A 56084-nucleotide genomic window follows, 5' to 3' on the forward strand; every position below is an offset into this window, starting at 1 on the left:
GAGAGACCCCAGAAAGTCAGGTAGGAAGCAGTTTTTCTCTTCTGACTGAGTCTTCACCCTCTTGGCCCCTCATCAGGTGTTCCAGAGACGTCAGGATGGCTCTGTGAATTTCTATCAATCCTGGGCAACCTACAAGGCTGGCTTTGGGAGCCAGGAGTCTGAATTCTGGCTTGGAAATGAGAACCTCTACCAGCTTACCCGTGAAGGTAACTGCTGAGGCTGGTGGGCGGAGGGTATAAGGAAGCACCCTAGTCCTGCTTCCTTCTGTGCCTGGGTCCACCCAAGAGTCGTTTCTCTGTGGCCTGCTTCTCCTTTCTCAGATCTCAATTTAAAAAGTACTTTTTGAACTCTCCTATGTACAGGGCACCGGGCTGGGTCCTGGGGAACCAAAGGTAAATAAGATGCAGTTTTTGCTTTCAAAAGTTTCCTTGGAGTCCAGTGGGGGTGAGGGAAGGAGAGGGGATGAGAGGCAGCTCTGATGCCAGGGCAGATGAGATAAGAGGGAAGGAAGGGTCATAGTACCCTAAATGTAGATCTAGTAAGGACCTTAGCAGAGCTGTAACTAGCACAGGGTGAACAGGGCTTTGTCTCCAGACCCTGACGTGGGGAGGGGGCATCAGCGTACCTGGTATTCCTGTGCTGGCCCAAGTTATGCCACCATGTGGCATAACTATCCCTGGGCCATTCTCCCTCTCTCCACCCAACCCACCAACATTCCCACCACCCTGGTACCTCTCTTCTGGGTATTCTTCCCTGCTTCCAACCTCTAGTGGAGGTAAGAATTAGCTTAAACCTATCCTTTGGTAGGTCTCTCTTCTATTCATTATTGCTGATGCCTTCCTAGAACCAATTATTCTTGTTCTAGATTAAAAACAACAACAACGACAACAACAACTCCCATTTGATTTGACTCTTGGCCCAGGTCTCTCATTTTGCAGATGAGGAAAATGAGTCACAGTGACTTGCCCAGACTCACAGATAAGTGGCAAATAGCTAGTTCTTTCTGTTATACAATGCTACCAGGCAAATGCTGTGGGGAATATGAGGGGAGGATGTAAGGAGAACGTTGCTACTACATCTAGGGTGGGAGCAAGAGAGACCTAACTAGAGAAGCTACCTATGAGCTGGGACAGACCTTATCAGAGGCAGAAATCACAGGATTCAAGACTGAGAGCTGGAGGTACCTCAAAGGCCATTTAGTCCAACCTCCTTATTTTACAGATCAGAAAATCAAGGCCCATTGAGAGGGGAGTGACTTGCCCAGGGTGTCTCAGGTAGTAACTAGTAGAGCCAGGGGCAGCTAGGTGGTGCCATAGTGCATAGAGCACCAGACTTGGAGTCGGGAAGACTTATCTTGCTAAGTTAAATCTAGCCTCAGATACTTACTGGATGAATGATCCTGGGCAAGTCACTTGACCCTGTTTGCTTCAGTTTCCTCATCTGTAAAATGAGCTGGAGAAGAAAATGGCGAATCATTCCAATATCTTTGTCAACAAAACTCCAAATGGGGTCACAAGGAACCTGGCAGGACCGAAATGCCTGAATAATAAAAGGTAGAATGAGAATTTGAACCCAAGGCCTCTGACTCCAGCCCATGTTTCATTATTTCTCATTAATGGCAAAGGGAACTCATTTCAGACACTTGGGCACAGAGACAGCAGAAAGCAGGACAAAGAAGCATTCAGGACTCCTAGGTATCTCCAATGGAGAACTCCAAGGATCTAAGCTTGGACCTGGACTGGTCCAAACTTTTATGAGTGTCTTGGCTAGGAGAGCTAAGATGGTAAATCTCTGAGCTCCCTAAATAGAGGGTGACACAGTGCCTCAGTCCAAGATGGCATGGAAGGACAGCAAGAAGGCCCCAAATTGTTGAGGTAGGAGAGGAGAAGGAAGTCATGTGCTGGGGTAGAAAAAGCAGACCAACATGGTACAAAGCAGGCCGCAGTGGGAGGGAGGAAGCCCAAAGGTCCAGCCAACTGGGCCAAGAGAGGGTAGAACCCAACCAAGCAGGAGCCAGCCAGGCTCTCCCCTCAGAGTGCTCATTCTAGGTCACAAGAGGAAGAGGGGTTCGACTGGTTCTGTTTGTCTGGACTCAGAAGTTTCTGAGGCACGTCTCTAGCCTCAGTGTCAGGGGAGATCTTGCTAATAATGAGAGTTGACCTTGAGTAGAATGAGTTGTCCTTGGAAGTAGTAAGTTTCCTTCCACCTCTTGGGACCGGGCAGGGATGGGGGTCCTTTAAAAGGAGGTTCGATGGCCATTTGTTGGGAATGTTGTGGTGGGTAAGGTACAGGTGGGCCTAGATGCCCCCTGAAATCCCTTCCAAACAAGATTTTGTGATTCTCTGAGGTTCTGTGTGGAGGACGAGGCCACTTGGATTTTGGCCTGAAGGGGAAGAGGGTGAAAAGCCTTGGGTCAGGAATTTATAGTCTACTTGGGAGGGGTCACTGATGGGCTTTTTAAAAACCCGTACCTTTTTCTGAATCAATACTAAATATCAGTTCCAAGGTAGAAGAGTGCTGAGGGCCAGGTAATGAGGGTTAAGTGTCTATAGGCCATATTTGAACCAGGACCTCCCATCTCTAGTCCTGGCTCTCTTATCCCCTGAGCCACCCAGCTGTCCTACTTCAGGAAGTGACTGGGCAGCAGATTGAAAGATGGTTGATGGAGAGAAGAGGATTTGGGGTAGGGTGATAGTCCAGAGAGAGGGGATTACTATGGTACTAGCAGCCTTGCTATGGCAGGAATGGGCTGGGAAAAGGGTGACCACCTATTTCCCCAAGAGCCCTGACCAGCCCAGAGAGAGGAGGGACTAAACCAAAGGCACTAGTATCCAAGGGCTTGCCCTTCCATCCTCTTCAGTTGTGTCCATACCCACCGCTCTCACATAACCCCAATACGTTTTGCTGGGGATGAAAGAATTCCTCCTTATATCTCTGTCTTCTCCCTACCCTGAAGGCCCCAAAGAACTTCGAGTGGAGCTAGAAGACTTCAATGGTACCCAAACCTTCGCCCACTACCAGGGCTTCAGGATCCTGAGCGAGGCTGACAAATATCAACTGGTTCTTGATAAGTTCCTGGAGGGTAATGCCGGTAGGTTGGCAGTGGGAGCAGGAACTGGGGCCTCTGGAAGGAGGAACCATGAAAGACTATTGAGAGAAATGAAAGTCACTGGGAAAGAGACTAAAAAAGACGGAAGTGGGCACCGTGGAAGAGGTGTCCCCTTCCTGAGAGCCTTGGGGCCGGACCCTTCCAAAGTCACCCTTGGCAGAATCCTTTCATTCAGTTTTTCTTTTATTTAGAATATTTTCCTATGGCTACCCCACCCCCCTTTTCCAACTCCCTCCCAGAACTGACAAACAATTCCACTGGGCTATACGTGTATCATTGTTCAAAACCTACTTCCATGTTGTTCATATTTGCAATAGAATGATCTCATTCAGTTATGATGGATAGGAACAGAGCTAGGGAGGCAAAGAGCTAAGAAGACTTGGAAAGGAATAACAGGAGAGATTAAACTCATGGATAATTTCTAAAATCCCTTATAATATAGATTCTGGTTTCTGGAGCTGGAACAGACCTTTGATGGCAGGCATTACGATCTATTGGGAAAAACTATGATGTGGAATCAGAAGACCTCAGTTTGAGTCCTGACTTTGGTACCTATTGTGTCATTTAATCTCAGTGGGCCTCAATTTTCTCATCTATAAAATGGAATTAGATTAAATAACATATGAGATCTCTCTACAGTTTCCAAAGCCTAAAAATCATATACTCCAAATTCACTTTTTTTTTCCATATGCAGAAAATGAGACCCAGATTGAGGAAATAACTGATTTGAGATCACCTAGCAAGTTAGTGGCAGAACCAAGATTAGAACCTAGGTCTTCAAAAAACAACTGCCTGATCACACGGGTCGATGGGGATATAACTGGGGATGTAGACTCTAAATGATCACCCTAGTGCAAATATCAATAATATGGAAATAGGTCTTGATCAATGACATGTCAAACCCAGTGGAATTGCTCATTGGCTACAGGGGGGTGGGAGGAGGGGAGGGAAAGAACATGAATCTTGTAACCATGGAAAAATATTCTTAATTAATCAATTAAATAAAATTTAAATAAGAACCCAGGTCTTCATACCCCCAGCCCATTATACCCCATCGCTTCCCTTTATAAAGTTGTATTTCACTGGAAGGTGGATGACTTAGGAACAGAGAATGAACGGGAAATAATGGAGATAGACTGACAGTGGGCCCTCTTTCTTGTTTGTTCCTTCCAGGAGATTCCCTGACTCTTCATGGTGGAAGGGCCTTCTCCACCTATGATGCCGATAATGACACCTCAACTGGGAACTGTGCAATCATTGTAAAAGGGGCCTGGTGGTATGTGGCCTGCTATAGATCCAACCTCAATGGGCTCTATGCAAGCACTGAGGCAAAGGCATATAAGTATGGTATTGACTGGGCCACTGGGCGGGGAGTGGGCCATCCCTATCGGCGAACCTTAATGATGCTCCGATAGGCATGAGCAACTCCTGAAGGATCCTAGGTGACCTTCGGCAAGTCATTTCTCCTCTTCAGGTCTTATTTTTAGAATCTGATCTCTAAAGTCCCTCTAACTCTGACACTTCATATTTTTAAGTCCCTTCTCATATTGTTTTGTATTCCTAGAGTGCTAACATCTCTAATATTTTATGTCCTAATAGTCTCAGCTCATGGTGAAGTCAGGAAGCATTCATTAATCACTTACTATGTGCCAAGAACTGGGGATACATACAAGGAAAAAAACCTGGCACCTCTTGGGGCTTATTTTCTAATGAAAGAAGTCAATATATAAGAGAAAAATAGAAAAGCAAGACAGAAGTAGTGGGTTCGGAAAAAGGTTCCCACCCTCAGGCAGGATGATGAAGACCAGAGAATGAATCCTTCCTCAAAATGGCAGTTCTGAGAAGGATTCAGCAGTGGGAGAAGGGAGTCACACTTCTTTAATATTTTATGTTCTTGGAGCAGTTAGGTGACTCAAGGGATAGAGAACCAGGTTTCAAATCTGGCCTCAGATATTTCCTAGTGTAAGGTTTAAAATAAGGGTTTTGACAAAATAAGAGAGCAGCTTTTAATAATTTAAGTTTTCATGAGAATATAGTAGAGTTGTAAATTAATATTATCCCTTTAAGCCAGAGAAAAGAAAACTCCTAGCACTTTTAACAATTAGCAATTTTGTTTAATTAAAATAGATATAGTAAAAGAATATAGTAAAATGAATAAAGGAGAGAAATATATGAAAGAGGTAGAGAAAGAAAAATGTCCTAATGTCTATACTAATTACCCTATAATTATATATAACTGCCTATAACTAACACTAATAACAACCACCCCAAAAAGTTCCAACCCAATCCAGCCCAATCAAAACCAACCCAATCAGTGTTTAATCCAACCCCAAGGTCTGTCAACGAAGACCAGTCACCTTCCAAAAAGTTCAAGGAAGGGAAAAAATCCTAACAGCCCAAACCAAAAGCCAAAAACCCAAAAGGCAAAAAGCCCTCTAAGGCTAAAGCCAAAAGTGCTCTCAGTAAACTCAGGCCCGCCTTTATATTCCAGCAACTAACCCCCAACCACCAACTAATCACCAACCTACATCACTAGCAATCAACTCCCAACAGCCAATTTCCCACAGCTCCTAGCCCTGACTATCAGTAACTGACAGCCCTAATTGTCAGCAACCGACAGGTCAACCAACTCACTGACTGGGCCCCTTTTATAACCTTCTCCTACCTCCTTTTCTGTCTCTATAGTTTCTCCTTCCTGTTTCTATGGTTTCTACTTCCTGTCACTGTGGGTTGGTTAATCCCTACACATCTCTATGGTAAAAGGATCTCTAGGTTCCCTGTTAAATTAGAGAAAGGGATTAAGAATTCCATTTTGACAATAGCTGTGTGACCCTGGGAAGTCATTTAACCCCAACTGCCTAGTCTTTACCACTCTTCTGCCTTGGAACCAATACTTAGTAGCAATTCTAAAACAGAAGGTAAGGGTTTTTAAAAAACTAAAAACATATTATGTTCTAAGTTACTTACCAGTTGTATCATTCTAGGTCCCTTCTGATTCTCACATTCTCTAAGTGTTTTTCTGGTTCTAATGTTAAGTGGGTCCTAGGTTTTTTTGTGATTTCTGTTTCCTTTCAGACCTTCTATCTCCATAAGCCCAATACCAACCTCTGGCCCCCAGGCAACTGTACCAACTACCATGTCCTATGGCAAAAAATAAAATCATTGTTAAACCTTCCTGGCCTCTCTCTAAAGAATCACCCCCCTTCCTTTGGTACCAATCCCTCCTACCTAATCCCCTAAATATGTTCTAATGTAGAGGTTCTAATCTGGAGCCTGTGAACAGAGAGAGACAGATAGCCAGCCAGAGGAAGACAGAGAGAGAGAAAAAAGAGAGAAGGAGGGAAGGAGAGAGGGAGGGAGAGAGGGGGGGAAGGAGAGAGAGAGATGGATGGATGGATAGATAGATGACAGACAAAGATAATCTATAATAGACAAATAGATAAACAGATAATCTATAAAAAATAGATATAGATAATCCCTATGACAAATAGATAAATACAGATAATCTCTGGTAGATAGATAAACAACTCATAGATAATCTTTAAAATAAACAGATAGATAGACATAGCTAATATCTCCTTCATAGTCACAGGAAAAGAACCTTTGTCTCCTTCATTTATTAATCAAATTCTATTAAAAAAATAAAGGAAAGACATTCCATGAAATTCCCAAGGACAAAGAAGATGCAAAAAGCAGCAGACTAGATGATATCTCTGACCTAGCTCCCAGACAGGAATACACAACATTCTCCCTAATGCATAGGAATGAATACAGTATATGAAAAATAAATTCTCACATGCCAGTGATGTCAGACTAAAATAGAAATGCACCCTATGGGTGGCATATTGTCTTAGAAAAAACACAAATTAACATTATATTCTGTTGTGTTTTTTCAATTTTTAAAATCATTTCCCAATTACATTTTAATCTGGGTCTTTGACACTTCTGGCTTTACCATTCCATAGACCAGCACATAAGGATGGCTAATCCCAAGAGTTCGTCCCAGGCTGAAAAAAATCAACCACTTTATCCCTAATCTATCCACACTGAGTAGAGAATTCAACAAATGGTCAGTTTCTCACTGTTCTTAGAGAGATGAGATAAAAAATCCAAACAATTAGTCAATAAATATTTATGAAATGCCTACTATGTACCAGGTACCACTGGATTTGGAAAGAATAAAATCAACCCTGCTCTAAAGGAGCTCACAGTTTAATTGAGGCAAACAAACAGCTATGTGTAAACAAGATAGATTCAGAATAAACTGGAGACAATCAATAGAGGGAAGGCACTTGAATTAAGGGGAATCAGAGAAAGATTTCTTGCAGAAAGTGGAATTTTAGTAGAGGCTTGAAGGAAACCAGAGAGGGCAAGACTTGGTTGGCCTCCCTATAACCTCAAAAAGTTGCTCAGGGAACTTCCCTGATGAATCCTTTACATAAACAGGGCTGCTAGACTGTAAATTCTACAAGGACAATTCAATATAACAAACATTTATTGAGTTCCTATTACGTGCTAGGTATCTGAGACAGCAAAATAAAAAAAAAAAAGAAAAATTCCTTTCTTTCAAGGAGTTTCCATTCTATTGCTGGAAAAATATATCATTTGGAACCTATGAGAAGGAAGAAAGGGGACCAAGAGCTATTGCAATAGTCCAAGTAAGAGTTAATGAGGACCTAAACTAGAGATGCAGACATGTGAGTAGAGAGAAGGGAATGGATGTGAGAGATGTGATCCAAGATATGGTTAAAGGTTGGATATGGGAATGGATGAGAAAGAAGGAAGAATCAAGAATGCCTGTGTGGTTACAAACTGGGCTGTCTGGAAAGTTGGTGATGCCTTGGACAAAAATAGGGAAGTGGTGACATCCAGCAGGTAGACAGAGAAAGCACTGGAAATCAAGAAAGAGACTGGGGCTAGGTATATAGATAAATCTGGAAGTCACCCTGGCAGAGATGATAATTAAATGCATAAGAGGTTTATGGGGGAGAGGGGGAGAGAGAGAGAGGGAGAGAGAGTCAGAGACAAAGACAGAGAAAAGGGGAGGAGAGGAGAGGAGGGGAAATCAGTGGAGATTCCTAGAATACATGCACAGAGAACAAAGGAAGAATGATTCTGCAAAGGAAACTGAGGAATGGTCATATAGGAAAAAAAAAAGAGGGAACCCAGGAATGAAAGACAAGATGATAACTTGAGGGAGATAGCATGATAAAGTGATTTTTTTTTTAAAATGGGAAAGATCTGGACATCTTTGTAAGGAGCATGGAAGGACTTAGTGGATAAGATTGGCTAGAGAAAGGAGGGATGATTAAGAAGGGAACTAGAAAGGATGGGAGGGATTCAAAAACACAAGTAAAAGGATTGGACTTGATGAAAAGGATCATCTTCTGCTCAGACACCAGAGTGACAGAGGGGAAAATTGAACATGTGGCTATTTGAGGTGTGGAATTGAGAAAAGGGTGTTCATGGTGGCCTTAACTTTATTCAAAAAATATCACTGGAAGACAGCTAGATAGCACAGTGCATAGACCACCAGCCTGGATTCTGAAGGACCTGGATTCAAGTCTAGCCTCAGACACTTCCTGGCTCTGTGACTGGGCAAGCCACTTAAGCCTGTTTGCCTAGCCCTTGCCCTTTTGTTTTAGAGTCTTTACTCAGATAGCAAGTATCAGTTAAAAATAAAAAAATGTATAAGGGAAGGGAAAAGCAGTTACATAGTACTTGAAGATCTGCAAAGTACTTTACATGTGTCATCTCATTTAAGCCTCATAACCCTTTAAAATAGTTGCTATTATTATTATACAAACTTTGCGCCTCAGTCTTTGGACTTCAAAGCCACATGAGGATACATCAATAGATGATAATGCACAAAGACAATAGTCATTCTCGGCTTCCAAGAGACTACTACTATTATTATACCCATTTTACAGATAAGGAAACGGAAGCAACAGAGGTTAAGTGACTTACCTAGGGTCACATTACTAGTAAATGACGAAGGCATGATTCCAATTCAGGTCTTCCTGACTCCAAGGGTCATCCAGTCCACCACCTACCTGCCTCATAATCAAGATGAGAGGAGAACATGCTAGAGTAGTCATCCTCAAACCATTTGGTCTCGGGACTCCTTTATGTTCTTAAAAATTATGGAGGACCCACTCCCAAAGGGTTTTTATTTCTGTGGGTAACGTCTAGCAGTATTTACCATCTTAGAAGTTAAAATATCTTGGTATCATTGTGAAAGTAATTTTGACTTTGTAGAGCCCCCAGAAGTCTCTGGACCACACCTTGAGAACTTTTGTTATAGCTAAGGAGGCAGGAGTAAAAGGATGGCAATGGGGAGAGCTCAGTTGAGATTTGGAAAGAAATCTGTAGTGCATGACTTCACTGCTGTTCAGCAGCCCTGAAAGAAAAGAAGCTAATTGGGATGGAAATCCCGAGTTTGGCACCTGGAAAGGGCCATGTGGCAATGGCCCAAAGGGAAAGACATTTGCAAAGAGAGGAGTGTCAAAAGGAATTGGTTAACTATGGCATAAAATTTGTAGTAGAGGAAAGGCCAGAGCAGGGCTGGGAAAGCAATGAGGGTAGAGTGACTAGACTTTAGAATGAAGATAAATAATAGGTTTGAGGGGATGAGCCATAGAGAGATGGCAGAGTAGCAGGTTACGGTCAGAGAGAGAATTTCAGAGTGGTGGATTGTGAAGGTGGAATGCTTGTAGGCATTTACGGCATGGCCATCCCTGCCAAGATGGAGTGAAGGTGCCAGTCATAGAAGTGGGCTTGATGAAACTGGAGAAAATAATGAGCATTCCAGTCTCAAGCAGAAGAAGATAGGGAGCCCTTCAGACATAAGGGGAAAGTGGCCTGGGAAGCTGGTAGATAGTTAATGCCCTGTAGGACCTAAATAGGGTGACTTAGAGGATGAGTGAGCCTCCAAAGAGAAGGGGATGCTGGAGGATGAGGGACGGGGGAAGATTTGGAAACAGCCCTGAGGAGAAAAGACTGTCCAACCCTCCTGGGCAAGAGGGGAAGGGCAGAGAGTGACTTGAGAGGAGGTTAGCCAGGGAGGCAGAATCCTTGGGTTTTTGCACTACAAGGAAGAAATATAAGAAATCGGATGGGCAAGCCAGCTCATGAATAAGGGGAGGCATCGAATATAATGGGACGTATCCCCTAACTCTAGATCGTAAGACCCGAGGTGCAGCTGAGTGTTTGTTGAAGAAATAAATGTTTTCCTTCTCCTCCAGCTGACAACCTCCCCAACTGTCTGTCCTACCAGATAGCTGTTTTCTTTGGGAGGGAGAGGAAGCTAAGGAAGGGGAAACTAGCTAGCAACCACAGGCGGGGGTTAGGCTCTAAATTGGGCACAAAGACTCCTCCCTACCCTAGAGGTGGGGAGATCGGCCCTGGCCAGGGGTAGGAAATGCCCCGAAAAGCGTCTATTTTGGAAGCCTAGAAGGAGGAAGCATGAGATGGGCTTGGCCTCACCTCAACTACCAGAAAAGGGTGGAGCTGTCCTTCCCTGGTTCTCCCATTCCGAAGTCACAAGACAGGAGGGTCGGGTTTTTCCGGGATGCCTGCAACGGGGGCACACCCTAACCTAAACGAGGTGCACTCAACCCCTCCCCCCCCCAACGCGCACCCCCAACCCTCCCTCAGAATTCCGCTGTAAACGCACAGATTCTTATACATACAAGGATATATGTCTGTGCACGCAAACAAAACGTCCCTACATACACACACACACACACATTTAAATTGCTAGCTGTTATTTTCCGAAGCACTCCGTGGCAGGCTGTGTTACCTCCAGAAACAAACAAAAAACAGCCCTGGATTAGAATCAGAAGATGTGGGTCCGAATTCCGCCTCTGGCATTTGGTCTCTGCAACCTTGGGCAAATGACCTAACCAGAGTCCATAACGCTCAGAACCCCTGGAGGGAGGCGTATTAATATCTTCATTTTACGGATGAAAGACGATAATTTTTATTTACTTAATATTTAATAATTTGTGATTTGCTCACGAATCAGCATTTAGTAGGTGCTTAATAAATGCAAATTTACTCAATAGTTATCATCGTAATATTATAGCTAGCTCTTAAAGTGACCCTTAAAAGACTTGCTGAGCACTTTCCATATGTAATCTTATTGGATAATCACAACGCAATCTGACAAGTGCTTTATTATCTTTATTTGCAGATGAGGAAACTAGTTTGAGAGAGATTAAATGACTTGGCTGGGGTCTCACAACTCCGGGTCGAAGAGTATAGAGCCCTGGGCCTGGAGTCAGGGAGACAGGAGTTCAAATCAAGCCACTTCTCTTGGGCAAGTCACTTAACCTCTGTTCCCCTCAGTTTCCTCAACTATAAAATGGGTATAATTGCATCTCTCTCTCAGGGCCGTTGTGAGGATCAAATGAGATCATTGTAAAGTGCCCGGCACATAGTAAGTCCCATATACACGTAAGCTATTATTATTCTTAAGTGTCTGAGGCAGAATCCGAGTTCTGGTTTTCCGGACTTTGTCCCCGGAACTTTCTCACAGCTGACTAGTATCTTCCATGGCTGAGACTCAGAATCCTCAGGAGAGGTCAGAGAGGAAGCAGAATCCCATAGAGGGGAGGTGACTTGGCCCTGGACACAAGAGTTAGGAAATAAACAAGCTGGCGCTCCGACTCTTCTCTTCCACGGGCCCGCCCTCTACCCTCTTCTCCTCCCAGGCACGCAGGCCAGCACACGCGGGTCTCCTGCCCACGGGTGTCCCCAGGCACCCGGCCCAAACTCCGAGGGCGGGGCCAGGGCGGAGCCGCAGGGCCAGGACGGGCCGGCTCCCACGTGAGAACCCAGCAGAGCGGGGAGCGGGAGCCACAGCGCGGCCACTGGCCTGCAGGTGCGGGGGATGGCAGGCCCGGGCCAGCGGGGGCCAGAGCGCGCTGGCAGCTGCTGGCAGGACCCGCTGGCCACGGCGCCGAGCCCCCCGCGGCAGCCGGCCCCGGGCCGGGGCTGGAGCCGGAGTCGGCCGCTCAGCGTGGTCTACGTGTTAACCCGAGAGCCTGAGGCTGAGGCCGAGGGTGAGCCGTTGCCCCTGCGCTGCCTGCGCGACGCCTGCGCTCAGCTCCCCGGACCGCGCCCGACGCCGCAAGTGCGCACGCTGCCCTTTGGGACCGTGGCGCTAGGCGAGTCTGCGGCGCTGGACTCTTTCTACAATGCTGGTGAGTGAGCCCCGAGCCCGGTGTGCCGGCAAGGCACTGGGGGCGGGGTGGGGCGGGGCCTGGCCATGAGGCGGGGCCAAGAGGGCGAGATTGGGATGGGAAGAGTGTCTGCGAGCAAGGCTGAATGGAGGGATTCATGAGAAAACTTGGGAGGAACCCTATGAGGAAAGACTGGGGCGGTGCCTAAAACTGGAGGCGAGGCTAAGAGAGGCAGGATTCTAGGCATAGAAGATAAAGGGGGCGGGGATGGGTAGGGTCATGGGGGCGGGGCTAAAACGGAGGTATTGAAAACCGAAGGGAGGTCTTTGCGGACTAATATAGAGGTGTGACCTTGTCCTGGGGGCGGGGATTGGAGAAGCCCCAGAGTGGGCGGAACCTAGAAGTTTAACTGGAACGGTGATAAGAGGGGCAGAATTCAAATAAAAGTAATGAGCGGAGCCAAGGGATGCAGGGATGGAATTGATAGGGATAGAAAATGGATGGGTGGGGCCAAGTACTGGGTGGTGCTGGAGGGGCGGGGCACAAGGAAAAGCAATTAGGGGGTGTGGCCTAAAGGAGGCGCTGGGGCGGGGCTATAAAGGGCGGGGCTCAGGTAGTTGGGAACCTCTGAAGATCAGGTTAAGGATGGGGCCTAGAAGAGGGAAGTGACCTTAAAGACCCTGGCCTGATAAGAGGGGAGGGACTAAAGACGGAAAACAAGAGAGCTCATTGTTCGATGGGGCGTGGCTAGGAAAAGGATGTGGCTATAAAAACCAATTAGAGGCAGCGTTTAAGGGAGGGACATAAAGGAGGGGTGGGCCCAGGACTCGTTAAAGAGGAAATTTACTCTGGGGGTGGGGCTTTAAGACCGGGGCGGAGCCAACAGGGGGCAGGGAAAGAAATATCCAAGGGGGTGGGACCAAGAGACTGCAGTTCAAGAGTGGGGGTGTGGGATGTGTCTCAGAGAGGTGAGGCAAGAAGAGTAGGGTCCAGAGGCGGGGCTCCGCGAGAAACTTAAGGAGGGCATCTAAACCCTTCAATTGCTTCATTTGTTGGGGGTAAAATCTCTTATTCTGAGTCAGCCCCACCCCACGTTCTCTAAGTTTGGATACTGATTTGTTTATTTCCCTGAAGGCCACTCCATGAAATCATTGTTTAAAAATGGCCCTTCCCGTACTAGGGAACATGTGCACATGCACTTCAATTCCGTTAAACAAACATTTATTAAAGAGCTTCTGTGAACCCAGCAGCTCTACATAGAGAAATACAGACATATAGTATCACTCAGCAAGTCTCATTCTCAGGCAACCCTTGAGCCTGGGCTGGGACCTTTCTCATAACCCTGGAGTGCTTGCAGACTTTGCTCCTAGGATGACACCACTTCCCCCAAACCTGGATGGGGCTGGAGTTCCCCTTGGATGAAGAGTCCTGTCTGAGCCCGACAGGCCCTAAGCCTTGGGACTGGGAGGGTCAGGCTCCAACAGAATTGGGATGGGAAGTCAGAAATCCTGGCTCTCAGCCCAGAACCCTGTTCCCAGGGCCTCCTTCCCCTGATTCAGGGTTGGGCTTCCTGCTGGGAAGAAGCAGCTTCTTGCACAACCTCAGGAAGGGGTAGACAGCATTTGGAAGGGAGGGGCCCTCAAGGCCCAGGAACTAAGAGCTAGGGATGGGTTGAGGTGGAGCTAAAATTTCCCTTCTATAAAATGATTGGGTTAGACCGGATCATCTCTCTAGCTCTTCCCTGCTCTGACACTGTTCAAAGATTTGTCCTGGTTCTAATGTTCTATATTCTAAAGCCTCTCCCAGCTCTGACATCCTGTGTTCTAAGGTCTGACTCCTGTATTTTGTGTATTAATGAATCCCAACTGAAGGGAAGAGTGAATGGATCTCTTTTCCCCCTTCCCACCTCTTGGGGGAATCTAAGAATTCAAGTTTCCTCCACACAGGAAGAGCCAATGATAGGGTTTGGTGAATGGAGATGGTAGTCCAGGGCTCTACCTTTTGAGGACCAAGCCTGAGTTTGAGTTGGGGCAGGGTTGTGGTGGAGTGGAAAAATAGATATCATTTCTGTTCCAAAACTGACTTGACTCTAGCTCTTCCCACTTTCAACATGTCACCTTCAAACATCTTTAGGGAAAGAATGTGGGGGTTCTCTGAAGAATGATCCTCTCTTAGGCTTTATCCCTCTCCCTTGCCCTAGATGTGGTTGTACTGGAAGTGAGCGGCTCCCTGGGCCAGCCCTCTCTGTTCTACCACCTTGGAGTGAGGGAGAGTTTCAGCATGATGAACAATGTGCTCCTCTGTGCCCAAACAGACCTGCCTGACTTGCAGGCCCTCAGGGTAGGTGGGCCTCCTGTGGATTTCAGGTAGAATGGGTGGTTAAGATGGGTGCAGGACCTTGGAAAAGTCACTCATGCACTGAACCAATATCTTCCCATTCTGAGACCCTTGGAAACTCAGGTCACATCCACGAGCCTTTAAGTGCTTTCTCTGTGCCAGGCACTGTGCTACTTGGGAGTTTATTGGATTTCAGAATCACCTCCTGCCCCAACCCCCCATTCGCCACCTTTATGACCATAGACAAGTTATTAGTTTCTCCGAATGTCCTCATCTGTCAAATGAGAAGTTTGGCCAGTAAGCTCCTGGAAGGCTGAAATATTTTGCTTTGGCTTTGTCCCCCCAAGGCTTGGAGTCTCAGTCAGGATGTAAACTGAGGACTTCCTGACTCCAAGTTTAGTCCTCTTCTCCCTGTGCCACTTAGCTGCCTCATCTATATATAAGAATTGGAGTAGATTAGATGATTTCTGAGATCTCTTCCAGCTTTAATTTAGGAACCTATGATTGTCCTGGGCCTCAGTTTCCTTACCTTAAGGAGAAGGGGGTTGGACTAAATTATCTCTAAGGTTCCTTCCAGCGCTCAATCTCACCAGCTGTCCTTGATGAGTCTGTTCTGAGAGTAGAAGAGAGACTGGGCCAAAAAAGGGCCAGGGAGGGACCTAGGGGTGGTATTGTGCCTGAGGATGGGCAGGAGAGTAAGTCTATTAATTTAGTATCCTTATCCCTACAGGAAGATGTCTTCCAGAAAAACGCTGTGAGTAGGACCAAGCTTCTTTCCCCAGTCTAAACTCCAGCCCAGCCCAGTCCACAGACCCCTTTGACCCCCAACACTGCCAAGCATGTGCCCACATGTTATCTTCAGTCATTTTCCAGACTGTCAGCCAGGCCCTTTCCTTTGAGTTGTTCTGGCATCAGCCCTTGCTGCCCCATAACCAAGGGGACGACACAGGGGGTGCCATCTGGAGGGGAGACGTGCTCCCTCCTTTCCGTCATGCCTGCGGCTTCTTTGCAGGATTGCGTTGGAGGCTACACTTTCATCCCCTACATGGTGACAGGTCAAGGACGGGTCCTGTGTGGCGATGCAGGCGTTATGAAGGGGCTGGCGGATGGACTGTTCCAGTTGGGGGCAGGCGCTGAGGCCCTCCTCACCCCCCTGGTGGGCAGGCTTGTCCGCCTGCTAGAGGCTATTCCCACCAACTCCTGGTACTCCAGGTGGAGACGCCAGGGAGCAGTAGGAGGGAGAGGGGCGCAATGACCAGGATGGAATGGAGTATTGGGAGGGAAGGCCTGGAGAACCATGGTTGGGGGCCAGGATCAAGCCTAACTATCATCCCTCACCCAGTGGCTACTTCCGGGAGACCATGCGAAGGGACATCCGCCGGGCCCGGGAGCGCTTCTCTGGGGACCAGCTGCGTCACGAGTTGGCCCGGTTGCAGCGCCGACTGGACAGCGTGGAGCTGCTGACCCCTGACATCATCATGACCCTGTTGCTCTCCTACAGGGATGTGCAGGTGTGCATGGACAGAAGGGGGTGGAGGCCAGACCCCATTTTCTTCCATTCTTTACAGCTTCTGCCACCTACCTGAGGGATTTTAGGATGGTAGCCGACTCTAGAGAAGGAAACTGAGGCAGGGCAATGAAATGGAAAGAGCACTGAATGTGAAGTGGTACAAGCCGCTCCTCTTCACCTTGGCTTCCTCCTCTGGGAAATGAAGAGCTTGCAGGTCCTTTAGGGTCCAGCTCTTAATGGGTGCTCCTGGGAGGGCCCTAAGCTGCGTGAGGGTCCTGGGCCTGGTTTGTTGGCAGCGAGCATGCCTTAATCAGTCTCTGTGCTGGGAAGCTCCAGCCCTTGTTTCCTCAGGCCTGTCCTCTTTCACTGGCCACAAACAAGAAAGGGGAAGGGCCGGAGCTCAGAGGGAGGCCTCCCAGGCCAGCCAGCAGGAGAAGGTGGAAGTGCGAGTGCCCACTGGAAGTGATCCTCTCTCCCTTCCCAGGACTACGGGGCGATCATCTCTCTGGTGGAGACGCTGCAGGCCTTGCCCACCTGTGATATGGCTGAGCAGCACAACATCTGCTTCCACTACACCTTTGCTCTCAACCAGTGAGGCTCACAGGGCGTGGGGTGGGAGTGGGGGTGGGGAAGGCTGCCCGCCGCCCAGGTAATGGGGGAGGGGCTCGGGGGGTGAGAAGTGATCGGGACAGGCAAGGTGCACGGTAAAATAAGGAGAGCAGCGGCTGGACATCCGAGCACGTGGCCTCAAAAAAGGGAAGCGGGGGCCGGCCCGAGGGGCTGGGCTGCAGGGTCCCGGGCTCCTGCCGAGGCCTCAGCCCTCCCCTTGCCGGCTGGCTGCAGAAGGAACAGGCCCGGCGACCGCGACAAAGCCCTCTCTGTGTTGCTGCCCCTGGTGCGGCGTGGGGCCGTGGCCCCCGACCTCTACTGCATGTGTGGCCGAATCTACAAGGACCTGTTCATCAGCTCGGGCTTCACTGACACCCGTCACCGGGACCAGGCCTGCCGCTGGTGAGAGCGGCCGGCGGCCGGGCGGGAGAGGGAGCAGAGAGCCGCAGCGCGGGGTGCCGCCAGGGCTACTGGGTGAATAGCGGGGACCTCTCTAGGCAGCCTCCTCACTCCCCCCGGCCTGCCTGCCGACCCCAGGTACCGACAGGCCTTCGAGACAGAGCCCAGCCTCCACTCGGGCATCAACGCGGCCGTCCTGCTCCTAGCCGCCGGGCACCAGTTTGAGAATTCAGACGAGCTCCGCCAGATAGGTGACGCCTCCCATTCCCGGGCCGGGCCTCTTCCTGTGACGTGGGGCTGGCACCGTGCTTCCAGTGGCAGGGGGAGGGAGGGGCCGGGGAGCCCGGGAACACGCTGCCGCCCCCCAAAGCCATGGCACGGAGAGCCTCCCCCGCGCCCCATTCACCGGCATCCTCGTGTCTACCCCGTGCTCAGGGCTGAAGCTGGGATGCCTGCTGGGCCGCAAGGGCAGCGTGGAGAAGATGCAGTACTACTGGGACGTGGGCTTCTACCTGGGTGCCCAGATCCTTGCCAATGACCCTACCCAGGTGGCCCTGGCTGCTGAGCAGCTCTACCAGCTGAACGCCCCCCTGTGGTAGGTGCCCGTGACCCAGAGGGGGCTGGGAGGCCGGCCTCCCCACGCGCCTGACGTCCGGCCTCGTCCTGTGCCCGCAGGTACCTGGCCTCCGTGATGGAGACCTTCCTCCTCTACCGGCACTTCTCCCCAGCCCCGCAGCCCTCAGGGCCCACGGGCCAGCGGGCTCTCTTCTGGCTGGCCTTCCTCCTGCAGTCCTGCCAGCCCTTTGCTGCCACAGACGAATGCCCGGTATGGAGGATGCAGAACTAGGGAAAGTTGGGGCTGGTGCCCAGGCTGGTACCCTGGTACCGGATGTGCCTTTCCCTCACCCCTTCCAGGTGCTAATCCTAGAACTGAACAAGGTGCTGCAGCCAGCCAGGCTCCGGGTTCAGGAGGGGGACCCCAATGCGGCCGTGACTTTGAGCCTGCTAGAGTCTGAGACAGAGGTGGGGCTGCCCCCCCATGTTCCATGATGCCCTGGTCCCCTCCCCCCATCCCCCTGGCCTGCATCCCTGTCCTCCAGGGCCCGAGTTCCCTCCTCCCCCTCCACCCCTGGATCCCATCGCCCTAAGCCCTGGCCCCATCCCAGCCCCAGGCTCCATGTCGTGGACTTCCATCCTCACATGTGGCCCGACCAGATACCCCCTATCCCAGCCTCGTGAATCCCCGTCCTTCCCTTCCATGGCCTGGAATCCTATCCTCCTAGACCCTGTGCCCCCAAATCTCCCCACCCACGTCTCCCCAAGGCCAGTCCCCCACCCCCCCTTTCCCCCAGGCTGCCGGCTCTGGCTGGACCTTCCCCGCGGCCTCCATCCGGGGAGTCAGGTGAGACACTTGATGTCCCCCATTCCTGGCAGAGGGCTCCCAGCGGGTGGGAGGACGGGGTTGCCCTGAGGCGTTCTGGGGCCGCCAGCCCGCCTTGGCTCTCCTTCCCCAGCATCTCGAAGAGAGACGAGCGCTATTGCTTCCTGTATGTGCTCCACACGGCCCAGGACTTCCAGCTGGGCTTTCCCAGCCACCAGCACTGCCAGTGGTGAGCCTGGGACCAGACGCAAGGGGCCTCGGGGACTCCTCTGAGCATCCTGGGAGCCTGGGGATAAGGGCCAGGAGAGGAGGTGGGGCCGGGGCAGGGGAGAGGGGCTCCCTCACCTCCGCAGAGCTGTCTCAGAAGTCTTAATGCAGTTTTCAGCTACTAAACTGGCTTCTGGGACACCCTCTATAAGAGTTGGGGTTAACAAGGGCAGCATCAGGGAGGAACCAGGAGGAGGACCACGGGTGGGAGGTGACCAAGGGCCAGCGAAGGCTCCAGGTCCCACGGCAGACACAGGCCGGAGGTCCACAATAGCTGATTGGGTCCACACAGGTTCTGCAGACTGATCCAGGCCTTCGTGACACAGCCGGTGCTGCCTGGAGATGAGGGGGTGGCCACCAAGGAGGTGCTGGAGGTAAGAGGGCCCCGGGGCTGGTGGGGGTCCTGGGGGAGGAATCCCGGGGGCCGGCTGACCCTCCCTCTCCATTGCCCCAGTTTGAATACGAGTACACAGAGACGGGAGAGCGGCTGGTCCTGGGCAAAGGTACCTATGGGGTGGTGTATGCCGGTCGGGACCTCAGCACCCAGGTACGGATCGCCATCAAGGAGATCCCTGAGAGGGACAGCAGGTACAGGCACTGGGCGAACGGGGCTGGCCTAAGGCCAGGGGATCTGGCACAGGAGGGAGGCAGTGACCAACAGACCCCATTCAGGCCGAGGCCCAGGGCAGTGCCGGAAGCTGGTGCCTGGGAGTGATGGCAGGCTCTGCCCCCATCTCCAGGTTTTCCCAACCCCTACATGAGGAAATTGCCCTGCACAAACGTTTGCGCCATAAGAACATTGTCCAGTACCTGGGCTCCATCAGCCAGGCTGGTTTCCTCAAGATTTTCATGGAGGAGGTACCTGGAGGTACCTAGGCAAGGGGCACGGGCACAGGGTTTGGGGTACGGACAGGGAATTGTGGGTCCCAAGACTCGGGGGTGATGCCTGGGAGATGGGAGCCTGAGAGAGAGAATGTGGGCCCAGAATGGTAATGGGGAGGGGGAGCCGGGGCGGGACTGTGGTCTGAGGCAGCGGCATGCCTGTCCCTGCACGCAGGCAGCCTGTCTTCCTTGTTGCGGGCTGTGTGGGGACCACTTCAGGACAATGAGAGCACCATCAGCTTCTATACGCGGCAGATCCTGCAGGGGCTGAGCTATCTCCATGACAACCACATCATACACCGAGACATCAAGGTGAGGACCGCTGGGTGGGAGCACAGGCACAGGCGCACAGAGACATCCAGGGAATCAGAATGGGTGGGATGTTGAATGACTGGACCCAAAGATGAGTCATTAATAGCTGGATAGGTGACGGCCTGCAGAGGGGCTTCCAGCAGAACGCCACCTTGACCACTGACCAGAGGGAAGGCACAGACCCTCTTCTCGTCAGGTTTATAGGGGAGCAGAAAGCAAGCTCTGCAAGATCAGGGTCTCGAGCAATGAGTACAGTGCCTGGCATGCAGTGGATGCTTTAAAAAAAATGCTTTTGAATGGACACAAATTAAATGAGAAAAAAAAAGAAGAAACCCTTCCCTTCTGTCCTAGAATCAATACTGTATTGGTTCTAAAGCAGAAGATCTATAATGGCTAGGCAGTGAGGATCAAGGAACTTGCACCTATCTAGGAAGTGTCTGAGGACACATTTGAACCCAGGACCTCCTGTCTCTAGGCCTGGCTTTCAATCCACTGAGTCATCTAGCTGCCCCTTCTTTAATTCTCCCCTTATTAATATCAATTCTAAGACAAAAGAAGTGGGCAAAGGCTAGTCAGTTGGGGTTAAGTGACTAGCCCAGGACCATATAGCTAGGAAGTGTCAAAGGCCAGATTTAAACCTAGCACCCACCCATCCCCATCTTCAGACCTGGCTCCCTATTCACTGAGCCACCTAGTTGCCCTGAGACACAAATTTAATTTAAAATTGGAAGAGACAGACAGATAAGAGGCAGCAGCTAAATTGCTCTAACAGGTCTGAAGGTTAAATTGATTAGGATGTCAAGGCACATTCTTACATTGGTACAGTCTGAACTTTGGAACTGAAGAACAGGACTGGGGGACATATGGTGAAGCAGAGGCTTATGGGGAAAATGAGCTGGCAGCATTAGTGGACTGTAGGCTCAGTGGGAACCACAGTGTGACATCGCAGCCAAGACAACAAGAGACATTCAGAGCCCAGGAGGTGACTCCTTGGCTCTAGTTAGACTCGAGTCTGGAAGCCATCAATAAGATTGGGAGATAAACCAAAGCTGGGAGGGCCAGTGCAACTTGCTGACTTTTGGGGTTCTCTGAAAGGAGAGGTGCCTCAAGGTGGTAATGAGCTCCCCATAATGAGAAGTCTTCAAGCAAATGCTAAATGACCACTTCCCTAGGTTATCGTTCAGTTGGAGACTAGACTGTGGCCTTCAAAGTCTCTGCCAGCTCTACCACCACCACTAGACCACAGAATGATGGAGCTGAAGTGGACCCTAAACAGTCCTCTATTTTACAGAATAGGAAACCTGGGCTCTACTACATGCATTTCTGATTAAGTGGGGGGACAAAGGCACAGAGGGAGACAAAGGCCCATTCACTTGGGCTGTGGGGATGAGATGGGAATGGCATAAAAAACTGGGCTGGGGCAGTAGGTTTGCCCCTAGGGCAAGCATACAAGCCATTCATCTGGATAAGTGGAGAAGACCATGAGATTGGGCCATTCGGGACTCAGGCTGGGGCTTCCTGAGGATAGCCCCATTCCTCCAGGCTTCCCCCACCTCCCCCAAGGCAGGAGATCAACTCCAGGCCCTGGCACTACTGGATTCCAGCCTAACACCTGCTGGACACCCAAATTCTTTGCCAGGGGGACAATGTACTGATCAACACATACAGTGGGCTTCTCAAGATCTCTGACTTTGGCACCTCCAAGAGGCTTGCAGGCATCACTCCCTGTACGGAGACCTTCACAGGTAAGGTCAGAGGGAAGGGAAGAGAAATAAAGGCTGCCTTCTCTGGGCAATGGGGACTCTTTAGGGACCTTGGCACCTTCCTGGTCATGGGTCATCTTGCCTTGAGTGGTGACCTGTGGTACCCAATGTTTCATGTAGTAGGTGGCAGTGCCTAGTGTGAATAAGAGCCTAAGGCCATGTTGGCAAACCCCTGGCATGAGTAGCAGAGGGGCCTGCTCTGCTCTGCCTCTCCACATGCCCCTGAGGACATTTCTCTCATTACCCACCCCTCTGCCCAGCAGCCTAATGGGAGCATTCCCTTCCCACTCTGTCTGGGATAAGCATAAGGCAGCTCACATGTGGGTTGTAGTTTGGGCACTTGGTCTCTAAAAGATTCGCCATCACTGGCCTAGTGTGTATTGACTGTGTTGGTGGGGAGGGAAGGAATGCCAGTGCCTGGTCTAGGTTCCATGGTGTCCTTCAAGTCACATGGCATCTGTCCTCATAGGAACCTTACAGTACATGGCCCCTGAGATCATTGACCAAGGCCCCCGGGGCTACGGAAAGGCCGCTGATATCTGGTCTCTGGGCTGCACTGTCATTGAAATGGCCACTGGACGACCACCTTTCTATGAGCTAGGCAGCCCACAGGCTGCCATGTTCCAGGTATTTCCCACCCTTCAGCTCAGGGGCAGGGTGAGCCAGGACCTAACACCCTCGGGTGGGTGTGGGTGTTGGTGGCAGTACTCCAGTGGCCTTTCCTACTCCCCTCCCTCTGTCTCTAGGTGGGCATGTACAAGATCCACCCCCCAGTGCCCAGTGCCATGTCTGAGGAGGCCCGAGCCTTCATCCTTCGCACCTTTGAGCCTGAACCCAAGCACCGGGCCAGTGCCGCTGCCTTGCTGAATGACCCTTTCCTGCAGCCCCGGCGTAGAGCCCGAAACCCCATGTTATCCCACCCCAGCCCTCATCCTACAGGTGTGCCCTGGGCCAATGAAAGGCTGTGGGGAGGGCTTGAGGAGGGAGGAGGCCAAGTAGTGCTCAGCCTGACAGTTCCTGGTCCCCAGGTATCCCACCAATTGGTCTAGCTTCCCCAGCTGGGCAGTCACAGACGGTGCCATGTCCGGGTACCACTCCCCAGACCAACCCCATGCCCCCGAAGCGCTGCCTCAGTGAAGGAGGAGCCCCCAACAGCCAGCTTCGGTAAGGACAACAGATGGGAGGGGGGGGACAGGATGTTTCCAGGGTGGGCATCTTCAGGGCTACCTCCTCACCAAGACAAGAGACCCCAGACCAGGAACCACTCCTGTGAGGGGCATCAAGTGCCCCCTGGGGCTCAGGAGAGGTTTTGCACCTTTATTCTGGTACTAGTACCCAGGGGCTCCAGTAGCCTGGGTCCTATCCCATTCAGGACCAGCCAGAATAGTCTGGAGACCAGTATACCCATGCCATGCTCAGGGTGCCCGAGGACTCTGTCGCAGAGCAGATCTCATCACCAGAGGAGAACCCACAGCGGTCCCTGATGCGTAAGGAGAGCGAGCGGAGGGCCATGCTGGAGCGAGTCCTCAGCCAGGAGCTGTCCACCATAGTGGAGAGTCTTCAATGGGCACTGAAGCAGGTGGGCACACTAGAACCCAGAGGGGGGGAGAGAACCCATGATGGGGATCCAGAGAACCTGGGCTGGTGTGTGACCTTCGAGAGACCATTCTTCCTGGGCTTCAGTTTCTCAATATCCAGAATGACAGGGTTGAATGAGATTCTCTTAAGGTCCTTTCCAGCTCTAAGCCATCTTGTGTTGAGGGTGCCACCCTCTTACTCCACTCACTATGCCCAGCCCAACTGCCTCTCACCAACCCTTCCTCTATAGCCTTAGCTCTCTGAGACATCTGGGCCTGGACCTGCCACGTGAGGACATCTCTTAGGCATCATCCAGTGGCTCCAGGAGGGGGCCCTGATGAACTAAACCTGCTTTTCTTCCCTAACTTTGTCCCTAGGGCCCCCCTGGGCCACAGCTGAGCCGAGAGCAGATAGCCCAGCTGGTGAGAGGCCTCCAAAGCTACATTTGCTCTCCCAGCCGCCGGCAGCTGGCACAGGAGCTTCGGGCCCTGCAGGAGCAGCTCCAGGCCCAGGGACATAGCTCAGCATTACTCCAAGGACCCCTTTTCGCTTTCCAGGATGCTGTGAGTAGGGCCAGAGCCAGGATGAGGGATGGTACAAGGCTGGAAGAGCTCTCAAGCTGGACCCAAAGAGCATCTCACCCACCCCACTGCCTCTGTCCCAGATCCCTGCTGATGGAGTTTTTGCTCATTTCTCTGAGGGGATGGGAACAAAACCTAATATATCCCCTGGACACATGGAAGCAATTTCCCCCCTGGCTCCTATTTCCCAAACCTTTAGATGTACCCTGGCACCATCCTCACACCTCCTGGGGCTCAGATCCTGTACCCTTACCCACTTCTAATCATAGGCCTGGGCAGAGCAGGCCTCTGCTCCTTAATTCAGACTCCTAATGCCTTCTTTTAGGCCCCATTCCTAATCTCAGGCACCTTCTCTTGCCATCAGCTCTTATGTGAAATCACCATCCTCCCCAGGTGAAACGAGTCCTCAGAAGGCATGAAATCCGGCCCCATTGGATGTTTGCCCTGGATGGGCTGATGAGCCGGGCGGTGCGGGCAGCCCTGGCTGTGCTGGGGACAGGTTTGGCCTGAGTTGGAGTTGATGGGCCCAGGGTGGTCACTGTGGGCAGGGGGTAAAGAAGTGGATATTGAGAAAGAAGGAAGAGCTGTATCTTCTGGCCTCGAGTCAGCAAATACTGAGCTAGACTGGCACTGCCTTTCCTGGGGACCCCTGCTTATGTCAAATACCAACTGTGCCCATCTTTTGTGCTTTCAGAGCTAAAGAAGTCAGCCATGGGGATGCCTGAAGATGGGAGTGAGGAAGAACAGGAACCTGGGCAAAGGGGTGTCCCACCCAGGAGGAGTCACTCAAGGGTACCTGAACAGGATTCCCTGCCCCTTTTGGCACAGCTGAGCCTCCTAAGGGCAGAGACAGGCAGGTGAGCACCCTGATGGATATCGTCCATCCCCACTTTAATTCAATAGGTGCGATTAAAGTGATCAACACCTCGGCATCACGCCTTGTTTTTCAGGCTCCTAGGACAGTTGGCAGAGAAGGAGAGGCAATGCCAAGTATTAGCCTTCAGGGCACTACAGCATGCCGAGGAGACCTCAACTGTAACCTTAGTCCCTGGGCCTGCAGGTACCCAAGGGTACTAGGTAGGACTGGGCAGCCCAGTGTTCTGGGAAGAGCCCTGGGTTGGGAGTTGGAACATGGGTTCTAAAGTCACTGGTACCACCAATAGGTGTGCCATTTCCCTCTCTGGGGAGGTGATTGGCTAAGTAACAATAACTCAAATTTACATGATACTTTAAGGCCAGGCTGATATCTAAGATGCCTTCCAGTCCTCCCATTGTGTTTCTGAGATCAGGAACAAGGGGGAAGGAAGGGAGATTCCAAGCTCCTGGGACTTATCATGCCATTTCCCTCTCATAGAGATCCCACCAGCTTCTCCAGGGGACCCTGAGCTGGCCCAGTGGCTGCAGCAGCTGGGTGTAGACTCAGGCACTATCCAGACAGTGAGTACTGCGGGCCCTGGTGAGGGGGAGGATGAGGGTCAAGGAGAAACACTCCCCTCCACTCACCCAGAGGCTTCTTCCTCCCAAGACCCATGTCTGGAGTAGCATTGGGGGGGGGGGGGACTGAGGCAGAGGGATCACCTTGGACTCTGTCATACTCTCAGGGCTGGATCCACTCACAGGATTCTGACTCTAGACATCATCTGTCCAGCCTCCTTATTTCACAGAATCAGGCAAGCCTACAGGGGAAGTAATTAGTCCAGACTCATAGCTAGGAAGCAGCAAAGGCCAGATTCAAACCTAAGTTCTTGAACCCCAAGAACAGGGGTAGAGAAGCTGAGATGGGGAACTCTGCTCTATTCTTCTGTTGTGACTAGTGATTCTTCTTTTACTGAAAAGGAACCAAAACCCAGAAAGAGGAGTAGCCTGGCCCAAAGTTACCCAGAAAGGGGAATCGAGGACAGAGCAGGAACTCCAAGCCAGATGATTTCTTATTGTTCTGGGACTTCCTTTTCAGCCTCAGTGTCGCTAAGGCCACTAAGTGGTGTCGGGAATTGAGTGCTGGACTTGGACTCAGAAAATCCTGAATTCAAATCATCTCTCTAATATTTTCTTGGCTGTGTAACCTTGAGCCAATTTCTTAACTTCTCTGGGCCTCAGTGTCAAAATTCTTGTGAAAATCAAGTGAGATATGACATGTGAAGTGCTTTGTAGACTTTCAGATGCTATAGAAGATAGCTATTGTTTTATTTTCTCTTGGCCTCCCAGCTCTGGAGTCACGGTTTCACCTTACACATGCTGATTACCTGTGCCAGTCGAGATGACCTTGTCTATACTCGGATCAGGTATCTTCCCTGATTTACACATGCATGAATTCTACAGGGAGTCCCCTCCTCTGGTTCCAGCTCCTCTGGGTCCCCTGACACTGGTCAGCCAGGCCCCTCAGGCCAAGATGGGGAATCTGATTTGGGCTGTGCTTACTGAAACTATCCATTTCTCCAAAGAGGTGGAATGGTGTGCCGAATCTGGAGAGCCATCATGGCACAGAGGGCAGTGCCAGTGCCCTAGACTTCCACCTCTCCAAAAGACTCAGGATGTGATGGACACAAGCAAGGTCAGACTCACAGACTTCATGGCAGCCGATACCACTCATGCTTCCGTGCATCCAGAGGCCCAGGAGGCAGCACTTCTTTGTGGTGGACAGAGGCGCCCTTTCTCCACAAAGTATTGGGGAGGAGGGGAGAGCAGGGGTAGCTGAAGAGAAACAGGATTAACTGCTCTGGGAGCTGACCTGTTCCTGGGAGGGTTTGGCCAAGGGCAGTGGCCAGGCCGGAACCATTAAAGAGGACACTTTTGTATATTTGTCTCTCACTGCTGTGGAGCCCAAGAGATGATGGGGGTAAGAAAGAGAACCCTAGACCAGCCTTCCAGGTCCCCTGGGACTTCTCCCTTTGAGTCTCAGTCTCTATCTACCCATCCACCTAGTTTCCAACCTGACCGGATTTCTTTTTGATTCTATGTCCCATATTGAATCCCAGAAGTATTTACTAAGCCCTCGCTGAAGGCAAGGCTCTGGGGAGACAAAGTGAACAAGAATCCCTGTATTTAAGGGCCAAAGGCAGATGCATGCCCCAAAGCAGACAAAGATGGAGATCCACACAAGGCAGACAGAGATGCAGAGATAGACACACTGTGCTAGAAACAGGCCCAGAGAAGAGAAGAGAAGGTAGACAAGACAAAGCTGGGTGCCAGAGGCTGGGGACGGAAAAGGACAGTGGGCAAAAGATGAGGCCCAGCCCTCTCAGAAGTGACCTTTGAGTATGGAGAACCAACAGCGCTCAGGATGAGTAGCTCTTCTCCCCTCCCTCATTGCCATAGCCCAAGGGTGCCAGGAAGCAGGACCCTTTCACCATTCCAGAGTTCTTTGTGTTGGAGAGGAAGGGAGGATGTGCAGGAACCTCGGGGCCTTTTCCCCTTGGAGAGAATCAGAACCCTCCCAGATCCCTCAGGCCCCCAAGCAGACCCAGGGCCTTTTAGCCTGTGGTAGTGACTTTATTGTCCACTTCTCCTCCTGTCCCAGCACTTGGCAGGGGCTGGCCCAGCTACGTCCTGGGTGTGAGATTGGTCCTGAGGGGCAGAAGCCCATCCACCCATTCACAGGGCCGGGCCAAGAGCATCTGCCACAGGTGCTGCTCCTCAGGGGTGGAGTCCATCCATGGCACCTGAAGCCCATAGCTGCTGCCTGGTGGGCAGAAGGTATAAGCTTATGGGCAGGCACTGCCCTACAGAGGGTATTGCCCACGCTCAGGGAAATCAGTCTGCATTGTTTAAGCACCTTTGGCATGGGGGGGGGGGAGCTGGCATTGCCTCACCCCCTCTAGACCACTTTCTCCCAAACCATCCCCAGCCTTCCAGAAAGTTGGCCCACAAGCACTGCCTCCCCTCCATCCTGGGCGCCCTGATCACCCTGAGCTACCTTTCCAAGTCTTCTCTTTCCCTCACTGCATCCCTCCAGAATCCCTTGGCTTTGTGTGCCTCCCCTCCCCCCAGACCATCTAGTCTCCCCTGAGCAGATCACCCCTCTGGTCCCAAAAGGTCCTGGTGCTCCACTCACCGGTGCCCAGGCTGAGGCGAGTGCCCCCCAGCAGGCGACTGCCCAGGGTGCCGTAGTCCCACAGGGTCAGCTCAGCACAGGCCTGGTGCAGGTCAGAGGACTCGAAGCCGTCATAGACCATGGTGTGATTGAAGACTGGACTCGAGCTCCGCCGCACGACCCGCGTCCTCTGGCGGCTGGCCCGACTGTCATCGGGCAGCACCGAGCTAGGGTACAGGGTGGGAGAATGGGCACAGCTGCGGGGGGGGGGGGGGCGGGGGGGGGCGGGCGGCAGGGCAGTGATGGGGGCGGGGCTCTCACCATTGGATGTAGCAATCCAGGGGCCCAGGGCGGAAGGGGACGACGTTCTGTGCATCCTTCACCCAGAAGTGCAGCTCTCCACTGGGAGGGAGCCCCGCACCTGCAGCCCCAGGAGAAAGTCCTCTGGTTACGCTCCCACCCAGCGGGCTGCGCCCCTGCACGAGCTAGCGTGGACCCCAGCGGGGCCTGCAGCGAGGACTCACCTTCAGCGCCGGTGGGGATGAATTTGAGGGCCAAAGAGAGCTGCCCCCGGCTCGGGAGCCCGTCGGGGGAAGGCGGGGTCTGTGGAGAAGGGAGGAGTCACCAAGGGCGGCACCTGAGAAAAGGCTACTTCAGGGGGTGGGGCCGAGAGGAAGGCCTACCAGGGCCCAGACTTGAAAGGAGAGCGTCTGGAGGGCTGGAGTCGGAGAGGAAGAGAATTTGGGGTAGTGAGGCCAGAAAGGCAGGCTCTTGGCTGAGTGAGACCCAAAGGAGGATCCTTGGGGAGATGGGGTTCGAGAGGAGGCTTCTGGACAGAAGGATGCTTGGCTGAATGGGATTCGAGCCGAGACAAGTTTGGGGAAGGTGGGGCTCCACAGATTGGCACTGTTGGAATTAAGGGAGGAGAGGGACCCTTAGGAGGGGGTCAGGCCGAGAGAACTCGGGGAGGGTTGACCTCAACAGAGAGGCGCTTGGGGGATTGAGGCTCAAGAAGGGTATTCTGGGGGAGGAGGTCCGGCCTGAGAGAACTGCTAGGAGAATGGGCCTCGAAAGAGGGGCTCTGGACACTGATGTCCAGGTGGAACAGGGGATAGATTTATGAGGGGATGGCGCTTGGGGGAGGAGGAGGAGTCCAAGAGGATGGGCTCCAAGGGATTGAGCCTGAGGGGAAGAATCAGGGAGTGAGAACGGAAAGGGGGATGCGTTAGGGGTGGGGGCAGAGAAGAGGATTCATCAGGGGATGCTGTTTGGAGGAAGAAAGTTGGATCTGAGAGGAGGGGATTGGATGGCCAGGCAGAATCTGAAGAAGGTCCCGGTAGGCGGGCGTCAGGGTCCCGGGTTTCCTTACCCGGGACTGCAGGGGCAGCCAGGCGGACTCGGAAGCCCAGTCCCACGTGCTCAAGGGCACCTCTACCTCGCCCAGGAAGAGGTTGCGGCCGAGGCTCTCGTGGTGCCACACGGAGAGGTGAAGCACGCGGCCGCCTAGATCCTCCTGCTCCACGGAGTACTGGGGGCGGGAAAAGTGGAGAGTTTAAGTCAGCGCCCCGCCCCCTCACAGCTACGCCCCCTCCCTCCTTTGATCCGCCTTCAATGGAATTCTCCTTCAAGCTCCGACCCGCCCTCCTCCAAATTGCCCCACCCTCAAGCCCCGCCCTCTGCCCGCCTCGTCCCTGATTCGTCATTCAAGTTCTACCCCGGTTCAACTACTCTTAGACCCGCACCTCAACTCCTCCCAGCCCTCTAGCAAGAGCCTCTCCCGCCAACTTCAAGTCCCGCCTCCTGAGCTCAGGCCTGAAGCTTGCTCCAGCTCTTCGGCCCCGCCCTCCCGGCTGGCCCGCCTTGGCCCTGCCTCCCTAAACGGTAAACCAAATCCACGTTGGCCCCGCCCCTGGCACCTCCTCACCCGCAGAGTTTCGTTGAACACTGGGTTCAGGTTGCGTTTTTTCACTGCGGTCTTACGCTTGCTTTGCGGGGACTTGTCCGGGAGGAGGTAGCTTTTCACGTAGCTAGGGAGGAGGGTGCGAGTTAGGGTCCAGAGGAGTCCTGCAAAGGTCGGGGCTGAAGCTCCCCCAGCCTCCCCCGTCTCCCCACTCACGGGTCCGAGCGGCGTTTCCGGGCGGGGGCCAGCCCCTGGCACTGAATCACCTGCACCCGCAGCTCCCCGGGGACCGGCTGATAGAGCAGCGAAAACTGGATGGAGCCGCGCACAGGCACCGCTCCCGCCTCGCCCTCGCTGTACAGGCTCAGCTGACTGCCACTCAGCTGTGGGCACGACGGGGTGGTCAGGGGCTCCGCAAGGACACAGGCGTGGGGAGGGGGTTCAACGAGACCAGGGGCGAGGGACGGGGGTTCAGTGTGGGCACAGGTGTTGGGAGGCCCGAGAGATGGCTAGCAGGGATAGGGAGTTCAGCGAGGACATCGGCATAATTAGGGAAAGGGGCGTGGTTACCGGAACCTTCGAGGGGAGAGGCAAAGGCAGGAAAAGGGATAGGATGAGGGCACATCATGGCCTCTGGTCTAGGGGAGGGACACGGGAGTGAGGAGGAAAGGAACCCAGTGAGATCCCGGGCATAGACAGGGAAAATGGCATGGAGTCGGGACACACCATGGTTACTGGCCTACGGGAGGGACCCAGAGAGATAGCCAGCAGGGTTTAGATTGAGACAGGGATGGGAACTCATTTAGAGTACAGGTATAGGGAAAGCCCAGAGTAAAACGACCTATCAGAACCAGGCAGAGAGCAAGCCCGGGTCTGCACAGCCCCTATACTCCTCCCCAAAGATCCCACAGGACCCCCCCCAACCCTGCCCCTTACCGTGGAGGAGCTGAGGCTGGACACTGAGGAGCTATTACTCAGCATGCGGTTGAAGGGGGGAGCAAAGCCCCCCTTTGGGGAACCTAAGGGCTGCTCCTCCTCCCCATTCTCCAATCTTTGGAGCCCAAGCTCACCCTGAAGAGGAGGAAGAGAAAATGAGAGGAAGGAGAACCACCTTTGGACTAATTAGGATGCCAAAGGCCCCCTCCCATTCCCTCCCTTAGAAGCCTCCATCCTGGCCCTCTGCTGCCCAAGCCCCCTGGCCTCTTGCTTGAGGGGACTCAACTCTGGGGTCTTAGGAGCATGCACTTCCCCCCCAAAGGTCCCTGAGAGAAGCCGAGCTCAGAGGCCAGAGAAGGTGGGGAGTAAGAGAAAGAGGTGCTCCAGGCTGGGATCTCCACTCCATATCTTGGGAACAGCCTGCTGTGAAAGCTCCAGATGCAGACCTGCCTACCTGGACTAGGGGTGGGTTGGGTTCCTCCTTCCTCTTCCCTGTCCTCTTCCACCCCAGCTCAGGCTCTGGCCCCAGCTCCGGCTCCGGCTCCGGTTCCTGGACCTCTTGGGCTCTAGTCTCCTCCTCCTCCTCCTCTGATTCCTCCTTCTTTGCCTCTTTCTTCTCTTCTACCACCACCTTCTCTTTTTCCCAGCCCTCTACCCCGGAGTTGGGGTCTGTACCTGGAACTACAAGGAACAGTGCAGGCTGCAGAACAGCCTCCCACACTCATCACCTCCCCAGACCCCAAACCAGGGCAGTGACTGTCCCAGCCTGAACACCTCTAAAGCTGAGAGACCCCCCCCAAAGCCTGGTGCAAAGCCCAAGCATGGCGGGACCCCTGGCAAGTATCTGTCTTTCTTCCCACTCCCAGCCCTTAGCACATAGTATGCCCTTACTAAGTGCTTGTGGACTGACCAACTTCACAATGATTTTCCCAGGGAAATTACAGTGTATCTATGACGCTCCTCTGGGGGAGTGGGGCTGTCAGGAGAGAAATATTAGACCTGAAAGGAGCCTTAGATCATAAACCATCGAACTGGGGAGGCACCTTACAACATGGACGGTCAGAGCTGGGGAGAGACCTTAGAGGGCAGAATGGTTCTTAGAACGAAGGATGTCAGAGATGGGTGGTTTCGCAGAACATGGAATTTCAGAGCCAAAAGGAGCCTTAGAACATAGACCATCAGAGCTGGAAGGACCCTTAAGAGCACAGAACTTTAGAGGTGGAAGGACTTCAGCACAAGCAGTGTCAGGAATGGAAAGAACTTTAGCCCATGGAGGATTAGAAGCATTACACAGTAATAATAGACAGGGAGGTCTTTACATACACCTCTCTGAGTTTTACAGCCACCCTCTGGGTACTGACAAGTATCATGCCTGTTTTACAGGTAAAGAAACCAGTTCAGAGGGGTTGTGACATTCCCATACACAGGAGCCAGAATCAAGAACATCCGAGCTCAGACACAATCACAGACCTGACCTTTGTGAGTCACTAGAAACTGGAAGAGAGTGAATGATTCTGTGCCCTTAAATCCAATTCATGCACACGTCAGAATATCACTCTGTGATGTCATTGGCCCTCTTTGAGAACATACAACAAGCTGTGTGACCCGATGTGCCTCAGTTTCCTCAATTGTAAAATGGGGATAATAACCCATGCCTCCCAGGGTTGTGGTGAGAACCACGTGAGGTAATATTTGTAAAGCACCTGGCACACAGTAAACACTTAATAAGTACTTATTTCCTTCCTTCTGTGGTCATACCACTAATATTTGACAGAGGTGCCATGGCTCTTCCTAACTATAACTCCAGTGTACCATACCAGGCTGTCCCTTCCTTCCAAGCACTTCTTATTATTGTATAGTACAGCTATCTGTGTTGGTTGCAAATTCCATGAAGGTGGGTCAAAGTGATGTTTTGCATCTTTCCCCAGTAGCGTGTTTTATACTCAGTTGGACCTTAATTCATGTTAACTGTCAGAGATCTTAAGAAATAGGAAGAAAATAGGTTGTCTTGCCTGGAAGCTACCTCAGAACAACAACAAATGTTAGAGCTGGGAAAAGCCTCAATCCATCTAGTCCAGGGGTCCTTCACTTCTCAACACCAACCCCAAAAGGTCCAGAGATCTCAGGATGGCCTGTTGTTTTTTAAAATATGTCACCTGGGACAGCTAGGTGGCTCAGCAGAGAGAGGGCAATGTCTGGAATTGAAAGCCCTCAGTTCAAACCTGGCCTCAGACACTTCCTAGCTGTGTGACCCTAGGCAAGTTACACTGATTCTAAAACAGAAGGTAGGGGTTTAAAATAAATAAATCTATGTCGATAACCATTTCAATAATCTGATTAAACAATGTTTAAAGCATGGATTTCCTTTGTAAGCTGACTTATTGTATGCATTTAAAAATCTTATTATGAGAAAGAATCCAGCAATTTCACTTGACTGCCAATGGGGTCTATGGAACAAAAAAAGCCCAAGAACGGCTGCTCTTGCCCACTCTCACCCTGTCTGCTCCCCACCATCCCAAGTAAGAGAACAGGTTCTTAAGAAGTAATGAACAAGAGCTCTGGGTTGGCCAGACTCCAGCTTCAGCCTTGACTTACAATCGCCTCTAGAAGCAGCTGGTGGGGCAGTGGTTAGAGCACTGGGCTTGGAGTCAGGAAGACCAGAGTTCCAGTCCAACCTCAGACCCTAAGGCAAGCTCAACTTCTGTTTGCTTTTTTGGGAAAATGCCACCTACCTTCCAGGGTTGTTAGAAAGGTCAAATGAGATAAGGCTTGGGGGAAAATAATACTTTATTAGCACAGTGTCTGGCAACGTGGTAGGCACTTATGAAAATGCAGTCTTACCTTATCTCTTTGGCTATCAGTTTTCCCCACATTGAAAATAAAGGAGGAGGGTTTATTTTTACACAGCCTTGCATTAGCTAGTCTAAGGGCCCTCCCAGGTCTGACATTCTGTGTTCTGAGGTTTTTCCAGCTCAGACATTCCATCTGTTAAGGGTCCTCTCAGCACTGGCATTAGATAGTCTAAGGTCCCTATAAGCCATGACATTTTATGTTCTAAAGGCCCTCCCAGTTCTAATGGTCAATGAGTTTATGAAAGGTGACTTGCCCAAGGTCACACAGCATTCATGGCAGAACTAGAATTCAAATCTTGTGACTTCTAGTTCAGGTCTTTTTGCTTGAGTCAAGCTGCCTAGATTTTTTATTCAGACCTGTCTACTTCTCCAGAACCCATCTGCCCAATATTGTCTTTCTCTGTCCCTCTCCCCACACAAGGATGCTCACCTGCCTGGGCCTGGGAGCTGGGCTCTTCTTTAGTTGGAGTTGGGGCTGGAGCCTGGAAGGACAGAGAAGGGGAGGGCTGGGAGGGTGGAGGGCGAGGAAGAGAGAATGAAGAATGGGAGGTCAGAGGTGAGGTCTGGGTAGAGTCAGAGGTAGAACTCTAGAGCCCAGGGCCTGCACTTGAGGGTGGGACTGAGAACCCTTAGCTGTGGGACCAGCTTAGCGTGTTCCAGAGCTGCCTCCTCCCACTCTTGCTGAAGTACTTCCCTCTAAGGCCCAGGGCTGACCTAAAGCTTGTGGGAGGAGATGGTTGTGATGTGACTCAGGGTCTCCAGTCCCACCAAAGTCCAACCCCAGCCAAGGCAGTCCCCTTCGTCCCCAGGGCTCCTGCATGCTCCCCACTCACCTCAGCTTCCCTGACCCGCTCTGGGGTGGGCACCTCTAAGGAGAGCCTGAGACTGCAGGGAAAAGGAGATTAGGGAAAGGGCTTCTGGAGCTCTCAGCCCCATTGGCACCCCAGAGGGCACACCCTAGGAACCCTTCCCCTCTTACCTGGAGCCCACCTCCTCCTCCTCAGGTTCGCCTTCACTCCCCAGCTCTGGCTCACCTGTGCCAAAGTAAGGGCCTCAGTGTCCCCTACCCCTGGTGTTCTTGCACCCACCGGGCAGGCTAGGTACAGTGTTCCAGTCCTCCCAGCAGAGACATTCTGCCCCTTAGGTCAAGGTCAAGGAAGAGACGAGTGCAGGTTCACAGGGACAATGTGGGTGAAGACAGTGACCGGGAGGCTGACTTTACTCTGAGCCACAAGGAGGGTAGGGGATGTGTGCAAGGCAGGAGGGCTGAGGCCCACAAGCTAGGCATCCAAATGCCTACCTCCTGCCTGGCATTGTTAGTGGGATGGGAGAGAGTGGGGTAGGGCTCAGTCCCTGGAATAGCGGTGCCTCACCCCTGGACCTCTTCTTCCGGCGGATGGAGGCTCGAACAAGGTCAGAGCCCAGGCGGGCATGGCGGTGCCGCTGGGAGCGGGCATCTCTGAACCAGTCACCTGTCAGGGTCTTCAGCTGCCCAGGGTCCACCAGTGATGCTCGAAGCTTGCTGAGGAAATGGCAACACGGGCCTTGCTTGTTGCAGATTCTCTAATGGCTTGGCAACTCTCCCTAACCAGCTACATCCCAACCTCTTTAACTCTCTGTCTCTTCTCCCCTTTCCCAAGGCTCTTTCCTCTATTAAACTCAGTAACTAGATGTTCCCAGAATTACAAAATCTTAAAGCTGGAGGGGACCTCAGCAGTTATCTACAACTTATATTGAGGGGCCATCTGGCCTCCGCCTGAAGCCCTCCAATGAAGGAGAACCCATTTCCCCACAAGGCAGCACCAACACCTCTGGACAGCTCTCGCAGAAGCCTCAAACTGGCCTCTTTGCAGCTTGTACCCATTGCTCCTGCTTCTTCCTTCTAGGGCCAAATGGAAGGAGTTTAATCCTTCTTCTACATGGTGTGTGAGAAGCAGGTTGGAATCCTGGATAGACAGCTTTACTTAGAGATAGGAAGATCTCAGTTAAGTTCCACCTCTGATGCACCCTGCCTTGGAGACTTGGAAAATCACTTTTACCTCTTAGTATTCTCTAAGACTCAAAGTTGGTTGAGGGGAGGAGGGGGAAGAGAAGAACAGCTTGCCTTGGTCCTATGCCTCAGTCTCTCCCTTCACCAATTCATCCTCTACCCATCTGCCAAATTGATCTTAAAGCTCAAGACTGACCAGGTCAGCCCTTTCCCCTGCTAGTCAACAAACTTCAGTAGTTTCCTATTGTCTCAGGGACTCAATAAAATATAGCATGAAATCTTCTGTATAATAACAATAATAACAAATACAAACATGTATGTAGTGCTTATTATATGCCAGTCACTGTGCTACAGCTTTAAAATCATCTCCTTTGGTCCTCACAACAACCCTGAGTGACAGGTGCTAGTACTATCTCCATTTTAGAAGTCTTAAAAAAAAACCCTTGCCTTTTATCTTAGAATCAATACTGGGTATGAGTTCCAAGGCAGAAGAGTGGTAAAGGCTAAGTAATTGGGGTTAAGTGACTTGCCCAGGGTCACACATGTAGGAAATGTCTAAATCTAGATTTGAACCCAGGACCTCCCTTCTCTGGGCCTGACTCTCTATCCACTGAACTACCCAGTTGCTCTATTTTATGGATTTTAAAGCCTTTGCTAACCTTGTACATTTCTAGTCCTCATGCCTTATCCCTCAACATGTACTCTTTGATCCAGTGACACTGGCCACCTGACTGGTCCTGAATCTAAGACACTCCATCTCCCAATGTTTTCACTGGCTGTCCCCCATGCCTGGAACTCTCTCCCTCCACATCTGCCTCCCTGCCTTCCTTGCAGGCCTACCTAAAATCCCACTTTCTACAAGAAGGGGACTTGTTGCCCCTTAAAGTTAGTGCTTTCCCTCTGTTGAATTATTCCCCAATTTATCCTACATATATCTTGTTTTTACAAGTTGTCTCCTCCATTTAGATCAGGACCTCCCTAGTACTGCCTTTCTTTATACTTTCCAGTACCTAGCACAATGCTTGGCACACAGTAGGCTTGTTGACTGGCTTTCTGGAGTTTCCTCATGCTCAAGTTCCAAAGCAAGGAAATCTCAAATTCAGGTCCTGTCTCTTATCTACAAGACAGCTTATCACATCCCCCAAGTCATCTCTTCTCCACTTCCTTCAGCTGACACCCCTGTAGTATGATATTCAGTCCTCTGGAACCTGATCACCCTCTTCTAGGCAAGTTCTAGCTCCTTGAAGTTCTCCCTCAAACACAGCACCCAGAACTAGAGCCAATGCGCCCTATGTCATCAGACCAGGAGCAAATAAACCTTTCTGAATGCAACATAGGAGAGCCTTGGTTGTCTTCTATGCTGCAGCACTGTGCCTGTGGTCCACTAAATCGCTGGCTCTCTTTCTTTCTACAGGAACTGCTCTCTGGGTACAGCTCTCACATCCTGTGCTTGCAGAGTTGATTTGAACCTGAGCAGGACTTTGCATTTATCCATATTACGTTCCATATTCTTAGGCTGGGGCCATTGTTGGCAGCCCTCTGAGTACTTTGGTGTCCTCACTCTGCCATCCAACAAGTCACTGCTCCCTTCCAGCTTTGTGTCAACCCCAAAGGAGACAACTATTCCATTTGCAACTTTATCCGGATCACCGATAAGACTGTTGGGTGGCACTGGCCAAGGACAGAGCCCTGGGGGGCTCCACTGCAGGGTTTTCTGCACGCTGACATCAGTCCGCTAATGGGTACCGCCTGGGTTATTCACCGAATCCCAAATCTCTCCATCTTGTCCACAAGGATAATGTAACGGATGCTCTCAAGGCCTGTTCTGAACTCTAGACAGGCGATCTCTGCGACGCTTTGCTCCTGGATATTCTAAACTTGCTCTATGAAGGTCCCAGCTCTAACGTTCTGCTCTGACATTGCACGGTCTAGTTTCTTTTCTATATTCTAACTTTACTGAGCTAACAGCCGGTGCTCTGAGGCCCCTTCCAGCTCTTATGTTCTCTGAAGCGATCGTTCTGTCCCTCTGCCTCTGATTCCTGCCCTCCCTCGCCCAGCTTCCACCCTCACCTGACCCTTCCCTCCTCCAGCTGGCGCAGACGGGCATCCCTGCTCAGGACACTGGCAATAGCATCCCGCTCCTCCTCAGTAAGGAAGCTGAGATCCAGAAGCGTTTCTGCCTCCACTTCATACGCCATGGGATGGCAGGGCTGAGCGCCCCCAGCACCCCCTGTGGTAGAGGGATCCTTCGGACGTCCTCGGCACACTCAGTGACATCCGTTGGTAGCCATGTGCAGGCTGCCCGTGGGCAGCTTGTCCCTAAGGAGATGGCCAGAAGGTCAGGCCACTTGGTCTAGCAACAAGCAGTGCCCGTTTCCCTGGGAGAGGTCCCGGCAGCACCCCCTTGGGCCCGAGTCACTTGCCTCCCTGACCCCTGGGCCTGACAAGGGCCCGGGTCTGCTTCTGCTGGGGTTGGGGTGAGAAGGACAACAGGGAGGGCAGTCAGTGCAGAGGATGCCAGCAGGGGTATGGTCAGTAGAGACCCAGCAAGCCTATTCTTACATGTGCACAGACACACAGAGATTCACTCCCCCACATCCGTCCCCCACCTCTACCCTGAACCGGCCTCTGCCTTCCTGTGTGAGGCAACCTCCCCCAACTTCCTCCCACACTCACCCCCTTTGCCCCTTAGCCCCAATCCAGGTAGCGTCCCTGCTCCTGCCGCTCAGAGCTCTGCACCTGCTCCCTCTACCCCTTCCCGGGCCCCTGGCTGCAGGGATGGCCCTGGAGCCCGGCTGTGCCAGGCAGAACACCGTCCTTGACTTTGTTCCTGGAGAAACAGCATGCCGGGTCTTTCTCAGCCTCCTTGGGCATAGGATATCAAGATGGCATCCCCACCCAAGAAGGACTCGGGAGAAGGAATGTGCCCCAAGGACAAGCCTGAGGTGCCTGCTGCTTCCCCAGAGGTGATCTCCAGATCTAGAAAACCTCCCAAGGCTTCCCAGCCTTCCCTTCCTGCCCACTAAAGAGAGCAGGCAGCTCTTGTCCTGTGCCCTTACGCCCCAACACCCCTCCCAGCCTGAGTCAGCACTCACTCTAGCAGCCCCGGGCTCCCTCCCCTTGCTCTCTGATTTGGGGGGGCCTCACCCCAGCTCCTGGCCGGCCGAGAGTCCAGATCGAACTCAGACCTGCCCAAACTCCTGTTTCTTTCTCTCTAGAGCCAGCCGGGCGGCTGAGGCTGGGGTAGGGAGGGAAGGGTTTAACAAGAGGAGAGAAGCAAACGGGAGGGGATGAGAGAGAGGGATGGGCTATGGCCAGAACACCCCAAACTACAGCCAGCCAGATGCCCCAAGCCCGGGCGCTGTTTACTCCCCCTGGGTCAGACGGGCGAGCTGCAGGTGGACCTGGGGAGGGAGTGGGGGGGCCTGCCACAGAGCTGGGAGCCTCCATGCCAGCCAGCTGGGGCCGGCCCACGGCAGCGTGGGCAGTGTGTCAGCTGTCTGTTTGGTTGGTGTCTACTTTCTCCTCTTTGGGTGTTGGCTGTCCGTGTGGGTCTTCTGGGTCTCTGGGAGATGTCCCTGTACCCCTGCAGGGACCCGGGTGGGCTGTCTGTGCACTCGGGCTCTGGTGTGATGTGCAGCGGGGCTCTACTTGGACATTTTTGTCCAGCGCACCCCCTGGGTTCTGGGGCCCTGCTGTGCGTGTTGGGGGGGCCTGTGGCCCAAGCCTGCCTGATGTCCCAGCTCCCCGACTCTGGAGGCGGCTCCCATCCCCAGATCCCTCTCTACTCGAGAGAGACAAACAAGAACTAAATCCGGGGCTCCTACGTCCCCCACAGTCTCCAGGGCAGAGGTCCCGGACACACACTGCCGCAGCCCTCCCCTTGGTAGTTGGGGGGGCAGAGGAGGTGCCCCAAAGTCTGTGGAGGGCCTGGGGGAGCTGTAGAAGAGAGTGCCGCCTGTTCTCCACCCAAAGGTGAGCATGGTCTCCCTGCTGGAGGCTTCCAATGCCCCGCGGCAGGGGGGACATTACCTGTTGGGATCCGGGATGGGTAGCTCTGTGCTAAGGAGACCTCGATTCCTCCGTTGTGCTGGCCAGGGCAGGCAGGTTAGCCAGATCCGCCACAGAGAGGAGCAACTGAGGTCTAAAGCTGACTCAACCTGGGGAGGAGGAAACACCTACAGAGTCTGCTGCAAAACCGGGCCTGGAGCCTGCCCCTGCCCAGCCCGGACTCTCAGCTCCCCACAGAGACCTCCACTGTCTGGCCTAGTGGGGCACAGCGCTCTGGCCCCAGACCCAGATGCACAGATCGGCGTTCTATTCCAACTCAGACTTACTGTGGGATTTTGAGGAACTCGCTTCCTTTTTCTGGGCCTCAATGACTGCAGCTGTGAAATGGGCAGACCTGCCTCACCGGAAGGAAAGCTAGAAACTCAGTTTGGTCTTCTGATCCTTCCTGAGTGATTATTTCCTTCCCCCAGATGTGCCTCCAGAGATTGGAAGAGGAGAGGAGAGAACAGGAGCAAGGCAGCTCCCTCCACCCCACCCCACTCCACCCCAAATTCCGTCTTCCTGAAATGAATGATTTATCCAAAAAGGCAGCTGGGCAACTAGTGGCTGGAACTTCCCCAGGGAGGCTCCCCACAAGAAGTGGTGGTTTCTCCCATGGACGAAGAGGCTCCACAGGCAGAGGGGATATAGAAGAGACCGATAAGAACATGAATTTGGAGCAAAAGGATTTGGGGGGCTAATCCTAGCTCAATTACTAACTGCCTGTGTGACTGTGAGCAAGTCGTCCCATTTCTCTAGGCCTCAGTTTCCTCCTTTGAAAAAGGAAGGCGAACTGGGGTTGAGGGGACATGACTGAGGAGAGACTCTAAATGAACACCCTAATACAAATACCAGCAACATGGAAATGGGTTTGAATGAAAGACACATGTGATACCCCGTGGAATCGCCGTAGGCTATGGGGGGGGAGGAAAAGAAAATGATCTTTGTTTCCAAGGAATAATGTTTGAAAATGACCAAATAAAATAATGTTCAAATTGAAAAAAAAAGTGAAGGGGATAAAAATCAGGAAAAAAACACATTTGCAAATTATAAAAAAAAAAGGAAGGAAGGCGCCAGCGTAAAAGACGCCTAAGTTCAGCTTTAAATCAGCGATCCGGCTATGCCCACCTGTGTGCAGTCCCCGTTGTGGCCACGAGAGGCCGCCCCGAAGACGCCCGCTCTCTCTCAGGGACTAGCCTTGACTCGGCGCGGCCTCCACCTCCAGGGGCTCAGATAACCTCTTATCTCGGCGGGTACTGGGTAACCCTCACCTCACCACCTGACACGGTACGTGCCCTTCTGGAAGGCCCCACTGACGTCATTCCCTGTCGCAGGCGGGCCGATGAGGCGAATGAAAACAGTTGGGGTGGCTTTTCCCTCTCCGGAGTTCTCTAATCCTGGAAAGATCAGTCGACCCAAAGCAAAAATGTTATTATCCCTTTGCTTGGACAGACTAGAAGCTATATGGAGGTGGTCCTTGGAGTTCTTCCAGAATCGGGCTTTTCTAGGCCGGTGTACATTGTTCAGGGCATCTTTCCTCCGCTGCTATGGGACGGCACAGAGGGCCCCCCAGGTCCCTGCCAACCCTGACATTCTGTGACTGGAGGAGTCCAAGGACTCGAGTGTGAATCCCATTCAGCTCTTTCCTGCCTGGGTGGCCTTCAACAGGTTACGTTCCCCTCTCTGGACCCATTTCCTCATTTGCAAAATCAGGGGCTCGGATTGGATGGCCCCATTTATCTCTAAATGCATCCCTTCTACATCACTTACCTTTCAGAAACCTGTCCCTTCCATGGATAAACTTGGATGGACCAAGTGACCTTTATGAACCGGTCCAGCTCAAGATGTTGGGTTTTTATGCAGCCCTCCAGGCACGGCAAATATTGTAGAGGGTCCCTGTCTCTTTGTGCCCAGGTGGAGGGACCCTGGCTTCTCCTGCCCACAGCTGAATGACTCATTCCACTAAACAGATCTGGATCAATGATACATGTAAAACCCAGTGGAATTACTCTTTGGCTACAGGATGGGGGAGGGAAAGAACACGAATCATGTAACCATGGGAAATATTCTAAATTAATCAATTAAATAAATAAAACTTTAAAGAGGAAAAAAAAGACTCATTCCACTGCTCCCACCAAAGTCCTTGGATAGAGATCCAGGCCAATGGAAGGGGACCCTCTCCACTCTTTCCCTTATCCTAGCCCAGGGTAATTATCTAAGAAAATCATTTATCTTTATTTTTATCTAAATCTCTCATTATCTAAGAAAAAGCATAGAACCATGGACTGTTGCTTTTTGGAGCACTTAAAAATGTTTTTAAAAACCACTTCCTAAAAAGACAAACCCACCTCCTTCCAATGGCTTCCTCCTATCTACCCAGTCTAGTCCTTGGGCTCTCATAGATTGTGCCCCTGATTTCTCCCTGGCTTATACACTCTGTCCCTCATCTTCCCACACAGACGCCATCTCAAACATGTCTACAGCCTAGATGTTGCCTATTCCTGTTTCTCATCCACTTCTTGCCCAGCTTGTATGAGTGGACAGCAATTCCACTCCTTCCTTTTCCTGACTCACAGAACATTGGGGTTAAGAGAAGGGTCTTTGGAGGTCATCGTTTGGCCTATAATGACTTAACAGGAACTAGGATATCAACAAGTGGTCACTAAACCTCCCCTTGAAGACCTCCTGTGTCAGCTAGTGGATGGCTCTTATATTTCCTATTGAACCCTCATCTGCTTCTCCTTAACTTCTCCCTAACCCCCTAGCACAAACAGCACGAATCCAATCCTTGAAGACAGGAAGCCCATCTCTGACTGTTCATCTTCTCCAGACTAAGCAGCCCAAGTGCCTTTAATCAATCTTCTGCTGGGCTCGTCTTCAGGCCTTGCACCATGATGGTTGTTCTCCTTCAAACAAGCTGAAACGTGCTAATGTCCTTTCTCACATTGCAACCTGGGCTTCCTTGCATTCCTATGGCTCTCTCCCTAGTTAAGGTGCAGATCACCTTGCATCTGGCTTCTTTCAACAGCTACCTCACTTTCTCCCTGCCTCTAGCCTCTCCTCCAATCCCTCCTGTACACACTGGAAAGCTAATTAATCCTTTTTAAACATGTCTGGTCAGGCACTTCCTTGTCGATGGCTCCTTGTTAGCCATCCCATTTTAGGGACAAAGGGGCCCAGAGCACACATTGGCTCCACAACCACCCTAGGACATTTGGTTTCTGCTCAAACATTTCTGGTGACGGGGAGCTTACTGCTTCAAGGCAGCTCATTCTGAGGATCTTAGAACTTACTGCAGGAAATCTAAAAGGTCATATGGTCCAATCCCTCCATTTCTGCATGAGGGAACTGTAGCAGAGAAATGAAGTGATTTACTTAAGGTCACTCAAGTAAGAGGATTACATTTTCAACTGGACTGACAATTTAAATAGATTTGAGTCCTTCATCGCTAGCTCTAACCTGCTTTTCCAGGCTCTGCACCAGTCAAACCAGCTTCACCATGTCCTGGAAGCACGGCTCCTATTTTCCTGCCTCCCACATTTTGCTCTCACTGGTATCTTGAATGTCCTGTCCTTCACCCCTACTAACCCAGAACACAGTCTCCTTTCCTGTCTATGAATTCTGTGTATCCTTCAAGACCCAGCTTTCTACTCCACAACCTTCCCAGATGATCATGTCCTCCTTCTGAATGCCTAAAGGCAACAACTGCATGTAGACATTAATTTGGCTCTTAATTGCATACTTTCTCGTGGCCTGTTGGCCCAAACTAGGCTGAAAGGCCTCTAAGGGAGCAAGGAACTAGTTTCTATAGTCTTCACGGGGCCTAATTGTTTGATAGATCCTTAGTTGATTGAACTCCTTACGGGTATGTCCTGGGGTAGAATGCTATTGGTCCTGGACCAGACATAATGAAGGTGCAGAGGGGATTCTGCTTCCAACCCATTTGGGCCTCAAGGCTTCCCGACAGGAAGCTAGCTGCTGCTCAGTTCAGGCCTCTAGTCTGCCCCTCTGATTCCTAAGGTCCACTGCTGAGAGCTGATCAGACCCCATCAGGCCTTGGGTTCAGTTCAGGGTCTCCTATTTTGGGAGGATATTGACAAGCGGGTGGGCAGTGAGGGCACTGACCAGGGAAGCATGCCATGGGGAGGAAACTGATTGAAGGACATGTTTAACCTGGAGAAGACTTGGGAGGAAAGTGACAGCTATCTTTGAGGACTTGAAGGGCTGTCATACTGAAGAGTAAGGATTGGACATGTTCAGTCTGGCCTCAGTGGGAAGAACTGGGAACTAGAGGAAGGTTCCCAATAATAAGGAAGCGATGATAGGAGCTGGGCCTGTCATTTCAATGGTACAGGGCACTCTCTAACAATGCCCTTCTCTTTCTGAGTTGCCTGGACCACTGAGAGCTTAAGGGACCAGGCCACAACGTCAGGAAGTTTAAGTTGTGTCAGTAGAATCTAGGCCTTGGGTCAGAGGCCAGCTCTCAAGCCACTGCATCATCTGGCCTTTTGCCCCAGTAAGAATTGTCAGAATTGAAATGATGAGTCCCAGGAGGTAGTGAACCCCCTGCCAATGGAGGACCACTTGTTGGTGATGTTCCAGGGGAGATGTGATGCTTCCCATTCAGATTCTATTTCCTACAGAACATAAGGACCGGGGTGTTAAGGTTCTGCCCCTATCCCCAGGATTGGATTAGGTTAGGAGCTAAGTCCCTCTCTTCTCCTTTCCCAGATTGTGACATTGACACTGAAGTTAGGGCAGGAGCTACTACTACAAGTATATGGAGGGATTCTGTGCTTTCAGGAACAATTCAGGGATTCCTTCACAAATCTTAATCTTCCTGGGGATGGGCCAATCACATCCCAGGAATGAGGAGACTGCTTTGGTGGTTCAGGTTTCTGGTCCTCAGTTTAGGAGGAGGGCTCAGGCTCCTAAGGATTCTTGGAGAGAGATGGGAGCTCTGGGGTCCAGAATCAAACAAGGGAAAAGGACTGGGCACAGAATGGAGTCAAACTTCTTTATTGGCCCTGCCTGGTGAGCCCCCTTCTTTCAGGGGGCAGAGGGTTAGGGATACAGTAGGCTATATCCGCTTGCCAAGGGGTTGGAAGGGGCAGCCCAATCATATAACATGAAGAGAGAAGGGGTGACTGAGAGGCACCACAGTGAGGAAGTCTCACTAGCGCATGCCCTTCCAGGAACGGCTCACAAGGGCTGGTCAGTGTGGCACTGGACACAGTGATACATATCCTTTTGGAATTCCCACTGTGGTTCTGTCCTGCCCTCACAGGAGGGCGAAGGGGAGGAGCTACTGACCTGCAGGAGTGGGGCTTCCTGCATGGGCAGGAATTGCCAACATTTGTCTCCCTCTAAAGTAAAACAGACAGGGAAGAAGTAGGAGCAGCCTCTACCCTAGACTAAAGGGTAAGACCCTGGGCAAGGGAAGAGACTTCCACTTTTACACACTCTATCACCTCCCCCTGGCAAGGAAGGGGAACCAGAGGTTAGAGGCTCAGTGGTGGTAGGGAAGCCAGGGTACCTCATTCCCAAAGCCAGGCATTGCTGTATGGCCTTTGGTGGGGCATCTTGGCTCATACTGGGCCTCAGCTAAGCTAGGATGACTATTGAATTTTATCTGCCCTTCAGCCCCTCCCCTGAGACAGCCATCTGGGGTCTGTATAGAATAGGGGGAGTGAGGAGCCTCGAAAGCTCTCCTGTGGTTGAGGCAGAGGCAGGCAGTGCCAGGCTGCAGGGCTAGGTGGGAATGATCAGGAAGGGGAAGGAAGGATTCTGGCCTTGGAAGGAGAGCCAGCCCCCTTCCCTGGTAGCATCCTGAAAGAACCCACAAGGTGTGTAGAGGACAGCTGCTCCAGCCTGGGGAGGTGGGGAGAAGAGGCAGAGCCCTGGGCAGGAGGAGCTGGCCCCTTCCAGAGTCATCATCTCAGTCTCTTGAATGTTGGCTACTAAGAACCCTGGCTCCAAGCTCACAGGCAGGTTCCTGTACTTTGGGGGGAATGGTATCTGGAACCAAAGGAGGTATGAGTCTAGGCCCAACAGCTCCGGCTCTGGGAGAATGGGGCAGGGAGTGTACGGAGGACATCGGGCCCAGTCTCCTTCCAGCTGAGGCCTCCACACAGCAGGGGCCAGGTTAGGATGCAGCCATCACCGCATATTAAAGACGAGGGAAGTGGTAACAATGATACCCACGAGGAGGACAAAGGGCAGCCAGGTCTTCACAAATGCCCCAATGCTGTGGCAAAGATAGAGAAAGGGAAAAAGGGTGATTTCAATCAAGACAGTGTGACCCGGGGCCCAACTTTGTTTGACCTCGGGGTCCTGTCTAGCCCTTCAGACTGGTGACAAGGAAGGCTTGTTCACAGTATGGGAAGTGGGACAAATGAAACCCTCCCCAACCACCAAGCCCCAACTCACATCACCCACAACCATTCCAGACACCAGCCCAGCCACAAAGACCACCAACTGCAATGGGGTTTAGCTCCCACAGGGAGGGATCAGCATACACCCAAGATCTGCGCTGCCATGGAGTCAATCCAATAACCAGTTCCTGGTCCCCACTAGGACTCCAGTTCTGGCTCTGCTGAGGCCTTGAAACAGGAGCTTGAGAGGCACAGTAACTGTCTGTGCCTTTGGGCCTCCTGCTATTGTAACTGGAGACTCGAGGAGGATCTCCAAGAAGACACAGGCAAGCACATACCCCATCAGTAGGGTATACACAAACTTTGGGTACACTGGGAAGCTTTGCTTCCTCAGCTCAGTGGCCCGTGTCTCAGGTGCCCCGAGAATCCCCCTCAGGATGGCATTCATGGGGGAGCCCTGCACCTCTCCCTCTGGTGACGACACTAGGGGCTGCTGGTCTTGCCACAAAGGGCAGACACGGTCCCTGGGCTACCTCGGTGACCCTTAGATGCATCCCATAGGAATGTATCTGAGCTCTGCCAGCCACAGCACCTCCCAGGGCAGGCAGGAAGGCAGGCAGGGTTAAGGTAGCATAGTGGAAACAAGATCTGGTATGGAATTCCAAGAGCGGAGGGGGAACCTGGACAAGTCCCTTCCTCTCCTTGACCCTCCAAGCCCTTACTTGTTAATAACACTCACACCGGAGGCAGCGGAGAGGAAATCCCTTTCACTGGCTGTGAAGGTCTGAACAAGTGTGAGCTCTCACTGGTAGCAATGCACTTGTACAACTCAAAGCTTCCTCCATTAAGCTTCCCCCCAACCCCTGGGCACACTGGCTGCAGCGGGGTTAGAGACAACATTTGCTCAGCTCTAAAGGCCCTTCCCTGCTGCCTCTGGTGGGGCTGGATTTTAGGGGTTCTTCTAGGGCTTGGAAATCCTCAGGGGCCCAACACTCCCACACCTCCATCATGTTATTTTCCTTGATACAGCCCTGAGAAGGACACAAAGAGGAAGTGACTTTCCCACAGTCACTCAGCTAATCCTAATAATACTAATTGTTTCCCAGCAGCGACCATCACAGCAGAGCCAAAATGGAAGCCAGGTTTTCAGAGCCTTCCCACCCTCTGTCCCATAGCTGGGCAGGCTCATGCCCTGGAGGACTGGTCTCACCTGACATACTTCCCGTAGATGAGGCAGAAGAGACAGACCTTCACCATGTTCCAGTGGGAGCTGTTGTTGTAGCGCATCAGATTCAGGGCCAGGGCCACGTGGGAGTGGCAATTGTCACAGCAAAGGTTGTGCTGCAGAGGGAGGGGCAGTGGGCATTAGGTGCCAGCCCTGGGGCCGAGGAGGGTGTCCGAGCCACCGCTGCTCCGCCCCACCTACCATGTGATGCTTATATTCCTCCGACGCCTCATGAACTGCGGTGTCCCAGGCATTGGGCCGACTGGCATGCACTTTGGAGGGGTCCAGCTTCCAGTACCTGAGGGGAGAAGGGCCGGTGGGGCTCCAGCATCTCCACCTGGGGCTGCCTTCAGAGTCACCATGCGCAGCCCAGGCTTTCCCTGGGGCTTGGGTTGAGGAAAGGGCATCCCAGTCTCACCTGCCTCTCCAAGGGTCAGCACGAGTCAGAACAAGTCTGAGGCCGTGCTTCTGGCCTGGAGGAGATGCCTATGCTTTAGTGACAAGGGCTAGGTGGGGGACACATATGCCCTTAGTTGGCCTGGGACACTAATTCTCTTCCAAGCAGTCCCAGAACCTTCCCTTCCAAAACAAGGTCAGCTCTACCTGGGGGCAAGTGAGTCCCAGGGGTCCCGGCTCCACAAACCATGACTCAGTCCTAGGGCTCCCACCCTCAGGAACAGGAGCGGATTCGTCAATAACGTGCCTTGGTTTGGCTTTTCTGCTGAATCTACCACAAGGGAGATAAACTCTAAAGAAGTGAAAACCTGAACAAGAACCCCTCAAGGGCCCCGAGGTTGGTTTTGTTTCCCTCAGCCAGATCGTTCTTGCTCTGGGCCTCAGGCTCCTCCTGGGAGCTCTGAGAGTTCAGCCCCTGCTGGCCTCCTTGCCCAGGCTGCCCACTTCTAGCTGCTTCCATGTAGTTCTACCCTCTCCGGCTTGGTAAAGCCATGGGCAGAAACAGCATTGCCCCTGATGAAAGAGGGAGGTGAAGGTTTTCTCGGGGACCTGAGAAATAGCAGAGCACTCAGGGCTGCCTCTAGCAGGGCAGCAGGGGGGGATGGAGGCTGCTGTGGCTGCCACTGACTGTGCCCACTACTCTGGGAGGCAGGCACAACCTTGAGCCCCCTCTGGTGCCCACTGGGACACGGGGGTTCACTCATTCTCCAAGTTAAGTTTTTAAGAACTTACTTCACAGGCTTCCCAAAGGCCATATTGTCTTCCTGTGGGGAGAGAAGAGAAAATCCTATGTTCAAATGTCCATGTATGGCCAAGAGGGGACCGGCTGGCTCAGAGAATAAACAACAGCTCAGTGTCCTGGCCTGGGGCCACCAGGAAGACATCCCAGTCCTGGTGTTACAGGGCTTAGGTCAGGGCCTAAGTGGAAAGGGAGAGAGCACAGAGGGCAAATGGGGCTTGTATGCATTGAATGAATCATATTTCAGACCCTGCCCTAAGCTGCCTAACATCATCACCTGAATCAAGTATAAAAAAGAGAAAAAAGACAGGAGGGTGGGCCCAGGCCTGCTCAGAGTTGAGGGGAGGAGGGGAAGACTGACTGTTATCTCCTTCCTCCAAACTGAAAAGGAAAATGGGGCCCCAGACCCTGGGGGAGATGAGGAGGGGAGATAAATGTGGAGCTGGAGCTAGGACTACCTACAGGGAGGCAAGAAAGAACAGGGAGGGCAACTCATTTGTAGTCTACTGGAGAAGACCCAAGGATAGCTTTTCTGTGACCACTGGGAAAACTTCTGTTAAATGTATTTTTTTCTCCTTTATCCTTCTTTGCCTTTGTAGGCAATAAAAATTCTCCCACAATTGGGGCAGCTAGGTGGCTCAGAGGATAGAAAGCCAGACCTGAAGACAGGAGGTCCTGGGTTCAAACCTGGCCTTAGATACTTCCTAGCTATTTGACCCTGGGAAAGTCACTTAACCCTCATTACTTAGCCCATACCACTCTTCTGCTTTGGAACTGATATTTAGTATTGATTTTTAAGACAGAAAGTAAGAGTTTTTTAAAAAAATTCTTCCACAATTCAAAGGTGGAAGTTGGGGGGAGCTAGGTGGCAGACCTACAGACAGGAGGCCCTGGGTTCAAATGTGACCTCAGATACTTCCTAGCTGTGAGATCCTGGACAAGCTGGGAAGGAAGGAAAAGAAAATCGATGAGCCTGCATTTCTGGAAGTGTTTGGGCAGGGGTAGACCGGTGGGCACTTGCTGGATGATCTGTTTTTTTTAAAGAAACAGAAGTTGTATTCGATAATGGCTAAGACTCCTTCTAGATCTAAGGTTTGGCTTCTGTCACTCTGGCTCAGACACTACTTTCTAGATCTTCCGTGGACCAGATTAAAAAAAAGAATCCTGCGTGAAAATATTTTTAAGAGTGCTAAAGTGGGAAGGCAGGGAGAAGAATATCCAGTGTTCTCAAGAGAAAAAAAGGTGCCCTCGTGACCTGGCCTGGGATCATAAAGACCAGCTACAAGGGATGGTGGGGTCTCTGGCACCACAAGTACCCATAGGTACCACCACCTTATGGAAGAGCAATTTGCCAACTAATGGAATAATGGAGAGGGAAAGAACAAGTCTTTTTTTTTTTAAACCCTTATCTTCAATCTTAGAAGCCATTCTAAAACATAAGAGTAGTAAGGGCTGGGCAATGAGGGGTAAGTGACTTGCCCAGGGTCATCCAGCTAGGAAGTATATGAGGCCAGATTTGAACCCAGGACCTCCTGACTCCAGGCCTGGTGCTCTAACCATCATGCTCTCTAGCTCCCTAGGCTCTTTCAAATGATATTCCCATGGCCTTCCATTCATCACCTCCCTACTGAAGCTGAGTATTTGCTAGACCCAAGGGATAAGATCAATACAGTGTGACCAACAGCATATTGCCATTGGATCTTCCAAATAAACTAGCCCCACTGTGGTAGGAGTGCCCCCTTCTGGTAAAATGTAAGAACACTGTCATTCTCGGGAGCCTTAAGCTTAAGGATGACTCTATAGGTTCTCCCAACATCTGCCACTCCATAATCTTGCCACCTCTGCTTTTCAGAGTTAGGAAAAGTCAGACTGAAAAGTGGATCTAGGTCTGAGGACTCACCGAGACATAGTAGGGGCCTGCGAAGTCCCGAATGATGCCAGTGGAAGTGCAGATGCCCATGTGGCCAATAATGGGGAAAACCCACCTGCAAGACAAGGGTCCCATTCAAACCAACAAGCATTCATTAAGGGTCTACTAGGCAGAAGCCATGGTACCAGGACAGGGGATACAAAGACAAAGGCATAAGATCTCCCAAGAGTCTGAGTTCCATCTGGGAAGGTTGATGGTAGTGAGACAGTATATACCAGGCATTTTGAAGGGGGAGAAGATACTAACAACAGGGAATCAGGAAAAGTGTCATCTAAGCCAGGTCTAAAAGGGTGGAGGAGATTTCAGGGCAGAGTCGGGGGAGGAGTTCTTTAAAAAATCTCTTCACTTATCTCAAATTTCCAATATCACATTCAACCTCAGAAGCGTTCAGTGTATGAGAAAGAGCATTAAGTTCTATACTGGGCAATATGGATCCAGATCCTGGTCCCACTTATTAGCTTTGGGACTTCCCTTTTGGAGTCTCAGTTTTCTCATCTGTAAAATGAGGACATGTGCTTTCTAGTTCACCATATTGTTCTGAGGAAACTACAATCAAGCAATGAGCATTTATTTTATGCCTTCCCAGGCGCAGGCCTTGTGCGAAATTCCACGGTCCACATAGGCAAAAGTGAAACAGTTCCGCCTTCCCTAAAGGAATTAGAGTTTATACAACCATTCTGAAGGGCAATATGGAACCAGGCTCAAAGGGCCATAAAACTGTGCATAACTTTTGCCCCAGTAATACCACTCCCAGGTCTGAATCCCAAAAAGATCAGAGAAAAGGAAAAAGGGCCTACCTGTTCCAAAATATTTTTAGCAGCTCTTTCTGTAGTGGCAAAGAATTGGAAATTGAGGGGGTGTCCATCACTTGGGAAATGGATGAACAAACTGTGGTATATGGTTGTAATAGAAAAACTATTGTATTATAAGAAATAATGAACAGGATGGGTTCAGAACAACCTGGAAAAACTTATATGAACTGATGCAAAGTGAGGTAAACAGAACTAGGAAAACCGTGTATACAGTAATAGAAGTATTGTACAATGAACTATGTATACTGTGAAGAACTTTTTAACATGGAATTTGGGAAAAATTATATTAAATTTAAAAAAAAACTGTGAAGGACTAAACCACTATCAGCAAAGGGAGTCTCCAAGATAATCACAAGAGACTCATAAAGAAAAAGATAGCCACAGCCAAAGAAGGAACTTCTGGAGTCTGAGAGCAAATCAGAGCACGCCATCTTTCACTCTGGTTCCTTCAAGAGATTTCTACTATGTGTGAAATATATCTTTTATCATAACACAAGCAATACAGAAATATATGTTGCCTGGAAGAGGTGGTATAATCTCTGTAAGAGTATTTACTACCTTGGGAACAGGGGAGAAGTGAAGGAGAGAGAAAATCTGAATCCTAAAATGTCAGAAAACAATTGTCAAAAGTTGTTTCTAGGGGGCAGCTGGGTAGCTAAGTAGATTGAGAGTCAGGCCTAGAGATGGGAGGTCCTACATTCAAATCTGGCCTCAGACACTTCCCAGCTGTGTGACCCTGGAGAAGTTACTTAACCCCCATTGCCTAGCCCTTATTGCTCTTCTGCCTTGGAACTAATACACAATATTGATTCCAAGACGGAAGGTAAGGGTTTAAAAAAAAAGTTGTTTCTATATGTACCTGAATTTTTTAAAAAGAGAATTGGAATCCAAAAGGGGAAAACAACATGTGCACCTATAAATCTATTGAGAATACAGGTGAATTTGGGACAGAAAGTGCTGGGGGGGTGGGATCAGGAAGGGATTCTGGAGAAAGAAGCTAATTCTAGGGGTGGGCAAATCAACACAAAGGGACAGAGATTAGAAATGGAGTGGTGTGTGTGTGTGTGAGAGAGAGAGTGTCTTGTGTGTGTGACAGGACATGGACAATTGCACAGAGTGTGGTAGAAGTAGGCATGAACTGATCAGGTAGAACAGACATGTGAATAGCAAACAAAGGATTTCCTAGTTGATCCTAAAGTAACACAAGGTACCAGTGGAACTTTCTGAGCAGGTGGTGACATGGTCAGGTCTGCACTTAAGGAAAATCACTTTGATAACTATGTGGAAGATGGATTAAAGTGGAAAGAGGTTTGGGGGGTGGGGATCAAATAGGAATCTAGAGAAGAGGTGATGAGGCTGTAGTGGGGGGTGGGGTATGTGAAAGGTATTGCAGAGACAGAAAAGCCAAAATATGGTGGCCAACTGGCTGCATAGGATGAGTGAGAGTGAGGAGTCAAGGGTGACATTGAGGCAGGGAGCCCAGAATATCGAAAAGACTGTGGTGTCCTCAAGAGAAATGGGAGGAAGGTGACTGGAGCAATGACAGATAATGAGGGGTTTTGAACATGTTGGAAATATTGACTAGGCAGTTCATGATGTAGACGCAGAGCTTCTGAGAGAGTCTAGGACTAGATAGAGAGATTTGGAGGTCACTGGCAAAGAAATGGTAATTGAAGCCACGGCAGTGGATTAGTGGCTTTGCAGACTTTAAAACACTTGATCTGGGGCAGCTAGATAGCTCAGTGGATTGAGAGCCACTTCTGGAGTTGGGTTCAAATGTGACCTTAGAGACTTTCTAGCTGGAAGTCACTGCCCCCACTGCCCAGTCCTCACCACTCCTTTGCTTTGGAACCAATTCTTAGTATTGATTTTAAAACAGAAGGTAAGGTTTAAAAAAACCCAAACCTTGACCCACAAATTATTCCCCAAACTCTGTTTTCATGACACCATTTTGGCTCAAAAAAAAAGCTTAGGAGAGATAAAGGGACTAGAGTACAGCAGAGGCTCCTGGCATGGAGATAGGAAAGTGGGAGAAGGGGACAGGGATGGGAGAACCAGGACTGCAGACAGGAATAGGGGCTGGGGGGGGGGGGGTACAGCCAAGGGCCAGGAAATCATAGTGATGGGATGGGGAGAGGGTGTCTTTAGGCTCCTCGATCACAAGACTCCTGTCATCTCATCTCTCTACAACAGGTTCCACGGGTTTATTATTATTATCCCCATTTTGCAGATAAACTGAGGCTCAGGGAGGTTATGAGAACTTCCCAAGGCCACACTGCCACAGTCATAAACTGCATTAAAACCCATCTCTCTGTTCCGTTCGGTCCGTGGGCTCTTTTCGCCTCCAAAGGTGGCCTCGGGAAGAAGTAGGGACATCAGAGGAGTGAGAGCAGCCCTAAGGGTATACGGAGGTGAAGCTCTGATAGAGCGGAGTCATAGATAGGTTCGAGGCTCCTCGGAGTTCCTGGGTAGGTCAGGTGGTTGGCCGAGGCAGGGCCAGGCGGCAAGCAACTCTAGGGGTTAGACGGGGGTGGAGCCAGGCTCTAGAGACACTCGGAGGGCAGGGTAAGGACCGGAACTAGTCTTCTCAAGTGGCTGGAGGCTGGAAGTGGGCGGGGCTCTGAAGATGGCGGGGGTGGGGTCGTGAGCCCGGGGGGGGGGGGGTGTACACGGGCACGTGCTTCTCTGCGAGCTGGTGGGGGCCAGGTCCGGGCTCGAAAACAGCTTAGAAGGCAGGTGAAGCAGAGGGTTGGGGGAGTAGGGACACAGCTTTGAGGGCAAGCGGAAGGGACTAGGCCAAATTTCTGAAGGGGCTGAGGACTGGTAGGAGGCGGAGCTCTGAGGGCTGGCGGGGGGCGGAGCCAGGCTCGAGAGGAGATCTTGGGGCAGGTGGTGGGGCGGGGCTGTCGATGAGGCGCGGCCCGAGGATGGGGGGCGGAGCCGGGCAGAGGGGGGGGGTCTGGGATGGGGTGTCAGGCACTCACGTGAGCAACGGGATAGGTGTCCACACCACGCAGTGGGGGAAGCGACTCCGCTCCACATCCATCCCCACGACGCTGACGCTGCTGCTGCTGGAGCCGCCGCCGCTGTTTCCACGGAACTGCTTCCCGGCTGCTCCGTCCGCCGCCTCCACTTCCGCCATCCCCTGAGGGGGCATTGGCGGCCGCAGTAGGGAGCATCCTTCCGCTTCCGCTTCTGCCATGGCTCTCGCTACCTTCGGCCGTTCGGAGCCGTTCTGGTCTGCGTCACTTCCTGGAGATGATGTTCCCTTCTAAATCGGCCGTTCCCCTTCCCTGCCCCCTCTCCCCCAAGCAGGAACTTAGCTCATGGGGCCTCGGCCAGACCTCCTCTTTCTTCCCCCTGAGGAGCTGGCTGAGGAGCCCGCGATGGGGAACCGTCTTGGCTGCCAAAAAAGCAAAGCGTAATTACCCTCAAGTAGCCAAAACGGTTACTGGCAGTAGTGACAGTCATTCCCCAGCTCAAGAAACTACAGTGTCTCCCTGTTGGCTTTGAGATAAAATAAACCTCGTAGCCAACAAATATTTATCAAACAAATATTTGGCAAGGATTTTAGTCAAGCCTGGAATGTCCATCTCTTCATTTCTTTCCTTCTACTTAGCAACAGCTAGGTGGTCCAATAGTTAGAGCCCTGGGATGAATTAAAATCTTAACTGGAAACACTCCACCCACCTTTCAATCAAAAGAGGGTAACAGTTAGGTGGCTCAATGATTTGAGGGCCAGAGCCCAGAGTCTGGATTCAAATTTGGCTTCAGAGAAAAGCTGTGTGACCCTGGGCAAGTCACTTACCTCCCAATGCCTAGTCTTTACTTCTCTTTTGACTTGGAATGAATATTTAATATTGATTCTAAGGTGAAAATTATGGGTTTTTTTTTTTAATCAAATGATAATAACTGTGAAGTGCTGCCCTCCAAGCTTCTTTTCTCTTTTTCTTTCAAATTACCATTGATACTGATCTTGTGCAAACCTTGTCTCCTTAAAGGAAAGGGCTGTATCATTGATGTTTGTTTTTGTATTCTTGGGGCCTGGTATACTGCTCGCCAGGTTGTGGGCCCTTAAATGTTTATTGACTGACTCATTTGCTACCCTAAATGCTTTCTCTCCTTACCTTTGCCTTTTGGAACCCTTTGCTCAATCCAATAGTTATTAACTACTTATAGGCTTATACATATATACATATAGGTTATACAACAACTTATATGTTGTGTATACAGACACAACAAATCAATCCAGCCTTACTCCCAGGGAGTTTGTATTCCAATAGAGGAGACAATAAGCACATACAGAAGTATAATGAAGATGGAGACAATCACACAACCATTCTGACTGGGACTACTACAAATGTAGATTACACAAACCTCATCAATGGGTGTGAGGCCTGTTGGTTACCTCCACCTGGTTTGGCCCATCTGCAGAGATGGTTTGGCTCACAGCCTATGTGGTGACTCCTTGGAGCCACCGGAGAGAACGGTTAGAGGTGGACATCAACGATGGATGGGCAGCCCTGAAAAGGGCTTGGCAAGCTATCCTGCAGGACACTCATACATACATATACTTTATTACTATAAAGGGCAATACCACCCCCCCCCCAACTCCTCAGACCCACAGCCTAGCAGTCATTCTGGGTTCCCTTCTCACCCCTTATGTCCAAGCTGTTGCCAAGGCCTGACAGTTTCACCTTTGCACCATCTCTCAAATATATCCTCTTCTCTCCTCTGATGCTGCCACCACTCTGCTGCAAGTCCTTATCAGCTCACAGGCCTTGATTATTGCAGTAACTATTGATGAGTCTGCCTGCTGCAAGTCTCTCCCTGCTCCAGTCCATCCTCCATTCAGCCACCAAGTGATTTTTTTAAAT

At 51.3% G+C, this 56084-nt stretch overlaps 4 protein-coding genes across 10 annotated transcripts in view; 2 read left to right on the top strand and 2 right to left on the bottom strand.

Annotated features, from left to right (window-relative positions):
* The window catches only part of FCN3 (ficolin 3), a 16284-nt gene extending 10001 nt beyond the window's left edge, over window positions 1–6283 (top strand). The window contains exons 2-4 of the mRNA XM_056826175.1: window positions 51–206; window positions 2957–3091; window positions 4283–6283. Coding sequence (XP_056682153.1) covers window positions 51–206; window positions 2957–3091; window positions 4283–4524 — 533 coding nt within the window. The 3' untranslated portion in view covers window positions 4525–6283. The remainder of the gene's footprint in view (window positions 1–50; window positions 207–2956; window positions 3092–4282) is intronic.
* A 5414-nt stretch (window positions 6284–11697) lies between these two features.
* Window positions 11698–26708, top strand: MAP3K6 (mitogen-activated protein kinase kinase kinase 6). 3 transcript variants are annotated; one of them, XM_001370917.5, is made up of 29 exons: window positions 11698–12315; window positions 14495–14634; window positions 15362–15385; window positions 15644–15834; window positions 15974–16142; window positions 16626–16732; window positions 16985–17152; window positions 17288–17400; window positions 17585–17744; window positions 17825–17975; window positions 18065–18172; window positions 18502–18551; window positions 18664–18759; window positions 19090–19171; window positions 19252–19385; window positions 19538–19665; window positions 19855–19991; window positions 21631–21736; window positions 22224–22381; window positions 22501–22693; window positions 22783–22918; window positions 23174–23333; window positions 23710–23895; window positions 24307–24412; window positions 24608–24770; window positions 24864–24973; window positions 25268–25350; window positions 26119–26195; window positions 26355–26708. In XM_001370917.5, the coding sequence occupies exons 1-29, from the start codon at window positions 12003–12005 to the stop codon at window positions 26416–26418; spliced, it is 3813 nt and encodes a 1270-aa protein (XP_001370954.3). In that variant the 5' UTR covers window positions 11698–12002; the 3' UTR covers window positions 26419–26708. The 3 variants fall into 3 exon arrangements, with proteins under 3 accessions (XP_001370954.3, XP_007491451.2, XP_056651437.1); XM_007491389.3 differs by having other exon boundaries at window positions 11699–12315; window positions 15644–15843; XM_056795459.1 differs by lacking the exon at window positions 11698–12315 and having other exon boundaries at window positions 14518–14634; window positions 15644–15787.
* Window positions 26709–27381: 673 nt separating this feature from the next.
* SYTL1 (synaptotagmin like 1) lies at window positions 27382–44549 on the bottom strand. 4 transcript variants are annotated; one of them, XM_007491384.3, is made up of 16 exons: window positions 40800–44549; window positions 39654–39781; window positions 37692–37940; window positions 35005–35153; window positions 34611–34665; window positions 34465–34516; window positions 34062–34137; window positions 31234–31460; window positions 30780–30914; window positions 30060–30226; window positions 29868–29970; window positions 29313–29471; window positions 28468–28546; window positions 28265–28364; window positions 27965–28170; window positions 27382–27592 (listed from the first exon to the last, which is right to left on the bottom strand). In XM_007491384.3, the coding sequence occupies exons 3-16, from the start codon at window positions 37817–37819 to the stop codon at window positions 27453–27455; spliced, it is 1776 nt and encodes a 591-aa protein (XP_007491446.2). In that variant the 5' UTR covers window positions 37820–37940; window positions 39654–39781; window positions 40800–44549; the 3' UTR covers window positions 27382–27452. The 4 variants fall into 4 exon arrangements, with proteins under 4 accessions (XP_007491446.2, XP_007491449.2, XP_056651438.1 ...); XM_007491387.3 differs by lacking the exon at window positions 34465–34516 and having other exon boundaries at window positions 34062–34113; window positions 34622–34665; XM_056795460.1 differs by lacking the exon at window positions 40800–44549 and having other exon boundaries at window positions 39654–39796.
* A 125-nt stretch (window positions 44550–44674) lies between these two features.
* On the bottom strand, window positions 44675–55808 carry TMEM222 (transmembrane protein 222). 2 transcript variants are annotated; one of them, XM_001370809.4, is made up of 6 exons: window positions 54192–55808; window positions 50366–50450; window positions 48459–48490; window positions 47472–47568; window positions 47256–47386; window positions 44675–45918 (listed from the first exon to the last, which is right to left on the bottom strand). In XM_001370809.4, exons 1-6 carry the CDS (start codon window positions 54407–54409, stop codon window positions 45831–45833), a joined length of 651 nt encoding a protein of 216 aa, XP_001370846.2. In that variant the 5' UTR covers window positions 54410–55808; the 3' UTR covers window positions 44675–45830. The 2 variants fall into 2 exon arrangements, with proteins under 2 accessions (XP_001370846.2, XP_056651439.1); XM_056795461.1 differs by lacking the exon at window positions 50366–50450.
* Window positions 55809–56084: the final 276 nt, after the last annotated feature.

This window comes from Monodelphis domestica, chromosome 4 (genome assembly GCF_027887165.1).
Source record: "Monodelphis domestica isolate mMonDom1 chromosome 4, mMonDom1.pri, whole genome shotgun sequence".
In the NCBI taxonomy this organism is placed as follows: domain Eukaryota; kingdom Metazoa; phylum Chordata; class Mammalia; order Didelphimorphia; family Didelphidae; genus Monodelphis; species Monodelphis domestica.

Bases quoted from the DNA above. Each gene is read 5' to 3' on its own strand.
- MAP3K6 (XM_007491389.3), top strand. From the start codon at position 12,003: ATGGCAGGCCCGGGCCAGCGGGGGCCAGAGCGCGCTGGCAGCTGCTGG. The intron at 17,745-17,824 runs GTAGGTGCCCGT...CTGTGCCCGCAG, and splicing joins CAGCTGAACGCCCCCCTGTG to GTACCTGGCCTCCGTGATGG. The intron at 18,173-18,501 runs GTGGGGCTGCCC...CCTTTCCCCCAG, and splicing joins TGCTAGAGTCTGAGACAGAG to GCTGCCGGCTCTGGCTGGAC.
- SYTL1 (XM_007491384.3), bottom strand. From the start codon at position 37,819: ATGGCGTATGAAGTGGAGGCAGAAACGCTTCTGGATCTCAGCTTCCTT. The intron at 34,517-34,610 runs GTAAGAGGGGAA...TTTTCCCTGCAG, and splicing joins GAGGAGGAGGTGGGCTCCAG to TCTCAGGCTCTCCTTAGAGG. The intron at 31,461-34,061 runs GTGAGCATCCTT...TGTTCCTTGTAG, and splicing joins CAGCTCCCAGGCCCAGGCAG to TTCCAGGTACAGACCCCAAC.
- TMEM222 (XM_001370809.4), bottom strand. From the start codon at position 54,409: ATGGCAGAAGCGGAAGCGGAAGGATGCTCCCTACTGCGGCCGCCAATG. The intron at 48,491-50,365 runs GTGAGTCCTCAG...CTCTCCCCACAG, and splicing joins CAGGCCCCTACTATGTCTCG to GAAGACAATATGGCCTTTGG. The intron at 47,387-47,471 runs GTAGGTGGGGCG...CTCCCTCTGCAG, and splicing joins AGGAATATAAGCATCACATG to CACAACCTTTGCTGTGACAA.